The sequence below is a fragment of the Etheostoma spectabile genome, unplaced genomic scaffold (genome assembly GCF_008692095.1).
Source record: "Etheostoma spectabile isolate EspeVRDwgs_2016 unplaced genomic scaffold, UIUC_Espe_1.0 scaffold00004243, whole genome shotgun sequence".
Lineage (NCBI taxonomy): Eukaryota > Metazoa > Chordata > Actinopteri > Perciformes > Percidae > Etheostoma > Etheostoma spectabile.
In genome coordinates this window covers 23,645-95,733 of record NW_022603125.1, presented here as the reverse complement: position 1 = coordinate 95,733, position 72,089 = coordinate 23,645, and the positions used below count along the sequence as shown (strand labels likewise).

Here is a 72,089-nt window from a genome sequence, read left to right as displayed (position 1 = left end):
CATCTGGTCGCTGTAGCAGTTATCATACAGCTCCTAAAATACACACGTTACTACATCATCTGGTCGCTGTAGCTGTTATCATACAGCTCCTAAAATACACACGTTACTACATCATCTGGTCGCTGTAGCTGTTATCATACAGCTCCTAAATACACACGTTACTACATCATCTGGTCGCTGTAGCAGTTATCATACAGCTCCTAAAATACACACGTTACTACATCATCTGGTCGCTGTAGCTGTTATCATACAGCTCCTAAAATACACACGTTACTACATCATCTGGTCGCTGTAGCTGTTATCATACAGCTCCTAAATACACACGTTACTACATCATCTGGTCGCTGTAGCAGTTATCATACAGCTCCTAAAAGACACACGTTATTACATCATCTGGTCGCTGTAGCCGTTATCATACAGCTCCTAAAGACACACGTTACTACATCATCTGGTCGCTGTAGCAGTTATCATACAGCTCCTAAAGACACACGTTACTACATCATCTGGTCGCTGTAGCCGTTATCATACAGCTCCTAAAGACACACGTTATTACATCTGGTCGCTGTAGCAGTTATCATACAGCTCCTAAAGACACACGTTATTACATCTGGTCGCTGTAGCCGTTATCATACAGCTCCTAAATACACACGTTATTATATCTGGTCGCTGTAGCCGTTATCATACAGCTCCTAAAATACACACGTTATTACATCTGGTCGCTGTAGCCATTATCATACAGCTCCTAAAATACACACGTTATTACATCTGGTCGCTGTAGCCATTATCATACAGCTCCTAAAATACACACGTTATTACATCTGGTCGCTGTAGCCGTTATCATACAGCTCCTAAATACACACGTTATAACATCTGGTCGCTGTAGCCGTTATCATACAGCTCCTAAATATACACGTTATTACATCTGGTCGCTGTAGTCGTTATCATACAGCTCCTAAATATACACGTTAATAATAATAATAAATACCTTTCCAGCGGCTCCTTTACAGTCTCTCACATCACTCTGAGACGTCTGAACCTCACACACCTGAAATACACACACAGACGTTACACTCACATGCAGGAGGGGGGTCTGTACATGTACAGAGTGGGGGGAGAGGGGGGCTGTAGAGGTACAGAGGTTGGGAGGGGTTGTTGAGGTATTGAGCGTGGGAGGGGCTGTAGAGGTACTGAGTGGGGGGGGGGCTGTAGAGGTACTGAGTGGGGGGGCTGCAGAGGTACAGAGGTGGGTGGGGGTGAAATGTCGTCCTGCCCCCACGTACTCCAACATGAGTTTTCTAAGTAGTTTTAAGTTATTGTCTGACTCACCTTCAGGTAGCGGATGTGACCTCGTCTCAGTGCCATGGCAACAGTGTCGTCTGTGGGTGAGGGTGGGGGGGGGGGGTAAGAAGATAATCTTTATTGTAATCTTACAACAGAATCAGATGCAATTCTCAGTAAATACAGCTGAAGAAGAAAAGCCTTTAAAGTTACTAGAAAATATATGTGAACACAAAGGACAGAAATGACAATTGTGTGTGTCTATATAGCAGTGCGTGTATGTATGTATGTATGTATGTATGTATATATATATATATATATATATATATATACATACACACACACATACATCTCTGTGTATGTGTGTGTCCTCTCTTGACATTTCCCGCGGATCGGACACTGAGCCCAGGACTGATCCGGAACAAAGCCGGGTCCTGCGGCCTGCCGACCCCGGGGAACCAGTGACCATTGGCTTGAGTTAAAAACGATGAATAATGTGAAAATACACAGCTAAAGACACGGCTAACTACCAGCTAAAGACGCAGCTAACTACCAGCTAAAGACGCAGCTAACTACCAGCTAAAGAATCAGCTAAAGACGCGGCTAACTACCAGCTAAAGACGCGGCTAACTACCAGCTAAAGACGCGGCTAACTACCAGCTAAAGACGCGGCTAACTACCAGCTAAAGACGCAGCTAACTACCAGCTAAAGACGCAGCTAACTACCAGCTAAAGACGCGGCTAACTACCAGCTAAAGACGCGGCTAACTACCAGCTAAAGACGCGGCTAACTACCAGCTAAAGACGCAGCTAACTACCAGCTAAAGACGCGGCTAACTACCAGCTAAAGACGCGGCTAACTACCAGCTAAAGACGCGGCTAACTACCAGCTAAAAACGCGGCTAACTACCAGCTTAAGACGCGGCTAAAGACGCGGCTAACTACCAGCTAAAGACGCAGCTAAAGACGCAGCTAACTACCAGCTAAAGACGCGGCTAACTACCAGCTAAAGACGCAGCTAAAGACGCGGCTAACTACCAGCTAAAGACGCAGCTAAAGACGCGGCTAACTACCAGCTAAAGACGCAGCTCACTACCAGCTAAAGACGCGGCTAACTACCAGCTAAAGACGCGGCTCACTACCAGCTAAAGACGCAGCTAAAGACGCGGCTCACTACCAGCTAAAGACGCAGCTCACTACCAGCTAAAGACGCGGCTAACTACCAGCTAAAGACGCGGCTCACTACCAGCTAAAGACGCAGCTAAAGACGCGGCTAACTACCAGCTAAAGACGCAGCTAAAGACGCGGCTAACTACCAGCTAAAGACGCGGCTCACTACCAGCTAAAGACGCAGCTCACTACCAGCTAAAGACGCAGCTCACTACCAGCGAAATAAGCAGCTCACTACCAGCGAAATAAACAGCTCACTACCAGCTAAAGACGCCGCTAACTACCAGCTTTATATAGCCACATGTTAGCCACACGTTAGTAATGCGGCTAATGGCGCTATTAGCGGGGGCTAACGCTGCTAACAGACATCTTGTTCTTACCTTTAACTGTGAGGATTAGTCTAGATGCTCTGATGTAAAGATATCTGGGACTTCGCGCCGATAATAAGCCACAAACCTCCGTTAATAGCGGGAGATTAACTGCTGCGTGCTAGCTGCTCTCCGCTTCACACAAAGGAAACAAACTCACGGCCCGCTGAGGGAAGTATCGCGAGACCACACCTCTTTTCATTTCCGGCAGACTAGACGCCTTACAGCGCATTTCTGCCTCCCACAGGGCAAACTATATCCACTTTTAGCAAGGGTGAACAATACTGTAGGTGGGGCTGTTGGTGCAGAGGGTCTGGGGGTCCTGCCCCAGAAAATCGCTTTCATTTCGTAGCTGTGATTTCCTGCGTTCTGGTGCATTTTAGGGTGACCAGCTGGAGATCCTAAATCATTCACAATGATCAATTTGTGTGTGTAAATTTTAATGTTCATACAGACCCACACACTCTCTCTCACACACACACACACACAGACACAAACACACACACCACACACTAATGATTTGTAAGTCTGTTGTTGTTTACTGTAATTTCTCGGTTTTGTTACGATGACCCACATCCATGTGATGACCCGTTCTGAGCACATGTGACGTCACTTCCGCCGCTGCATGTAAACAAAGCGGAGTCTGGCTGCTGTGTTTCAGATGTAGACAGACTGAGTTAAAGCGGAGAAACGGACGTTAAAGTTCGGTTAGTTCGGACAGCTGGAAGTCTGAGAGATGGAGCTCAGCTCCGATTGAACTGGGAACAGCAACATGTCGATGGAGGACCCGTTCTTCGTCGTTAAAGGGTCAGCTAACATGCTAATGATAACAGCAGTCTAACTGTCCTCACGGTGATAACAGAGCTAATGCTGACAGCAGGCTAACTCTTCTCACCGTGATAACAGAGCTAATGCTGACAGCAGGCTAACTCTTCTCACCGTGATAACAGAGCTAATGCTAACAGCATGCTAACTCTTCTCACCGTGATAACAGAGCTAATGCTGACAGCAGGCTAACTCTTCTCACCGTGATAACAGAGCTAATGCTAACAGCATGCTAACTCTTCTCACCGTGATAACAGAACTAATGCTAACAGCATGCTAACTCTTCTCACCGTCATAACAGAGCTAATGCTAACAGCATGCTAACTCTTCTCACCGTGATAACAGAACTAATGCTAACAGCATGCTAACTCTTCTCACCGTCATAACAGAGCTAATGCTAACAGCATGCTAACTCTTCTCACCGTGATAACAGAACTAATGCTAACAGCATGCTAACTCTTCTCACCGTCATAACAGAGCTAATGCTAACAGCATGCTAACTCTTCTCACCGTGATAATAGAGCTAATGCTAACAGCATGCTAACTCTTCTCACCGTCATAACAGAGCTAATGCTAACAGCATGCTAACTCTTCTCACCGTCATAACAGAGCTAATGCTAACAGCATGCTAACTCTTCTCACCGTGATAATAGAGCTAATGCTAACAGCAGGCTAACTCTTCTCACCGTGATAACAGAACTAATGCTAACAGCATGCTAACTCTTCTCACCGTGATAACAGAGCTAATACTAACGGCTTTTGTTAGCCTGCGGGACCTGTTAGCCAAAGGCTAAGTGATTTCACCCCAGAGACAGAAGCCAGTTTAACTTTATATAAAACTTTATATTAGCAGCAGATGAGCAGCTAGCTAACCGCTGTGCTACCGGGAATTTCCCTCTTTGATTGGCGCATAAACACGTTAACCATGCATGTGAAATAAACAATAAATACGGAAACAAATATATACCAACATTAGAAAGAATAGGCTGACTTGGCTGCAGAGAATATATAGCATGTGCATGGATGGTTTATGAATATAAACAAACAATAAATGTAAGTGTACAGAAAAAAATATTGAAATGAGTTTACAGTTGGATTATTGACGGTTTATCAGGAAGACTGCAGATGTTATCATATATTAGTTATCAGTATCTCTGGTTAGTATCTGGATAAATATACATATATATATCTGGTTGTGTTTTGCAGCGAGGTGCAGAAGGCAGTAAATGCGGCGCAGAGCCTCCACCAGCGATGGAGCGAGCTGCTGCAGGAAGGGGGAGGAGCCTCCAAGGAGGAAATGGACTGGACGACCAATGAGCTGAGGAACAGTTTACGGTCCATCGAGTGGGACCTGGAGGACCTCGACGAGACCATCAATATCCTCACCGTTAAACTTCATATTAGCATTATATTAGCATTTACACAGCCACGTGTGTTTTATTCTGAGCCTTTAAAGATAAACGTGTTCCTTAACTGCCAGTGAACGCATCGTTGAGTCCAACCCGAAGAAGTTCAACCTGGACGCAGCCGAGCTGTCGAAGAGGAAAGCTTTCATCACAAGCACCAGACACACCGTCAAGGTACATGTCCCCTAACTTCCCTTAAATTCAACATCAAGGTACATGTCCCCTAACTTCCCTTAAATTCAACATCAAGGTACATGTCCCCTAACATCCCTTAAATTCAACATCAAGGTACATGTCCCCTAACTTCCCTTAAATTCAACATCAAGGTACATGTCCCCTAACATCCCTTAAATTCAACATCAAGGTACATGTCCCCTAACATCCCTTAAATTCAACATCAAGGTACATGTCCCCTAACTTCCCTTAAATTCAACATCAAGGTACATGTCCCCTAACATCCCTTAAATTCAACATCAAGGTACATGTCCCCTAACTTCCCTTAAATTCAACATCAAGGTACATTTCCCCTAACATCCCTTAAATTCAACATCAAGGTACATTACGCTTCACCTAAACGCTCCGTCAAGGTACGCTTCCCCTAAACGCACCGTCAAGGCTTCTCCTAAACGCACCGTGAAGGTACGCTTCCCCTAAACGCACCGTCAAGGCTTCTCCTAAACGCACCGTGAAGGTACGCTTCCCCTAAACGCACCGTCAAGGCTTCTCCTAAACGCACCATGAAGGTACCTGTCTCCTGAACGCACCGTCAAGGCTTCTCCTAAACGCACCGTGAAGGTACGCTTCCCCTAAACGCACCGTCAAGGCTTCTCCTAAACGCACCATGAAGGTACCTGTCTCCTGAACGCACCGTCTTCTGCAGACATCCACAGTGACTTCAGTCAACATTAAACAACTTTGCTGCTATTGATCTGCTATTGGCCGGTTTGGTTTTAAGCAATCTCATTGGCCACTGACTGTCTCTGTCTCTCTTGAAGGAAATGAAAGAGCAGATGTCGAGTCCAACGGCTGCTTCGGTTGACAGAAATAACAAACAGGTACCTGAACCTGATCTCATCTCTAATTAAAGGTCACATCTTAAGCTTGTCTGTGTTATTTACAATGTTATAATGTTGGAAATACATGTTAAAACTTTAAATAATGAGCTGAAACGTTCAGTTTTCAACTGTTATGCTGGCCTTCTATGATTGGTCATCTGCTCCAGGTTGTTGTTTTTTAGCCATTGATGTGTTAGCATCGTCCCAGATAGCTACATGCTAATATTTGTCTTTTAGCCATTGATGTGTTAGCATTGTCCCAGGTAGCTACATGCTAATAGTTGTCTTTTAGCCATTGCTGTGTTAGCGTCGTCCCAGGTAGCTACATGCTAACAGCTGTTTTTTACCCATTGCTGTGTTAGCGTCGTCGCAGGTAGCTACATGCTAATAGTTGTTTTTTTAGCCATTGCTGTGTTAGCGTCGTCCCAGGTAGCTACATGCTAATAGTTGTTTTTTAGCCATTGCTGTGTTAGCGTCGTCCCAGGTAGCTACATGCTAATAGTTGTTTTTTAGCCATTGCTGTGGTAGCGTTGTCCCAGGTAGCTACGTGCTAACAGCTATTTTTAGCCATTGCTGTGTTAGCGTCGTCCCAGGTAGCTACATGCTAATAGTTGGTTTTTAGCCATTGCTGTGTTAGCGTCGTCCCAGGTAGCTACATGCTAACAGCAATAGCCCGTTGGGGCCACATTACTCCTGAAACATGTTCTCTACGTAGTATTTGGTTTAAAAGCCTTTATTTGCTGCTGTATTCTGTTAGTGTCAACTTCTAACTAAAGTGGCTACGTGCTAACTGCAGTGGGTGTGTGTGTGTGGGTCTCTCTGCGTGTGTGTGTGTTTGTGTGTGTGCCTCTCTGTCTGTGTGTGTCTGTGTGTTGTCCAGGCTCTGCTGGGCGCCCGCGGAGCTCAGGGTCCGAGCTGGCAGGCCGGTCCTGATAAATACAGCCGACTGGACCGCCAGCTGCAGAGCGCCAACTCTCAGTTCATAGAGGAGCAGCAGGTCCAGCAGCAGGTACACAGCACTGGTGGTCCAAACAGGACACAGGACACATAGAGACACAATTCTTGGACAGAACCAAACTCAGCCACTGCCGGAAAGGACACAGACTTACAGAGACACAGATATTCAGAGACACAGATATTCAGAGTCACTGATGCAGATGTACAGAGACACTGATGCAGATATTCAGAGACACTGATGCAGACGTACAGAGACACTAATGCAGACGTACAGAGACACTGATGCAGACGTACAGAGACACTGATGCAGACGTACAGAGACACTGATGCAGACGTACAGAGACACTGATGCAGACGTACAGAGACACTGATGCAGACGTACAGAGACACTGATGCAGACGTACAGAGACACTGATGCAGACGTACAGAGACACTGATGCAGATGTAGACACTGATGCAGACGTACAGAGACACTGATCCAGACGTACAGAGACACTGATGCAGACGTACAGAGACACTGATGCAGACGTACAGAGACACTGATGCAGACGTACAGAGACACTGATGCAGACGTACAGAGACACTGATGCAGACGTACAGAGACACTGATGCAGACGTACAGAGACACTGATGCAGACGTACAGAGACACTGATGCAGATGTAGACACTGATGCAGACGTACAGAGACACTGATCCAGACGTACAGAGACACTGATGCAGACGTACAGAGACACTGATGCAGACGTACAGAGACACTGATGCAGACGTACAGAGACACTGATGCAGACGTACAGAGACACTGATGCAGACGTACAGAGACACTGATGCAGACGTACAGAGACACTGATGCAGACGTACAGAGACACTGATGCAGACGTACAGAGACACTGATGCAGACGTACAGAGACACTGATGCAGACGTACAGAGACACTGATGCAGACGTACAGAGACACTGATGCAGACGTACAGAGACACTGATGCAGACGTACAGAGACACTGATGCAGATGTACAGAGACACTGATGCAGACGTACAGAGACACTGATGCAGACGTACAGAGACACTGATGCAGATGTACAGAGACACTGATGCAGATGTACAGAGACACTGATGCAGACGTACAGAGACACTGATGCAGACGTACAGAGACACTGATGCAGACGTACAGAGACACTGATGCAGACGTACAGAGACACTGATGCAGACGTACAGAGACACTGATGCAGACGTACAGAGACACTGATGCAGACGTACAGAGACACTGATGCAGACGTACAGAGACACTGATGCAGATGTAGACACTGATGCAGACGTACAGAGACACTGATCCAGACGTACAGAGACACTGATGCAGATGTACAGAGACACTGATGCAGATGTACAGAGACACTGATGCAGACGTACAGAGACACTGATGCAGACGTACAGAGACACTGATGCAGACGTACAGAGACACGATGCAGACGTACAGAGACACTGATGCAGACGTACAGAGACACTGATGCAGACGTACAGAGACACTGATGCAGATGTAGACACTGATGCAGACGTACAGAGACACTGATCCAGACGTACAGAGACACTGATGCAGATGTACAGAGACACTGATGCAGATGTACAGAGACACTGATGCAGACGTACAGAGACACTGATACAGACGTACAGAGACACTGATGCAGACGTACAGAGACACTGATGCAGACGTACAGAGACACTGATGCAGATGTACAGAGACACTGATGCAGATGTACAGAGACACTGATGCAGACGTACAGAGACACTGATGCAGACGTACAGAGACACTGATGCAGACGTACAGAGACACTGATGCAGACGTACAGAGACACTGATGCAGACGTACAGAGACACTGATGCAGATGTACAGAGACACTGATGCAGACGTACAGAGACACTGATGCAGACGTACAGAGACACTGATGCAGACGTACAGAGACACTGATGCAGACGTACAGAGACACTGATAGCAGTTTGTTTAATGGCAATTATAGTAACATTAGCGACAATTCAAAGGAAGCCTATAATGTGTTTGTGTGTGTCTGTGTGTGTGTGCGCCTCTCTGTGGGTGTGTCTGTCTGTCTGTCTGTCTGTGTGGGTGTGTGTCTGTGTGTCTCTCTCTCTCTCTCTCTCTCTCTCTCTCTGTCTGTATGTGTGTGTGTGTGTGTGTGTGTGTGTGTGTGTCTTTATGTGTGTGTCTCTCTCTCTCTCTGTCTGTATGTGTGTGTGTGTGTGTGTGCGTGTGTGTGTGTCTCTGTGTGTGTGTGTGTGTGTGTGTGTCTTTATGTGTGTGTCTTTCTCTCTCTCTGTCTATGTGTGTGTGTCTCTCTCTGTCTCTGTCTGTGTGTGGGTGTGTGTGTGTGTTTTACCAGCTGATTGCAGAGCAGCAGGATGAACAGCTGGAACTCGTGTCGGGAACAATCGGAGTCCTGAAGAACATGTCTGAGAGGATCGGCATGGAGCTGGATGAACAGGCAGTGTAAGAATATATATAAAATATACTGTATACATCAACATATATATCAGTAATGTATATGAACAGGCAGTGTAAGAATATATATAAAATATACTGTATACATCAACATATATATCAGTAATGTATATGAACAGGCAGTGTAAGAATATATATAAAATATACTGTATACATCAACATATATATCAGTAATGTATATGAACAGGCAGTGTAAGAATATATATAAAATATACTGTATACATCAACATATATATCAGTAATGTATATGAACAGGCAGTGTAAGAATATATATAAAATATACTGTATACATCAATATATATATCAGTAATGTATATGAACAGGCAGTGTAAGAATATATATAAAATATACTGTATACATCAACATATATATCAGTAATGTAAGGCAAGGCAGCTTTATCTGTAGAGCACATTTCAGCAACAGGGCGATTCAAAGTGCTTTACACAAAATCAGTTAAACAGATAAAACACAAGTACAAACAGTTAAAAGTCATAAGCATTAAAAATCAATAAGACACATGAATAGACAGTTAAAAACAAAATAGAAACATTAGGACACATAACACACAAGAATAAAAGTTACAGTGCAGCATAAGAAATTTAAAGAAATGAGCATTAATTTAAAGAAAGGCAGCATCAAAAAGAAAGGTCTTCAGCCTTGATTTAAAGAACAGAGTAGCAGCGGATCTGCAGGTTTCTGGGAGTTTGTTCCAGATATGAGGAGCATAGAAACTGAAAGCTGCTTCACCCTGTTTAGTTCTGACTCTGGGGACAGAAAGTAGACCTGTCCCAGATGACCTGAGAGGTCTGGGGGGGTCATAGTGTAGTAGCAGATCAGAAATGTATTTTGGACCTAAACCGTGAAGGGATTTATAAACTAGCAAGAGTACTTTGAAATCAATTCTTTGAGACACAGGAAGCCAGTGTAAAGACTTCAGAACTGGAGTGATGTGATCCAGTCTCCTGGTCTTAGTGAGGACTGGAGTGATGTGATCCAGTCTCTTGGTCTAAGTGAGAACTGGAGTGATGTGATCCAGTCTCTTGGTCTTAGTGAGGACTGGAGTAATGTGATCCAGTCTCTTGGTCTTAGTGAGGACTGGAGGGATGTGATCCAGTCTCCTGGTCTTAGTGAGGACCCGAGCAGCAGCGTTCTGAATCAGCTGCAGCTGTCTGATTGATTTTTTAGGGAGACCTGTAAAGACCCCGTTACAGTAGTCCAGTCTACTGAAGATGAAAGCATGGACCAGTTTTTCCAAGTCCTGTTGACACATAAGTCCTCTAACCCTTGATATATTCTTAAGGTGATAGTAGGCTGACTTTGTAATTGTCTTAATGTGGCTGTTAAAGTTCAGGTCTGAGTCCATGACTACACCCAGATTTCTGGCTTTGTCTGTTGTTTTTAACATTGTTGTTTTTAACGTTGTTGTTTGAAGCTGAGCGCAGACTTTTAATCGTTCCTCTTTTTTTCCAAAAACAACTACCTCAGTTTTTCCTTCATTTAATTTCAGAAAGTTCTGGCACATCCAGCCGTTAATTTGTTCGATGCACTTAGTCAGGTTTTGTACTGGACTATAGTCCCTTGGCGATAAGGTTATGTAAATTTGTGTGTCATCCGCATAACTATGGTAACTTATTAATGTATATGAACAGGCAGTGTAAGAATATATATAAAATATACTGTATACATCAACATATATATCAGTAATGTATATGAACAGGCAGTGTAAGAATATATATAAAATATACTGTATACATCAACATATATATCAGTAATGTATATGAACAGGCAGTGTAAGAATATATATAAAATATACTGTATACATCAACATATATATCAGTAATGTATATGAACAGGCAGTGTAAGAATATATATAAAATATACTGTATACATCAACATATATATCAGTAATGTGTATGAACAGGCAGTGTAAGAATATATATAAAATATACTGTATACATCAACATATATATCAGTAATGTATATGAACAGGCAGTGTAAGAATATACATTGACTTCCAGTTGATTCCCGGTTGATTCCCGGGTGATTCCCGGGTGATTCCTGGGTGATTCCTGGGTGATTCCCGGTTGATACCCGGTTGATACCCGGTTGATACCCGGTTGATTCCTGGTTGATTCCCGGGTGATTCCTGGTTGATTCCCGGTTGATTCCCGGGTTATTCCTGGTTGATTCCCGGGTGATTCCCAGGTGATTCCCGGTTGATTCCCAGGTGATTCCTGGTTGATTCCAGGGTGATTCCTGGTTGATTCCCGGGTTGATTCCCGGGTTATTCCTGGTTGATTCCCAGGTGATTCCTGTTTGATTCCCTGGTTTATTCCCAGGTGATTCCTGGTTGATTCCCAGGTGATTCCCGGGTGATTCCTGGTTGATTCCTGGTTGATTCCCAGGTGATTCCTGGTTGATTCCCGGGTGATTCCTGGTTGATTCCCAGGTTATTCCTGGTTGATTCCCGGGTGATTCCTGGTTGATTCCCGGGTGATTCCCAGGTGATTCCTGGTTGATTCCCAGGTGATTCCTGGTTGATTCCCGGGTGATTCCTGGTTGATTCCCGGGTGATTCCTGGTTGATTCCCAGGTTATTCCTGGTTGATTCCCGGGTGATTCCTGGTTGATTCCCAGGTTATTCCTGGTTGATTCCCGGGTGATTCCTGGTTGATTCCCGGGTGATTCCCAGGTGATTCCTGGTTGATTCCCAGGTGATTCCTGGTTGATTCCCGGGTGATTCCTGGTTGATTCCTGGGTGATTCCCGGGTGATTCCCGGGTGATTCCTGTTTGATTCCCAGGTGATTCCTGTTTGATTCCCAGGTGATTCCTGGATGATACCCGGGTTATTTCTGGTTGATTCCCGATGATTCCTGTTTGATTCCCTGGTTGATTCCCAGGTGATTCCTGGTTGATTCCCAGGTGATTCCTGGTTGATACCCGGGTTATTTCTGGTTGATTCCCGGGTGATTCCTGTTTGATTCCCTGGTTTATTCCCAGGTGATTCCTGGTTGATTCCCAGGTGATTCCTGGTTGATTCCCGGGTGATTCCTGTTTGATTCCCTGGTTGATTCCCAGGTGATTCCTGGTTAATTCACGGGTGATTCCTGGTTGATTCCTGGGTGATTCCTGGTTGATTCCCAGGTGATTCCTGGTTGATTCACGGGTGATTCCTGGTTGATTCCCAGGTGATTCCTGGTTGATTCCTGGGTGATTCCTGGTTGATTCCTGTCCAGGTGTGTTACGTATCTTTGTGTTTTCCCTGCAGGATGTTGGATGACTTCACTCAAGAGGTGGACAACACTCAGTCTAAGATGGACACCGTCATGAAGAAACTGGCCAAAGTGTCTCACATGACCAGCGGTAAACTGTCCAGCAACACACACACACACACACACACACCCCACTGCAGTAGTGAAAGAAATTCAATTTTATTCAACTTTATTTACACCCAACAATTAGAGTACCCAACAATTCTAGTAATTCCCCCAAGAGCATTTAGTGTGACAGAGGTGAGGAAAAGTCCTACTAGGGAGAAACCTGCGTCAGACCCAGGCTGTTGGTGGGCGGACGGTGCCGGTTGGGGGGGTGATGAACAGCGACAAACACAGTCACAATAAAGAAAATGGAACAGTGACTAAAATTAGTAGTTGTAGTAGTTCATGGCATAGCAGGCCATTACTGGGAGTTGCAGGACATAGCAGGGTGCAGCAGGGTGTACCGGGTGGCTGTGGGTCCTTAAAAAGTCACTTTTCCTAAAAATAAGGCCTTGAAATTTATTAAATTGTCTCAAATTCAGAAATTGGATAGGTCTTAAATATGTTTGTGTCATGTCACGGCAAAAATGCGTAGCAGGGCGTAGCAGGACGTAGCAGGAGATAGCAGGGTGTAGCAAGGCATAGCAGGGTGTAGCAAGGCATAGCAGGGTGTAGAAGGACATAGCATGGTGTAGCAGGGCGTAGCAGGACATAGCAGGGCGTAGAAGGACATAGCAGGGTGTAATAGGACATAGCAGGGTGTCGCAAGGCATAGCAGGGTGTAACAAGGCATAGCAGGGTGTAGCAAGGCATAGCAGGGTGTAGAAGGACATAGCATGGGGTAGCAGGGCGTAGCAGGACATAGCAGGGTGTAATAGGACATAGCAGGGTGTAGCAGGACATAGCAGGGTGTAATAGGACATAGCAGGGTGTAATAGGACATAGCAGGGCGTAGCAGGACATAGCAGGGTGTAATAGGACATAGCAGGGTGTCGCAAGGCATAGCAGGGTGTAACAAGGCATAGCCCGATGTAGCAGGACATAGCAGGGTGGCGACAGCTGCAGCCATGATTTAAATGCCAGTAGCAGTTCTGGGTCCAGGGAATACCCCCCAGAGAGAGTTCTGGGTCCAGGGAATACCCCCCAGAGAGAGTTCTGGGTCCAGGGAATACCACAAACCTGCAGTTCATCGGGTCATCAGCGCCTTCTGTCACTGTCTCACACTTTTCCTCCAGGTGTCCTCACCACTGTAGCACTAAATGGTTGAATTACTGGAACTGGGACTACAGCCTCGGACTGTAGTTAATTACAGACAGTAATAGGTACAGACAGTAATAGTTAGTTACAGACAGTAATAGTTAGTTACAGACAGTAATAGTTAGTTACAGACAGTTATAGATACAGACAGTAATAGGTACAGACAGTAATAGGTACAGACAGTAATAGTTAGTTACAGACAGTAATAGTTAGTTACAGACAGTAATAGTTAGTTACAGACAGTAATAGGTACAGACAGTAATAGGTACAGACAGTAATAGATACAGACAGTAATAGATACAGACAGTAATAGGTACAGACAGTAATAGGTACAGACAGTAATAGGTACAGACAGTAATAGTTAGTTACAGACAGTAATAGATACAGACAGTAATAGATACAGACAGTAATAGTTAGTTACAGACAGTAATAGGTACAGACAGTAATAGATACAGACAGTAATAGATACAGACAGTAATAGTTAGTTACAGACAGTAATAGGTACAGACAGTAATAGATACAGACAGTAATAGGTACAGACAGTAATAGTTAGTTACAGACAGTAATAGTTAGTTACAGACAGTAATAGATACAGACAGTAATAGATACAGACAGTAATAGTTAGTTACAGACAGTAATAGATACAGACAGTAATAGATACAGACAGTAATAGTTAGTTACAGACAGTAATAGGTACAGACAGTAATAGATACAGACAGTAATAGATACAGACAGTAATAGTTAGTTACAGACAGTAATAGATACAGACAGTAATAGGTACAGACAGTAATAGGTACAGACAGTAATAGTTAGTTACAGACAGTAATAGTTAGTTACAGACAGTAATAGGTACAGACAGTAATAGATACAGACAGTAAAAGTTAGTTACAGACAGTAATAGATACAGACAGTAAAAGGTACAGACAGTAATAGTTAGTTACAGACAGTAATAGGTACAGACAGTAATAGGTACAGACAGTTATAGGTACAGACAGTAATAGGTACAGACAGTAATAGTTAGTTACAGACAGTAATAGGTACAGACAGTAATAGGTACAGACAGTTATAGGTACAGACAGTAATAGGTACAGACAGTAATAGATACAGACAGTAATAGATACAGACAGTAATAGGTACAGACAGTAATAGATACAGACAGTAATAGATACAGACAGTAATAGTTAGTTACAGACAGTAATAGATACAGACAGTAATAGATACAGACAGTAATAGGTACAGACAGTAATAGTTAGTTACAGACAGTAATAGTTACAGACAGTAATAGTTAGTTACAGACAGTAATAGATACAGACAGTAATAGGTACAGACAGTAATAGTTAGTTACAGACAGTAATAGATACAGACAGTAATAGATACAGACAGTAATAGGTACAGACAGTAATAGATACAGACAGTAATAGGTACAGACAGTAATAGATACAGACAGTAATAGGTACAGACAGTAATAGGTACAGACAGTAATAGGTACAGACAGTAATAGTTAGGTACAGACAGTAATAGATACAGACAGTAATAGGTACAGACAGTAATAGTTAGTTACAGACAGTAATAGTTAGTTACAGACAGTACTAGATACAGACAGTAATAGATACAGACAGTAATAGGTACAGACAGTAATAGGTACAGACAGTAATAGTTAGTTACAGACAGTAATAGATACAGACAGTAATAGATACAGACAGTAATAGATACAGACAGTAATAGGTACAGACAGTAATAGGTACAGACAGTAATAGGTACAGACAGTAATAGGTACAGACAGTAATAGGTACAGACAGTAATAGTTAGTTACAGACAGTAATAGATACAGACATTATGAGTTATTTAATGACGAATGATTTGATGATATGTAACAGTGTGTCTCAACAGATCGTCGTCAGTGGTGCGCTATCGGCGTGTTGCTCGCAATCCTCTTCGTAGTCCTCCTCCTCTTCTTCATCCTCTGATGCCTCCAGTCTGCAGAGAACTCGTCTTACACCTTAAACCTGTGTCTCATGGAATATCCTGGACTATATCAGACTCTACTGGACTCTGCTGGACTTTACTGGACTCTACTGCATTCTACTGGACTCTACTGAACTCTGCTTGACTCTGCTGGGCTCTACTGGACTCTAACAGACTCCGCAGGACTTTACTGGACTCTACTGGACTCTACCAGATTCTGCAGAACTCTATCGGACTCTACTGGACTCTGCGGGACTCTACCGGACTCTAACAGACTCTGCAGGACTCTACTGTACTCTGCAGGACTCCACTGGACGCTACTGGAATCTGCAGGACTCTACTGGACTCTAGAGACTGAAAGGCACTTTTTTTTTGGTTCTTTAAATGTTTGTAGGTCAAACAGGTGAAACATTTTGATATTTTATGTTTGTTTTATTTAAAGGGCTGAAAACATAAAAATGACCATTTACAGTCCAGTTCATCTCTAATTAATCTCTAATTAATCTCCAATTCATCTCCAGTTCATCTATAATTAATCTCCAGTTCATCTCTAATTAATCTCTAATTAATCTCCAATTCATCTCCAGTTCATCTCTAATTAATCTCCAGTTCATCTCCAGTTCATCTCTAATTAATCTCCAGTTCATCTCCAGTTCATCTCTAATTAATCTCCAGTTCATCTCTAATTAATCTCCAGTTCATCTCCAGTTCATCTCTAATTAATCTCCAGTTCATCTCTAATTAATCTCCAGTTCATCTCTAATTCATCTCCAGTTCATCTCTAATTCATCTCCAGTTCATCTCCAGTTCATCTCCAGTTCATCTCTAATTAATCTCCAGTTCATCTCTAATTAATCTCCAGTTCATCTCTAATCAATCTCCAGTTTATCTCCAGTTCATCTCTAATTAATCTCCAGTTCATCTCTAATCAATCTCCAGTTCATCTCCAGTTCATCTCTAATTAATCTCCAGTTCATCTCTAATTAATCTCCAGTTCATCTCCAGTTCATCTCTAATCAATCTCCAGTTTATCTCCAGTTCATCTCTAATTAATCTCCAGTTCATCTCCAGTTCATCTCTAATCAATCTCCAGTTCATCTCTAATTAATCTCCAGTTCATCTCCAGTTCATCTCTAATTAATCTCCAGTTCATCTCTAATTAATCTCCAGTTCATCTCTAATTAATCTCCAGTTCATCTCTAATTCATCTCCAGTTCATCTCTAATTCATCTCCAGTTCATCTCTAATTAATCTCCAGTTCATCTCCAGTTCATCTCTAATTAATCTCCAGTTCATCTCTAATTAATCTCCAGTTTATCTCCAGTTCATCTCTAATTAATCTCCAGTTCATCTCTAATCAATCTCCAGTTCATCTCCAGTTCATCTCTAATTAATCTCCAGTTCATCTCTAATTAATCTCCAGTTCATCTCCAGTTCATCTCCAGTTCATCTCCAGTTCATCTCCAATTCATCTCCAGTTCATCTCCAGTTCATCTCCACTATCTCTATTACCTTGAGTGTAACTTTAAATCTGGTTTAATTTCAAGTTTAGTGCAATTGTGACTTCATCTTTTCCCCATTTAACTCGGTTTAACTCGGTTTAACTCGGTTTAACTCTAAGCTTAACTACAGTGTTTCTCCAGGTTAATGGTTTAATCCCAGTTTAACACCAGTATATCTCTGGTCTGGAGTTTATGAAAATAATGTAACAACACTAAACTTCCTGTTTTTGTTTACAGTTTTTGTGTTTTTTGTTTCACTGACTGAATCTTTTTCTCATGTTTTATGTTTATTGCTGTATCCTTGAACGGTTTATTTACTACGTATGTTTTGTTTCCTTTAATTCTGCAGTGTTATTAATAGTGAACTTTGTTAAACGGCTCATTTCCTGCTGCAGCTTCACAATAAAAGCTTGTTTCTCTGGAAGGCTTTTATTGTGAAGTGCAGTCCTTAAGGTTAGCGAGCGAAGTAACTGTTTATAGGAATTTTTGAAGTCATGTGACAGTCGAAGCAGCCAATCAGCCCAAACCATCAGATTTTCATTTCGCGTGGTGGTGAACTCTCATGTCTGTTTCCTGTTCCTGTTAACAAAATAAAAGCAGTTCAGAAGTAAAAGTCATTAAAACAGAATTTATAAAAGTTTAACTGTTAATAAATTCATCCAGTAATTTCACAACATAAGTCAGTATTTTATGCATTTTTAACTTTTAACATAATATTTTGTTATTCAGCAGATTTTCACTAATGATAGAGAAAGCTTTTCTGGTTCAACTGAAACTGAAATTACAGAAATGTTCCGTGTTTCCTTTCAGAACAACACGGAACCCTGAAATATTAATAATACTAAGACTAATAATGGTAATTATGTTAATAATAAACACTGTAAAGGTTGCTGACTCATCATGAATCCGAGCAGCAGAACAGATCACTGAAATACTGTTGAAGGCCTTTTGTGTGAAGTTAAACTGTTATTATGGTTGTTATGGTTGTTATGGTTATTATGGTTATTATGGTTATTATGGTTCGGCTAACCCTAATCCTCGATCTATGTATGAAACATTATTTTATTTCTGTGGACTTCAGCCTCTGAGTGACGTGAAGTTGAAATGTATTTCAATAAACTGATTCAGAAAGTAAAAACTTTTTATCATTTATCAGAAGTATATAAATAATAAATATAATAATAATAGCTGTTCATATGCTGCTGATGAATAAGGAAGGGGTTGAATCTTTATTTTCATTCTAGATGTTATACTGAAATACTTTAAAGTTCGGTTTGGGTTCCTCCAGTGAATTTGAGTGTTAAAAGACATTTAGATTAATTTAATTTTAATTTGTTTATTAATCCGCAGTTGGGAAATTCCAATTTACACACTTTGTTAGTAATCACACACAAATCGCTTCCTGAGCGGGTGGGGGGGGTACGGTGACTTGCTCAAGAGCGCCTAGCAGTGCCCAGGAGGTGAAGTGGCATCTCTCCAGCCACCAATCCACACTCCCTACTTTTTGGTCCATATGGGGACTTGAACCAGTGACCCTCCGGTTTCCAACCCAACTCCCTACGGACTGAGCTACTGCCCCCCCCTAGTCTATTATGATTACGTAATATGTGTAATGTGATATATAAACAGTATTTTCTAAGAGTCTAAGATTATATTAGTATTGTACTTAACACATTGTCAATGATGCTCCCGGGGTCATAGTGTTTTGGTTCTACATCGGACGCCCTCACCCGGTGACTCAGCCGGGGGTGATCAAGCCCTGACTTGTGTCCAGGTAGTGCGCTACGCCCCCCCACCAGAGCCACCATGATCAGCGTACTTGCCCCTCTTCCTTTCCTGGGATATAAAGACCATGTCCGGTCAAAGTGATGTAATTTCAATGGTGTTCTGGAGTCTCAGCTGTCTCCCTAGGTCCACTAGGAAATCCCAGTCTCTTGTTGTCGCAGGAAGGCCCCCTTGGGTTTTTCTGGGGGGCTTAGGCTTCTCCCCTGCTCGTACAAAAGCATTGCAGACTTGGTTGGATGAGGCTGCTTCTCTGATGTTAATGCCGGTGAAGATGGTGTCTCCCTTCCTCTGGCTTTGTTATAGCACAGCTTAGGATTGCTACCAAGCCCGCCCAGTAGCCACCTTGCCCACCAGGGTGTTGTGCTGCAGCCTTTCCTCCGCCCATTCCACTATATCCTGGGCGCGTCACTTCCTTCCTGTTCTGACCACTACCCCTGCTGAGGAGACCTTGGTGTCAACTGAGTCTTAGTAGAGCAGGAGTTCTCTGGCTCAGGTGACCTTGAACTCCTGTTCCAGACTGCTAAAGGAAGCCCTAGCTTGGTGCTATGGCCAAAGAAAGCGATGCTGCTCAGGCTCCATGGCAAGACCAGCCACCTGCGCAATAATCGTTGTCCTTTAAGTTGTCAGTGAAGAGCTTGCCCAGGCTCTTCTCAGGCTTCTCTGATACTGATGAACTTCTGTTGTTTCCCAGCATGAAGCGGAACTGATCAGCTAATTTTCCTTTCCTCAAGACCAAGAACATGGATTTCATAGGTTTGAAGCTCATTCTTTTCCAAGTGATGAACTGTTTGCCTTGAAGAAGCCCCCCTGCACCCAGGCAGATGGTCCCAGAATGCTCTGATCGGTGGTTGCCGGGTGCCAGATCTGGACAGTGGACCTCTGCATTCCACCTCTGCAGACTTCACGAGCATGTTCATGGCCAGTGCAAACAGAACACAGAGATTGTGCAGCCTGTGATAATGACCGTCTCCAAACGATTCCCAGAGTCCTAGAGGACACTCTGAGACTACAGTTGTTATAATAGTCAAGAATTAGATTTTGAATCTTCTCTGGAGCCAGGGCAAATTCCACCAATTTGTGTGGTATCGATCTATAAACATTAGCAAGGTTAAGCCCCAAGCACTGGTAAGTTTGGCCAAGCCCTTTGCTCTGTTGTTCCTCTCGGAGCAGCTGTGTCACCAACTCTGGGTGTTCAATACACCCTGGGACTCCTTCTTTCTGCACCAAGGTGTCTGTGTAGGAACTTCACTTGGGCCCGGTGTTGATGATGTTCTGGCAGATTTGATGACTTCCTTAAGGGTGGGTTTATCTGTGTTAAAAAGGGTGGTTTGATCCCCGGCCCTGCAGTCTCATGTCAAAGTGTCCTTGGACAAGACACTGAACCCTGAGTGTAAATGTGTGTGAGTGTTGATCTGATAAGCAGGTGGCAGCCTCGGCGTCAATGTGTGAATCCGTGTGAATGGTGACTGGTTCCTGTACTATGTAGAAGAGCTTTGAGTAGTCAAGACTAGAAAACGCTATAACAGTCCATTTACATTTACATCTGTAATGAAGGCGCTGCGCCTACGGGCCACTCAGCACACCGATGGGCGATTAGCCTCTCCCTTACCAAACCCCTAAGTTCTGCCAGGTTCAGCTCTTGTCTGAGTTGGTTGGTTGTGGTTGGCTGATTTGAACGGGCTCATGGTTTGGAGCCTCTGGTCCACACCACCCTTGGCTGTGTTTCTGTGCTACATCAACATCATCAAACTGTTGCCACAATGACACTTTGTTGGCAGCAGGCGCCACTTTGAGGGTCTACTTTGGGATGTTGCTTCTGGTGGTTGGAGGCTCTGGGGACTGTGGTGTTTTTCAGGGCCTGGTTCCTCCCCCGTCTCACCAGTTGCTGTACTGGGTTTTGGCACTGTGGTGTGTTTCCTGGCCTGGTTCCTGCCCCGTCTCACCAGCTGTTGTACTGGATTCTGGTACTGTGGTGTGTTTCCGGGCCTGGTTCCTACCCCGTCTCCCCAGTACTGGGTTCTGGCTGGTTTGTGCGTACCTTGACCCATTTGCAGACTGTGATCATTAATAACTTGACAGGTTATCAATCTGTATTTTAAAGAAATATGATTTTAAAAAACATAAACAAACCGATTACTTATAGTTTGTAATGAATCAACAGGAGACTAAACTTCAGGTCTACATTTCTTTATATTTGTCACAAAATATAAACATAATCCAGGAGAACTGCACAGACTAAAATACTGCAGACAAAATAGGTTAGATTAGGTAAATAGATTAGGTTAACCCTAACCTAACCTCAGTGTTGCTAATGTTTGAGAAGAAGACAAAGTGCAGTGTGAAAACCCAAGAGTCTGGGATCTGTTTGGGGTTAGACCACAAGCAGCTCAGAAGTTTCAGGCCGTGAGGTTAAAGTTTCTTTTCGGTTCACTTGGTTCTCTATGTGTCCAGCGGATCAGGTCCTGTGGCTTTGCTCAATCAGCATTCTGGTCCTTCTGGTTGTTTTGGTGGTCAGGTGATTGTACTGGGTCTGTTCAGCGTGGAGGCGTCCTGCGGTGCCGGAGCAGCCGGACTGTAGCAGAGGGCTTCTCGGTAAGCAGCTGGGTCACCTGGTCCAGACTCAGACAAGCCACTTTCGCCCCGTTGACCTCCAGGATCTCGTCTCCCACAGCCAGCAGGCCGGCATACAACTTCTCCGTGCCGCTGTCCACCATGTCCTCCACATACACACCTGCAGGACACACGTTGGTATCCGTTAATGAGTATCCAGAATACAGAGGATCCAGAACACGGTTTGATATGTTAACCTGTCTACAGAGGATCCAGAACATGGTTCAAAACGTTAACCCGTCTACAGAGGATCCAGAACATGGTTTAATACGGTAACCCATCTACAGATGATCCAGAACATGGTTTAATACGTTAACCCGTCTACAGAAGATCCAGAACATGGTTTAATACGTTAACCCATCTACAGAGGATCCAGAACATGGTTTAATACGTTAACCCGTCTACAGAAGATCCAGAACATGGTTTAATACGTTAACCCGTCTACAGAAGATCCAGAACATGGTTTAATACGTTAACCCGTCTACAGAAGATCCAGAACATGGTTTAATACGTTAACCCGTCTACAGAAGATCCAGAACATGGTTTAATACGTTAACCCGTCTACAGAGGATCCAGAACATGGTTTAATACGTTAACCCGTCTACAGAGGATCCAGAACATGGTTTAATACGTTAACCCGTCTACAGAGGATCCAGATTGGTATATTGAATATATTTGAGACATTTTAAGGTTTTTCTATTCATATTTGCACTGAATCATGTTTAAGCTTACATTTGGAAACGGAAATGGATACCTCCAAATTATTAACATTGCACAAAATGTAATAATATATGTAACGTAAATAATAGTGCTCAAATGCCAACAGTTGATGTCAGTAGTACGTGTAGTATTGTCAGTGGTACTTGTAGTGTTACTTGTACTTGTACCTCGCCCTCTCCCCCAGCTGATGAGGAGTATTGTCATTAGTCAGTAATACTGTCAGTACTTGTTGTACTTGTACCTCGCCCTCTCCCCCAGCTGATGAGGAGTATTGTCATTAGTCAGTAATACTGTCAGTACTTGTTGTACTTTACCTCGTCCTCTCCCCCGGCTGATGATGATGCCCAACCTGCTGCTCTCTGATTGGCTGCGCTCCAACCTGCTGCTTTCTGATTGGCTGAGCTCCAACCTGCAGCTGTCTGATTGGCTGAGCTGTAACCTGCTGCTCTCTGATTGGCTGAGCTCCAACAGAATCGACCCGTCAGCAGAAACCTGAAGAACTCGACCGACCGGACGAACGGAAGACGGACGACCGACGTCCTTTACATTCAGACACCGCTGCAGACAGCTGAGAGACAGAGGTTGGAGACAGACAGGTTAGAGACAGACAGGTTGGAGACAGACAGGTTAGAGACACAGGTTGGAGACAGACAGGTTAGAGACAGACAAACAGGTTTTAATGGTTACTGGTCAGCAGCTGGTCTGTAGTCAGCAGAACGATCTTGCTTCTTTTTCTTCTTCTGTTCCGACAAAAAACTCTGAACCGATGAAGACCGCCTCAGGAAGGGGGACACCTGCTGGACAGACAGGAAACACAGTTATAGAATAAGAAGGGGGACACCTGCTGGACAGACAGGAAACACAGTCATAGAATAAGAAGGGGGACACCTGATGGACAGACAGGAAACAGTCAGAGAAGAATAAGAAGAATGGGGACACCTGCTGGACAGACAGGAAACAGTCAGAGAAGAAGAAGATAATAAAATATAATAACTAATCTTCTCACCAAACTGAGCGACTGAACAGACGGTGTTTTCCTCAGCAGGCTGGAGGAGGAAACCAATCCAGAGGGGGCGTGGTCATACTCCAAAGGGGCGGGGGCAGACTCTGGAGGGGCGGGATCAGACTCTGAGCGACGGGGCCGTGAGCGGAGGCGGTCGAGGCTGCCAGTTCGAGTCGTGCTCAGTCTGACGCTGGAGAAAAGACGACGCAGAGAAAGACCAGCTGGTTCTTCTCTGCTGACACTGAAGGATTCAGAGAAGATTCCATCAGCACCCACCTACACCCAAGGGACAACTAAATGGACAAAATGGCGTTGTCACTGGGGTGCCCACTAAAACAGGAATGGTTCAAAACTGTTTCTTTTCCAGAGGTACTTTGTTGTACATTTGCCTGAGGAACATACTTCATCCTCAAAGATACAATATTGTCCCTTTTGAAGGTACAAACGTAACATACATGTTACATATAACATGTTCCTCTGACTAATGTAAAAAAAAGTGCCACGTCCTACATCTGGTAGGGATACCTTCCTAGGGTGAAGGACCAGCATCTGGTAAGGATGCCTCCTGGGTGCCACCCTAGGGAAGAGGATCAGCATCTGATAAGGATTCCTCCTGGGTGCCTCCCTAGGGAGGAGGATCAGCATTTGGTAAGTATACCCCGTGGGGGCCACCTTAGGGCCTCCTGGTCAACCCAGTCAGAGCTGGCTAATGTGGCTCAGGAAAGGGAAGTTTAGGGTCCCAACTGGAGCTGCTGTCACAAAGACCTGACCTCAGATAGGGGGGTGGACTGTGGTGTGATGCTAACAACTGAACAGCAGCGTGAAATGGATGTATGGAAGTTATCTCTTTTATTTTGAGCCAGAGCCACTGGGAAGGCCAAAGCTGTGCTTGCTGACTCGAGTCACCCCTGGACTTATGACTTCAGGCTGCTGCCCTCTGGTAGCAGGTACATGGTAGCTAGCTGTTTAAATTCGTCCAATTCGCATCGACCAAGATGGCGGCGCGAGTACATCGCGAGGCTCGTGGTCTCTCCAGATTCTGCTACTTTGCGGTATTTTTCTTCCTCATTTGGGGTCTGTTCGTGCAGAACAGTTGTGCCTTTACATCGTACAACCGACGTGAGCTTTTGGACATTGGTTCGCAAATTTCCGACAGTTTTACGGACAACCTTCGACTCCTTCCTGAGATCGCCAGAAGACCCGAGGCTACGCACTCTGCCCGGCCGGGCGGAAGTGCACGCAGGCGGCGTCGAGATCGTAAACAAAGGCGGGGGAAGCGCAGAGGACTAAGAGCTAAGCTAAAGCTAACACCACACCGGCTCTCTTTACCCAGCATTCTCCTCGCCAATGTACGGTCGCTGATGAACAAAATGGAGGAGATCCGACTCAGCATTACACACAGTATGAGACTTTTGAACTGTAATGTCATAATCTTCACGGAAACATGGTTAAACAGCGCAATACCGGACAATGCTATCGAGCTAGCGGGACGCCACACATTCCGGGCGGATAGAACACTAGATGGCTCCGGCAAGACCAGAGGTGGTGGTCTGGGCATCTACATTAACAAAGCTTGGTGCACAAACTCTGCTGTTGGCGGGAGACATTGTTCAGCTAACCTTGAGTTTCTCCTGGTTGAATGTAGACCGGTCTATCTACCACGGGAGTTCACTTGTACGATTATCACTGCAGCCTATATTCCCCCGGACGCTGACGCCAAGTTTGCTATGAAAGAACTTCACGCAGCCATCAGTAAACAACAGACCGTTCACCCGGAAGCTGCGTTTATTGTTGCTGGTGATTTTAATCATTCAAACTTGAAGTCAGTGCTACCAAAATTTCACCAGCATGTTTCTTGTCACACCAGAGGAAACAAAACTTTAGACCATGTTTACACAAACATGGCTGGAGCCTACGTCGCGACACCCCTCCCCCACCTGGGACAGTCAGATCACCTTTCTTTGTTCCTCACCCCCAAATATGCACCTCTCATCAACCGCGTGAAGCCATCAGTGAAGACCATCAAGGTGTGGCCTGCAGGAGCAGATCCATCCCTTCAGGATAGGTTTCTACACACAGACCGGAGTACGTTTGCTTCTCAAGCCACCAGTGGCTCTCACACGGACCCTGACTGCTACACCTCCTCTGTACTGGATTATATTAACACCCCCATAGACAATGGTACAACCCAGAAGCAGATCACCACATACCCAAATCAGAAGCCATGGATGAACAGGAAAGTGCGACTCCTATTGAAGACACACAATCCTGCCTTCAGATCAGGAGACGCACAGGCCTATAGCACATCCAGGGCAAATCTGAAAAGGGGCATTAAAGAGGCCAAGCACTGCTACAAGCTGAAGATAGAGGGACACTTCTCCAACGCTGATCCTCGATGCATGTGGCAGGGCATTCAGGCCATCAGTGACTACAAACCCACTCACTCCACCCCCGCAGCCACTGATGTCAACTTCCTGAACGAGCTTAATGACTTTTATGCTCGCTTTGAAAGAGACAACAGAGAAACTGCCACCAAGCTCAAACCCTCAGCTGACCACCCCCCCATCACACTCTCCTCCACAGATGTCTGCAAGGCACTGAGCAGGATCAGCACGCACAAGGCTGCTGGACCAGATAACATCCCTGGACCTGACTCAGGGCACTGAGCAGGATCAGCACGCACAAGGCTGCTGGACCGGAAAACATCCCTGGACGTGTACTCAGGGCATGTGCGGAGCAGCTCGCTGGAGTTTTTACAGACATCTTCAACCTGTCTCTTGCCCAAGCAGCTGTACCAACATGCTTTAAATGCACGTCCATTGTGCCAGTGCCAAAACACTCCAGCCCGAAGTGCCTTAACGACTACCGCCCTGTAGCACTCACACCCATTGTAATGAAGTGCTTTGAGCGGCTGGTCCTGGCACACCTAAAAGACTCGCTACCATCCACATTGGACTCACACCAGTTCGCCTACCGTAGCAATAGGAGCACAGAGGATGCGGTTTCCATGGCACTGCACTCTGTGCTCACACATCTGGACAATAAGAACACTTATGCACGAATGCTGTTTGTTGACTTCAGCTCAGCATTCAACACTGTCATCCCGGCTAAGTTAATAGCCAAACTTGGAGACCTGGGCATCAACACCTCCACGTGCAACTGGATTTTGGACTTTCTGACCAACAGACCCCAGAATGTTCGATCAGGCTCCAACTGCTCCACGTCCATCACACTCAACACTGGTGTACCACAGGGCTGTGTGCTGAGCCCGTTTCTCTACTCCCTCTTCACCTCCGACTGCAAGCCTGTGTACGAATCTAATTCCATCATCAAGTTTGCGGACGACACTACGGTGATTGGTCTCATCAGCAACAACGATGAGACTGCCTATAGGGAAGAGATCCAGCACCTGGCCACATGGTGCACTGAAAATAACCAGCTCCTCAACACCACCAAAACAAAGGAGCTCATCGTGGACTTCAGAAAGGAGCCAAGAGGCACGCACGACACCATCCACATCGATGGAATGGCTGTTGAGCGTGTCTCCAGTTTCAAGTTTCTGGGGATCCACATCTCGGCGGACATGTCCTGGTCAACCACACCTCCTGCCTGGTCAAGAAGGCTCACCAGCGCCTCTTCTTCCTGAGGACACTGAGGAAGAATCACCTTTCCTCGACTCTCCTGGTGAACTTCTACCGCTGTGCAATAGAAAGCATCCTGACCAACTGTGCAACAGTGTGGTATGGGAGCTGTTCTGTGGCAGAGCGCAAGGCACTGCAGCGGGTGGTGAAAACCGCCCAGCGCATCACCGGGACTCCACTACCCGCCATCACCGGGACTCCACTACCCGCCATCGAGACCATCCAGAAGAAACGCTGTCTGCATCGAGCTCGCAGCATCCTGAAGGACTCCTCTCACCCAGCCCACAGACTGTTTTCTCTCCTGCCCTCCGGCAGGCGTTTCAGGGTCCTCCGGACCAGGACCAGCAGACTAAAGAACAGTTTTTTCCCCAGAGCTGTCTCTTTATTGAACTCCGTTCCTCATTGATCCCACTCCCCTCATATACTGATAGACTCTCCTCTCCCTCCTCACACCTGCCTCCATTTTGTTATCTGCAATATTACAATGTTCACCTGCACTGCTGACTGTTACTATAGTAACGACTGTTTACATCGGCATCTTTTTGCACTACTTACCTTTTTGCACTACTTACATTTCAATTTGCACTGCTGACTGTTTATTTACAGTACCAATTGTTTACATTTACATCTGCACTACCGTACTTTAACTGTAATATGCAATTACTTTCCACCACACTTTAATTCAGATAGTTTCTGCCCAAACTTTACTTTATTTCTGCACTTACTGCTATTGCACTTCTGGTTAGACCGAAACTGCATTTCGTTGCCTTGTACCTGTACATGTGTAATGACAATAAAGTTGAATCTAATCTAATCTAATCTAATCTAATCAATCATCACAACTTTTTGGCAAATTTGACCAATCATCCAATTATTCTGGCCAAAACAAGTTTATTTTTTATATTTAAAGAACTATTAAAAAAATTAACTTTTTTTGAAACTTTCTGCAATTTTTTACAAAAGCTCCCACAACATCAGGCATTTTGGGCCCCAACAATCTCAGAAAAAGGCTGCGAGATCCTGGAGACTGTTGGAGTGAGAGTTAGGGGTTAGGGTTGGGATATTAATGGATGTCATGTTGGGTAACTGCTGTCTTTATAATAAAGTTTCCTTGACTGCAGCTTAGTTTCCAGTCTACATGTGACTAGAGTTTAATCCGAACTTCCTGCAGTTTGGGTTGAAACTCACCGTTCAGGATGTGAAGTGTAGTCGCTGTAAACCTCTGCTCTCATTGGCTGTTTGACCTGTCCATCACTGCTGCCTGAGGGGGGTGGGGCCTGGCTCTCAGCTGTAAACCAATCACAGGTTGAGTTGTCCTTCTCATACAGCTGATTCCCCTGGAAAAGTATTAGGTTATGTTGGACACTGACCTGAATGAGACGCCGGTATCACTGTCGCAAAACCACCAACCAATGGTCTTACCCTGTACCATGTACCCTGTACTCTGTCCCCACCCTGGGTTACCGCTGTGGCTTTCAGTAAGCGCTTGGGAAGGGGACATTGGCCAGGGGAAGGACTGACCTCACTTTCTGCTCTAACCCTACTGCACAAAGGCAAACTGACCTCGGACAGGAAGACTCCTCAGTTAGTTTGACCCACTACACTGAAGACTCCTCAGATAGTTTGACCCACTACCCTGAAGACTTCTCAGTTAGTTTGACCCACTACACGGAAAACTCCTCAGTTAGTTTGACCCACTACACGGAAAACTCCTCAGTTAGTTTGACCCACTACCCTGAAGACTTCTCAGTTAGTTTGACACACTACACGGAAAACTCCTCAGTTAGTTTGACCCACTACCCTGAAGACTTCTCAGTTAGTTTGACCCACTACATGGAAGACTCCTCAGTTAGTTTGTCCCACTACCCTGAAGACTCCTCAATTAGGTTTTGACCCACTACCCTTGGGAATCTAGCCTCTGTCCCCTGGGTTAGGGTTTCTATTGGGAATCTAGCCTCTGTCCCCTGGGTTAGGGTCTTTATTGGGAATCTAGCCTCTGTCTGCTGGGTTAAATGCTTCTCACCTGTTGTTTCTGAGCTCTGAGACTTCGGATCCACACGGTTCCTCTCTGTGACCTGGTGGTGGGGCTTGGCTGCAGACCCTCCCAGCTCCTCCCAGCTCAAGCTCTGGTTGTGGTTTAGAGTCTGCTCTGCCTGCGTGCTGTTTAGCCTGACGCTCTGAGGAGACGAGAAGGATCTGGAGAGGGGTGTGGCCAGCTGCTGGGGGGGGTAGGGGTTGATTGGCAGGTTTGTGTTGGGCATGTTCTGATTGGTGCTCCTACTCTTGCCCCCTCCCCCACTTCGATCACACGCTGTAACAGAGCCGATGTAGGTCTCTCTGATTGGCTCACTCCACAGGCTGAGGCGGGGCCTGTAGGGACTCCGCCCCCGGTCCTCTGGGTGTGGACAAGGTTTCAGGCTGACTCTGCCTCCCAGAACCGTCCCACAGGAGTCCCACGGAGCCGTCCGTCCTCTGTGCTCTCCGTCAGAAGCAGGCCTCGCCCCCTGGTGTCCATGTCCCCCTGGACCCTGCGGCCCTGTCTCCTGGTGTCCATGTGCCCCCGACCCCTGCAGCCTTGGCCCCTGCAGCCCTGTCCCCTGGTGTCCATGTGCCCCCGACCCCTGCAGCCCTGGCCCCTGCAGCCCTGGCCCCTGGTGTCCATGTGCCCCTGGCCTGCCATTGACGTACAGGTTCAGGTCGGGTTTAGAGGCAAGGACACCCATCTGTGTCCTCTGGCGCTGCCGATCCAGGTACCGAGACTCTGCCTCGGTCTCTGTCTCATCTTCGAATCGCAGACGCCGCGTCGGAGACGTCACTGGGCGTCTCCTTGACGACCCAACAGCTGATTCAGGACCCGGCAAGTCCCTGAGGAGAGAAGCCACGCCTATTGACCTCAGCTGGACCACAGGATGCCGCCGGACCCCTGACCTGTAGACAGACACCAGATCAGACAGACAGACAGACAGACAGACAGGCTGATTTAAAGAGGTTACACAAAGACAAGGAGATGAATCAGCAGAGAACAATAATAACAAATGAAAGCTGATCTACAGGAGAATCTGAGTTATATAATTAATGACTGTGCCTGGGTTCCCTTTATAAACACAGACCTCCACAGAGAAAGGAGGATCTGGGTCCAAACCCTGAGAAACTGCTGGGTTACAAGGCTATAGGCCAAGAGTGTGTGTGTGTGTGTGTGTGTGTGAGTGTATTATATATGTGTGTGTGTGTGTCTGGTCTGTGTGTGTGTGTCTGTGTGTGTGTGTGTGTGTGTTGTGTGTGTGTGTGTGTGTGTGTGTGTGTCTGTGTCTGTGTGTGTGTGTCTGTGTGTGTGTGTGGGGGTGTGTGTCGTGTGTGTGTGTGTGTGTGTGTGTGTCGGGGTGTGTGTGTGTGTTACTCACAGAGTGTGTGTGTGTGTGTGTGTATGTGGTGTGTTGTGTGTGTGTCTGTGGTATGTGTGTGTCTGTTTGTGTGTGTGTGTGTGGTGTCGGGGTGTGTGTGTGTGTGTGTGTGAGTGTGTCTGTGTCTTTGTGTGTGTGTGTGTCTGTGTGTGTGTGTGTGTGTCTGTGTGTGTGTGTGTGTGTGTGTGTGTCTGTGTGTGTGTGTCTGGTATGTGTGTGTGTGTGTGTGTGTGTGTGTGTGTCTGTGTGTGTGTGTGTCTGTGTCTGTGTATGTGTGTGTCTGTGTGTGTGTGGTGTGACTCACAGAGTGTGTTGTGTGTCGGGGGTCAGCAGCAGCTCGTGGTCGGCTCTCAGAGGAACGCAGCAACGCTTCATACGAGCTCTGTCCTCACACTGCTGCTGCCACGGCGACCAGGAGACTCAAAAGACACACACACACACACACACACACACACATACACGTACACACAGGGTGGGGGAGGGAGAGATGACACCAGAGACTGTGATTGGTCGCTGGGACAGAGGAAGGAGGATTAAAGAGATTACCTCAGACTGTTTACCTCAGCACTCACTGTGTATGTGTGTGTGTGTGTTTGTGTATGTGTGTATGTGTGTGTGTGTGTGTGTGTGTGTGTGTCTTTGAGTCCTCCTGGTCGCCGTGGCAGCAGCAGTGTGAGGACAGAGCTCGTATGAAGCGTTGCTGCGTTCCTCTGAGAGCCGACCACGAGCTGCTGCTGACCCCCACACACACGTATACATATATATGTGTGTGTAAATATGTTTATATATTATATTAATTTATATATATTATATGCATATAATATATATACAGTATATATAATATATATAACAAACATATATGTGTTTATATATTTATAAATTTTTTAGTTATTATATATATTTTATATATTCATATATATTTATTTATATATATTATTACATTTATATATTTTATCATATATAGTTATTTATATATGTGTGTGTTATAAATAAAGATTATTATTATTATTATTATTAAAGAGGAAACTAAAGTGGGCGTTCACTGTTATCTGTATGACCCGGACCCGGAAGTGACGTCTCAGCGCGCCGGCCCATCTGTGTCCGCGTGTGTCTGGTCTTGTTGTGGTGAAGCCAGCATGGCGGCTCCTCTGGAGGTGATCGTGAGCAGCGACTCCGCAGCGCAGATGTGGAACAGCACCGTGTTCGACCTGCACAGCGGCTCCAGCCTGCTGTCGTACCGGGGCGGGAACAGCGCGGCCCGGACCCTCACCGTGCTCCGCGGGGAGTACCTGCTGTCCGCGCAGCTGGGCAAGAACTTCATCAATGTGTGGGAGATCCAGAGGAAGGTAGACCAGACCGGACCCTTTTACACCAGACCACCTTTACAAAACGCTCGATTTAACCACTACACCAGTAGACCTGACCGGACCAGACAACCCTTTAGAAAACACTCGGTTTAATCACTGCACCAGACCCCCTTTAGAAAACACTCGGTTTAATCACTGCACCAGACCCCCTTTACAAAACACTCGGTTTAATCACTGCACCAGACCCCCTTTACAAAACACTCGATTTAACCACTACACCAGTAGACCTGACCGGACCAGACAACCCTTTAGAAAACACTCGGTTTAATCACTGCACCAGACCCCCTTTACAAAACACTCGATTTAACCACTACACCAGACCCCCTTCACAAAACACTCGATTTAACCACTACACCAGACCCCCTTTACAAAACGCTCGATTTAACCACTACACCAGTATACCTGACCGGACCAGACCCCCTTTACAAAACACTCGGTTTAATCACTGCACCAGACCCCCTTCACAAAACACTCGATTTAACCACTACACCAAACCCCCTTCACAAAACACTCGATTTAACCACTACAGCAAACCCCCTTTACAAAACATTAGATTTAACCACTACACCAGACCCCCTTTACAAAACACTCGATTTAATATCTGCACTTGCATAAAAAACACTAACTCACTTCTGTAGTTAAATTATAAGACTCATTATCAACCAGTTGGCCTGTTGGTGAATTTGGCTGAAAAACACCTACCCAACTTTATTTAAAATGATTCGTTTTATTCACTGCACTTTGACGTAAAACTAATAATTCAGATTCAGGAGGAAGGCTACTACAAGGTGTTAGAGATACTTAATTTATCCTGAAGGAAATGAAGGTGTCCAATAGCTTACACACAACATACATACACAGACACACAGACATATGACACACACACACACACACACACACACACATACATACTATAACAATACAAAGAAAGATATCCATGGTGTTCCCTTACAGTAAAGTTAGATTGGAGCTTGTTTAAAGGAGCAGTGTGTAAAAAATGCAGAAAGTTGTAATGGTATCATAGTGGAAAAGAATGTCTATATTATATATTCAATTACAACAGAAAATACACAAAATCACCAGTTTTCCACCAAACTTCATTCAGAAATCAGTCGTTTTAAATTGCTACAATGAATCTGCCTTGGTGGTTAGTGCAGACTTCCTGTTTAGGTTAAAGGAGACTTGACTTCATTGTTGTTGTTGTTATTATATATATATATACAGTATATATATGTATGTGTGTGTGTGTATATATATATATATATATTCTGTTGTATATTACTATAACAGTATATTATGTTACAGTGTTATAATAAATATTTATATATATATATATATATGTTAATGTAATATGTTCCTGTGAGACCTCCTGTTCCCTGTGAGACTTCCTGTTCCCTGTTCCAGGACCAGCTCCAGCAGAAGCTGCTGTGTCCAGGTGTGGTCACCTGTCTCTCTGCGTCTCCTAACGGGCTCTTCCTCGCCGCCGGCGTCGCCGAAGCCCTCTACCTGTGGGAGGTAAGTCCACTTCCAGGGTCCAGACCCCCTAGACCTTGTATATATCAGGTTATATTAGTCATCTTTATAATCTCTGCTCTCTGATCGGTCATCTTTATATCCCTGCTCTCTGATTGGTCATCTTTATAATCCCTGCTTGTTGATTGGTCCAGGTGTCAACAGGGAAGCTGCTGTCCGTCCTCAGTCGTCACTATCAGGACGTCACGTGTCTGAAGTTCACAGACGACGGCAGCCATTTGTTTCTGGAGGAAAAGATACCTGGCTCTGGTGTGGAGTCTAGTCAGGTACACACACACACACACCACACACACACACACACACACACACACACACACACACACACACACACACACACACACAGAAACAGAAACACAGAGTCACATATTTGCTAATAGACCTACGTCCTGTATGACCTGTGTCATGTGACTGGTAACCTACGTCCTGTATGACCTGTGTCATGTGACTGGTAACCTACGTCCTTTATGACCTGTGTCATGTGACTGGTAACCTACGTCCTGTATGACCTGTGTCATGTGACTGGTAACCTACGTCCTGTATGACCTGTGTCATGTGACTGGTAATCTACGTCCTGTATGACCTGTGTCATGTGACTGGTAACCTACGTCCTGTATGACCTGTGTCATGTGACTGGTAACCTACGTCCTGTATGACCTGTGTCATGTGACTGGTAACCTACGTCCTGTATGACCTGTGTCATGTGACTGGTAACCTACGTCCTGTATGACCTGTGTCATGTGACTGGTAATCTACGTCCTGTATGACCTGTGTCATGTGACTGGTAATCTACGTCCTGTATGACCTGTGTCATGTGACTGGTAACCTACGTCCTGTATGACCTGTGTCATGTGACTGGTAACCTACGTCCTGTATGACCTGTGTCATGTGACTGGTAATCTACGTCCTGTATGACCTGTGTCATGTGACTGGTAACCTACGTCCTGTATGACCTGTGTCCATGTGACTGGTAATCTACGTCCTGTATGACCTGTGTCATGTGACTGGTAATCTACGTCCTGTATGACCTGTGTCATGTGACTGGTAACCTACGTCCTGTATGACCTGTGTCATGTGACTGGTAATCTACGTCCTGTATGACCTGTGTCATGTGACTGGTAACCTACGTCCTGTATGACCTGTGTCATGTGACTGGTAACCTACGTCCTGTATGACCTGTGTCATGTGACTGATAACCTACGTCCTGTATGACCTGTGTCATGTGACTGATAATCTACGTCCTGTATGACCTGTGTCATGTGACTGATAACCTACGTCCTGTATGACCTGTGTCATGTGACTGGTAACCTACGTCCTGTATGACCTGTGTCATGTGACTGGTAACCTACGTCCTGTATGACCTGTGTCATGTGACTGGTAATCTACGTCCTGTATGACCTGTGTCATGTGACTGGTAACCTACGTCCTGTATGACCTGTGTCATGTGACTGGTAATCTACGTCCTGTATGACCTGTGTCATGTGACTGGTAACCTACGTCCTGTATGACCTGTGTCATGTGACTGGTAACCTACGTCCTGTATGACCTGTGTCATGTGACTGATAACCTACGTCCTGTATGACCTGTGTCATGTGACTGATAATCTACGTCCTGTATGACCTGTGTCATGTGACTGATAACCTACGTCCTGTATGACCTGTGTCATGTGACTGGTAACCTACGTCTTTTATGACCTGTGTCATGTGACTGATAACCTACGTCCTGTATGACCTGTGTCATGTGACTGGTAATCTACGTCCTGTATGACCTGTGTCATGTGACTGGTAACCTACGTCCTTTATGACCTGTGTCATGTGACTGGTAACCTACGTCCTGTATGACCTGTGTCATGTGACTGGTAACCTACGTCCTGTATGACCTGTGTCATGTGACTGGTAATCTACGTCCTGTATGACCTGTGTCATGTGACACTTTTCTTCTTCAAAGCCCCGATTCCTAACAAAGTCGCAGATGTTTTGGAGTGACGCCATATGAAGACCAGGATGCGTTCTTGCACATGTGCTCTTTAAAATGTCTCCTGGCCGTCTTGTTTTGGGGACCACTGCCTTTTCTGTGGCCTTTGTTGATCCTGTCTCTCCAGGAGACACTACACTGATAGGACATATTGGGTGAAGTCAGTGGAAATGCTTAGTTTAGTTAACTTAGGGTTAGTGTTAACTTAGAGTTAGTATTAACTTAGGGTTAGCTTAGAGTTAGGGTTAACTTAGGGTTAACTTAGAGTTAGGGTTAACGTAGCGTTAGGGTTAACTTAGTGTTAACTTAGAGTTAAGGTTAACTTAGATTTAGTGTTAACTTAGATTTTGGGTTAACGTAGTGTTAACTTAGAGTTAGTGTTAACTTAGAGTTAATGTTAACTTAGAGTTAACTTAGAGTTAGGGTTAACTTTGTGTTAACTTAGAGTTAGTGTTAACTTAGAGTTAACTTAGAGTTAGGGTTAACTTTGTGTTAACTTAGAGTTAGGGTTAACTTAGGGTTAGGGTTAACTTTGTGTTAACTTAGAGTTAGTGTTAACTTAGGGTTAGTGTTAACTTAGAGTTAGTATTAACTTAGGGTTAGCTTAGAGTTAGGGTTAACTTAGGGTTAACTTAGAGTTAGGGTTAACTTAGGGTTAACGTAGCGTTAGGGTTAACTTAGTGTTAACTTAGAGTTAAGGTTAACTTAGATTTAGTGTTAACTTAGATTTTGGGTTAACGTAGTGTTAACTTAGAGTTAGTGTTAACTTAGAGTTAGTGTTAACTTAGATTTTGGGTTAACGTAGTGTTAACTTAGAGTTAGTGTTAACTTAGAGTTAGTGTTAACTTAGAGTTAACTTAGAGTCAGGGTTAACTTTGTGTTAACTTAGAGTTAGTGTTAACTTAGGGTTAGTGTTAACTTAGAGTTAGTATTAACTTAGGGTTAGCTTAGAGTTAGGGTTAACTTAGGGTTAACTTAGAGTTAGGGTTAACTTAGGGTTAACGTAGCGTTAGGGTTAACTTAGTGTTAACTTAGAGTTAAGGTTAACTTAGATTTAGTGTTAACTTAGATTTTGGGTTAACGTAGTGTTAACTTAGAGTTAGTGTTAACTTAGAGTTAGTGTTAACTTAGAGTTAACTTAGAGTCAGGGTTAACTTTGTGTTAACTTAGAGTAAGGCTGAATCCCATTTCTCCATCTTACTCCTACCCCTTGGCCCTTGAAACCAAGGGGTAAGGGGTAGGGGTGAAAACATACCCCTATGAAATGGGACACCTCTTGGTGACATCACCATGCAGTAGTGATCACAAACTTCCAAGATGGCTGTCTCTGTTGATTGTGTGGGTTTGGACCAATGTGTCATATGCATTTAAATATTTATATATTTTAGGTTCACTTTGGTGGTGTAGAGGCAGATGTTCTTATCTGTGTAGTACTTAGGTCTGTTTGCAATACAAATGTGTATACACATGTATCATGTGTACATATACATACATATACACCCTGTATACATGGTGTGTGTGTATCTGTTTCAGTTATCACCGTTTTGAATGTCATTGATGTTCACAAAAACATTTTGACAAAAATCTGTCTTTATTGGTGATAAATTGAACATAACCAGCAAAACGTTACATAAAATGATGTTACAGAACCATTATCAACTATTAGAACCATAACTAACATGTCACAGTCACAAAACTAAAAAATACCGTACACCGTATAGTATCGTACACGTTAATATTAATATATATATATAGCTATACAATCTATGTGATGTATACAGTCCATTCAAGGCAGAAATATGTGGGACTGTTCAGCGTTAGCGTTAGCGTTAGCATTGCAAGCTAGCGATTTTTAAAAAGTTTCAGTTAGGAACATGGTTGCAAGTATACATGTACAGGACTGCATAGACCACAAAACAAGACTGTTGTAACTTTCTAATCAATTATTTAAGCTGAAAGTACATGTATGAGTCTCTCTGGTCGACGGGCAGCCATTGATGCCTCGGTCTATCCCCTACCCCTCGGTCTATCCCCTTCCCCTCGGTCTATCCCCTACCCCTCGGTCTATCCCCTACCCCTCGGTCTATCCCCTACCCCTCGGTCTATCCCCTACCCCTCGGTCTATCCCCTACCCCTCGGTCTATCCCTTCCCCTCGGTCTATCCCCTTCCCCTCGGTCTATCCCCTACCCCTCGGTCTATCCCCTACCCCTCGGTCTATCCCCTACCCCTCGGTCTATCCCCTTCCCCTCGGTCTATCCCCTACCCCTCGGTCTATCCCCTACCCCTCGGTCTATCCCTAGCCCTCGGTCTATCCCTACCCCTCGGTCTATCCCTTCCCCTCGGTCTATCCCCTAGCCCTCGGTCTATCCCCTACCCTCGGTCTATCCCCTACCCCTCGGTATCCCCTACCCTCCGGTCTATCCCTACCCCTCGGTCTATCCCCTTCCCCTCGGTCTATCCCTTCCCCTCGGTCTATCCCCTTCCCCTCGGTCTATCCCCTACCCCTCGGTCTATCCCCTACCCCTCGGTCTATCCCCTACCCCTCGGTCTATCCCCTACCCCTCGGTCTATCCCCTACCCCTCGGTCTATCCCCTACCCTCGGTCTATCCCCTTCCCTCGGTCTATCCCTTCCCCTCGGTCTATCCCTACCCTCGGTCTACCCCCAGTCCTCGGTCTATCCCCTTCCCTCGGTCTATCCCTACCCCTCGGTCTATCCCCTACTCCTCGGTCTATCCCCTTCCCCTCGGTCTATCCCCTTCCCTCGGTCTATCCCCTTCCCCTCGGTCTATACCTACTCCTCGGTCTATCCCCTACTCTCGGTCTATCCCCTACTCCTCGGTCTATCCCCTTCCCCTCGGTCTATCCCCTTCCCCTCGGTCTATCCCCTTCCCCTCGGTCTATCCCCTACCTCTCGGTCTATCCCCTACTCCTCGGTCTATCCCCTACTCCTCGGTCTATCCCCTACTCCTCGGTCTATCCCCTACCCCTCGGTCTATCCCCTACCCCTCGGTCTATCCCCTACCCCTCGGTCTATCCCCTACCCCTAGGTCGTAATAGGTATTGGGACAGCACTAGGTCCCGCGTGAACGCGCAAAAGCTAGGGGAAGGGGTAAGGGGAAGGAATGGGATTCAGTCTTAGTGTTAACTTAGGGTTAACTTAGAGTTAGTGTTAACTTAGAGTTAACTTAAGGTTAGGGTTAACTTTGTGTTAACTTAGAGTTAGTGTTAACTTAGGGTTAACTTAGAGTTAGGGTTAACTTAGAGTTAACTTAGAGTTAGGGTTAACTTTGTGTTAACTTAGAGTTAGTGTTAACTTAGTGTTAACTTAGGGTTAGTGTTAACTTAGGGTTAGGGTTAACTTTGTGTTAACTTAGAGTTAGTGTTAACTTAGGGTTAGGGTTAACTTTGTGTTAACTTAGAGTTAGTGTTAACTTAGTGTTAACTTAGGGTTAGGGTTAACTTTGTGTTAACTTAGAGTTAACTTAGAGTTAGTGTTAACTTTGTGTTAACTTAGGGTTAGGGTTAACTTTGTGTTAACTTAGAGTTAACTTAAGGTTAGGGTTAACTTTGTGTTAACTTAGGGTTAGGGTTAACTTTGTGTTAACTTAGAGTTAACTTAAGGTTAGGGTTAACTTTGTGTTAACTTAGAGTTAACTTAGGGTTAGGGTTAACTTTGTGTTAACTTAGAGTTAGTGTTAACTTAGTTATATATAGAGATAGGTAAAATGTATTTCACCCTAATAATCTAAATAAATTACTTCATAACGCTCACACACAAAAATAACATGTGATACTGTTAGTGTTTTATTTAACAGACTAATATACATTATTACAAGTTAATATACATTATTACAAGTTAATATACATTATTACAAGTTAATATACATTATTACAAGTTAATATACATTATTACAAGTTAATATACATTATTACAAGTTAATATACATTATTACAAGTTAATATACATTATTACAAGTTAATATACATTATTTGGTTCCTGTGTGTTTCTGTGTATGCGTGTGTCTGTGTGGGTTTCTCTGTGTGTGTCTGTCTGTCTGTGTGTGTCTGTGTGTGTGTCTGTGTGTGTGTCTGTGTGTGTGTGTGTGTGTGTCTGTGTGTGTGTGTGTGTGTGTCTGTGTGTGTGTGTGTGTCTGTGTGTGTGTGTGTGTGTGTCTGTCTGTGTGTCTGTCTGTGTGTCTGTCTGTCTGTCTGTCTGTCTGTCTGTCTGTCTGTCTGTCTGTCTGTCTGTCTGTCTGTCTGTCTGTCTGTCTGTGTGTGTGTGTGTGTGTGTGTGTGTGTGTGTGTGTGTGTGTTTCAGTGTGATTCAGCTGGATTTAAGCCACACCCCGGAGCCGCGTCATGTCCTGTCTCGTCACTCTCTACCAATCACAGACCTGCACTGCGGCATGATGGGAACTCAGGCAAGAGTGGCCACGGCCTCGTTAGACCAGACCGTCAAGGTGAGAAGAAGAAGTACTCCCAGTACTGCAGTACGAGTACTCCCAGTACTGCATCACAAGTACTCTCATTACTGCAGTAAAAGTACTAGTATCACACAGTAGAAGTACTCAGATTACTGCAATAAAAGTACTAATACACACTGTAGGAGTACTCTGTTAGTTTGTCCAGGTCTGGGAGTTGTCCTCTGGGGACCTGTCTGTCTCTCTCTAACCTGTCTGTCTCTAACCTGTCTGTCTCTCTCTAACCTGTCTCTCTCTCTCTAACCTGTCTCTCTCTCTCTAACCTGTCTCTCTCTCTAACCTGTCTCTCTCTCTAACCTGTCTCTCTCTCTCTAACCTGTCTCTCTCCCTAACCTGTCTCTCTCTCTCTAACCTGTCTGTCTCTCTCTAACCTGTCTCTCTCTCTCTAACCTGTCTCTCTCTCTAACCTGTCTCTCTCTCTAACCTGTCTCTCTCTCTCTAACCTGTCTGTCTCTCTCTAACCTGTCTCTCTCTCTAACCTGTCTCTCTCTCTAACCTGTCTCTCTCTCTAACCGGTCTGTCTCTCTCTAACCTGTCTGTCTCTCTCTAACCTGTCTCTCTCTCTAACCTGTCTGTCTCTCTCTAACCTGTCTGTCTCTCTCTAACCTGTCTCTCTCTCTCTAACCTGTCTCTCTCTCTCTAACCTGTCTCTCTCTCTAACCTGTCTGTCTCTAACCTGTCTGTCTCTCTCTAACCTGTCTGTCTCTTACCTGTCTGTCTCTGTCTAACCTGTCTGTCGCTAACCTGTCTGTCGCTAACCTGTCTGTCTCTCTAACCTGTCTCTCTCTCTAACCTGTCTGTCTCTCTCTAACCTGTCTGTCTCTTACCTGTCTGTCTCTCTCTAACCTGTCTGTCTCTAACCTGTCTGTCTCTCTCTAACCTGTCTCTCTAACCTGTGTGTCTCTCTCTAATCTGTGTGTCTCTCTCTAACCTGTCTGTCTCTAACCTGTCTGTCTGTCTCTCTCTAACCTGTCTCTCTAACCTGTGTGTCTCTCTCTAACCTGTGTGTCTCTCTCTAATCTGTGTGTCTCTCTCTAACCTGTCTCTCTCTCTAACCTTTTTGTCTCTCTCTAACCGGTCTGTCTCTCTCTAACCTGTCTGTCTCTCTAACCTGTCTTTCTCTAACCTGTCTGTCTCTCTCTAACTTGTCTGTCTCTCTAACCTGTCTGTCTCTAACCTGTCTGTCTCTCTCTAACCTGTCTGTCTCTAACCTGTCTGTCTCTCTCTAACCTGTCTGTCTCTCTAACCTGTCTGTCTCTCTCTAACCTGTCTGTCTCTCTAACCTGTCTTTCTCTAACCTGTCTGTCTCTCTCTAACCTGTCTGTCTCTCTAACCTATCTCTCTCTAACCTGTCTGTCTCTCTAACCTGTGTGTCTCTCTCTAACCTGTCTGTCTCTCTAACCTGTGTGTCTCTCTCTAACCTGTGTGTCTCTCTCTAACCTGTCTCTTTAACCTGTCTGTCTGTCTCTAACCTGTCTGTCTCTCTCTAACCTGTCTTTCTCTAACCTGTCTGTCTCTCTCTAACTTGTCTGTCTCTCTAACCTGTCTGTCTCTCTCTAACCTGTCTGTCTCTCTAACCTCTCTCTCTAACCTGTCTGTCTCTCTAACCTGTCTGTCTCTCTCTAACCTGTCTGTCTCTCTAACCTGTCTGTCTCTCTCTAACCTGTCTGTCTCTAACCTGTCTGTCTCTCTCTAACCTGTCTGTCTCTCTAACCTGTGTGTCTCTCTCTAACCTGTGTGTCTCTCTCTAACCTGTGTCTCTCTCTCTAACCTGTCTCTTTAACCTTTCTGTCTGTCTCTAACCTGTCTGTCTCTCTCTAACCTGTCTTTCTCTAACCTGTCTGCCTCTCTCTAACTTGTCTGTCTCTCTAACCTGTCTGTCTCTAACCTGTCTGTCTCTCTAACCTGTCTCTCTAACCTGTCTGTCTCTCTAACCTGTCTCTCTAACCTGTCTGTCTCTCTAACCTGTCTTTCTCTAACCTGTCTTTCTACCTGTCTTTCTCTAACCTGTCTTTCTCTAACCTGTCTGTCTCTCTCTAACCTGTCTGTCTCTCTCTAACCTGTCTGTCTCTCTAACCTGTCTGTCTCTCTCTAACCTGTCTGTCTATCTAACCTGTCTCTCTCTCTAACCTGTCTGTCTCTCTAACCTGTGTGTCTCTCTCTAACCTGTGTCTCTCTCTCTAACCTGTCTCTCTAACCTGTCTCTCTCTCTAACCTGTCTGTCTCTCTAACCTGTGTGTCTCTCTCTAACCTGTGTCTCTCTCTCTAACCTGTCTCTCTAACCTGTCTGTCTGTCTCTAACCTGTCTGTCTCTCTGTCCCCAGGTCTGGGAGTTGTCCTCTGGTGAGTTGCTGTTGTCCATCCTGTTTGATGTGGAAATCATGTCTGTGACCTTTGACCCCTGCGAGTACTTCCTGTTTTGTGGAGGAAGTGACGGAAACATCTTCCAGGTGTCTCTGTGCAGCCAGGTGAGTCCTGTGTTGCCTAGCAACACAATATATATACACTGTTTATATACACAGTGGGTACGGAAAGTATTCAGACCTCTTTAAATTCTTCCCTCCATGTTTCGTTGCAGCCATTTTCCAAAAATCAAAAATATTGATTTTATTTCTCTTTAAGCTTAACTCAGCACCTGTCTTCTCAGAAAAAAACAGAAATGTATTTATTAAAAAGAAATATCACGTGGTCATAAGTATTCACATTTAACTCACACGCTGTAGATTTCTTCTGATCCTCCTCAAGATGGTTCTGATCCTCCATGAGATGGTTCTGATCTTCCATGAGATGGTTCTGATCTTCCATGAGATGGTTCTGATCCTCCATGAGATGGTTCTGATCTTCCATGAGATGGTTCTGATCCTCCATGAGATGGTTCTGATCTTCCATGAGATGGTTCTGATTCTCCATGAGATGGTTCTGATCTTCCATGAGATGGTTCTGATCCTCCTTGAGATGGTTCTGCTTTGTGTAATTAAACTGATTGGACCTGTCCACGGAGCTCAGAGACCTGACCCCTGTAGCTCAGAGACCTGCCCCCCGTAGCTCAGAGACCTGCCCCCCGTAGCTCAGAGACCTGCCCTCCGGAGCTCAAAGACCTGCCCCCCGGAGCTCAGAGACCTACCTTCCGGAGCTTAGAGACCTGGCCCCCGTAGCTCAGAGACCTGCCCTCCGGACCTCAAAGACCTGCCCCCCGGAGCTCAGAAACCTGCCCCACCTAGGTCAGAGACCTGCCCATGGAGCACAGAGACCTGCCCCCCGGAGCTCAGAGACCGGCCCACGGAGCTCAGAGACCTGCCCCCCATAGCGTCCTAGACTTTTCAATTCATTTCAATTTTATTTATAGTATCAATTCATAACAAGAGTTATCTCGAGACCCTTTCCAGATAGACCAGGTCTAGACCACACTCCAGAATTTACAAGGACCCAACAGTTCTAGTAGTTTCCTCCAGAGCAGCAACAGGGCCACAGTGGAGAGGAAAAACTCGTTTTATGCAGAAACCTCGGTCAGACCCAGACCCAGACTCTGGGTAGGCGGTGTCTGACGGGCAGGTTGGGGTTGGAATGAAGAATGGCAACAACAGTCATAAAAAATAGTAGTTTGTAGAAGTTCTTTGTAGTAGTTCATGGCGTAGCAGGGCACTGTGGGCATTACAAGGCACAGCAGGACGTAGCAGGACGTAGCAGGACGTAGCAGGACGCAGCAGGACGCAGCAGGACGCAGCAGGACGTAGCAGGACGTAGCAGGACGTAGCAGGACGCAGCAGGACGCAGCAGGACGCAGCAGGACGCGGCAGGACGTGGCAAGACGCAGCAGGACGTAGCAGGACGTAGCAGGACGTGGCAAGACGCAGCAGGACGTAGCAGGACGTGGCAGGACGTGGCAGGATGTGGCAAGACGTAGCAGGACGTAGCAGAACGTGGCAGGACGTAGCAGGACGTGGCAGGACGTGGCAGGATGTGGCAAGACGTAGCAGGACGTAGCAGGACGTGGCAGGACGTGGCAGGATGTGGCAAGACGTAGCAGGACGTAGCAGAACGTGGCAGGACGTGGCAGGACGTAGCAGGACGTAGCAGGACGTAGCAGAACGTGGCAGGACGTGGCAGGACGTAGCAGAACGTGGCAGGACGTGGCAGGACGTAGCAGGACGTAGCAGGACGTAGCAGAACGTGGCAGGACGTGGCAGGACGTAGCAGGACGTAGCAGGACGTGGCAGGACGTGGCAGGACGTAGCTGGGCACCGCAGAACGTGTAGCGGGACCATTGCGACAGCTGCTACCATGATCTCTGAAGCTACTCAAACAAATACCACGGGGGGGAGGTTTCGGTTTCTGTCTCTTTTTAACAACCCAACCATACAATAGGAGAGTAACACTAACCACAGACACAACAGACCTAGCTATATCTATGTATGGGGGTGTGTGTGTGTGTGTGTGTTTGTGTGTGTGTGTGTGTGTATAGGGTTATATATATATATATATATATATATATATATATATATATCTACACGCAGGAGACACTCTCGTAGTCATAGAGAACAAGAAACCTGTTATTGTCAATAAAGTTTGGTTGTTTGAATTGCTTTTGTCTATCTGCAGAGTCTCAGTCGGGACAAATCCTTCCAGTCGGACAACGACGGGAACCAGGTCTTCAAGGGACACCGGTAAGACCCCTAGACCCAAACCCAAACCCTGACCTAAGGGACACCGGTAAGACCCCTAGACCCAAACCCTGACCTAAGGGACAACGGTAAGACCAACAGCTGGTCAGGGATACCCCTAACCAGGAAGTAGATTTAGGATCTGATGAAAGGGTCTAACAGTAAGTAGATTTAGGATCTGACGTGAGTTTGTGTCTCAGGAACTTGGTGACGTGTCTCTCGGTGTCGATGGACGGGACGCTGCTTCTCTCCGGCTCTCACGATGAGACGGTTCGACTCTGGGACGTCCAAAGCAAGCAGAGCATCCGCTGCCTCGCACACAAAGGTAAGTCCCGCACACAAAACCCACTAATCAGGGAGGGGTCAGACCAGGAAGAACCCGCCCCCCAAAAAAACCAATCAGGGAGGGGTCAGACCAGGAAGCAGGAGGCCCACACCAGACACGCAAGGACAGATAAATGTTCCTGTAGCGTGTTGAATATCACGCGCTAACGTCAGGACACATGATTAATGTTCCGATGCTAATAGATTACCTGACAGGTTACCTGCTGACAGGTTACCTGCTGGTAGGTTACCTGCTAATTGGTTACCTGCTGACAGGTTACCTGCTAATTGGTTACCTGCTAATTGGTTACCTGCTGGTAGGTTACCTGCTAATTGGTTACCTGCTGACAGGTTACCTGCTGGTAGGTTACCTGCTGACAGGTTACCTGCTGACAGGTTACCTGCTAATTGGTTACCTGCTGGTAGGTTACCTGCTGGTAGGTTACCTGCTGACAGGTTACCTGCTGACAGGTTACCTGCTGACAGGTTACCTGCTAATTGGTTACCTGCTGACAGGTTACCTGCTAATTGGTTACCTGCTGACAGGTTACCTGCTGACAGGTTACCTGCTGACAGGTTACCTGCTGACAGGTTACCTGCTGACAGGTTACCTGCTAATTGGTTACCTGCTGACAGGTTACCTGTCAGGTTAGGTGGGTGATTGTTTTGATCCACAAAGGTGTTTTTATTTCAATAGATGCTCCATCTTTCTGCTCTCTGCTGGTTGGTAATCAAGAGACCGCCGACCTTCTCTCTCTCCTTCTGTCTCTCTGTGTGTCTCTCTCTCTCTATGTCTCTCTCTGTCCCTCTCTCTCTTTCTGTCTCTGTCTGTCTCTCTGTCCCTCTCTCTCTTTCCCTCTCTCTTTTCCTCTCTCCATCTCTTCCTTTCCATCTTGTTAATGATACTAAATGTTCGTGCCGCGGCTGACAGGAACACCATCATGACTGGCACTTTGTAATTACCCATAATCCTCGTGGTGTCACTTCAAACGGCCACCAGGAGACGGTAATCCGTCTCCGGCTGGACGGATGGACGCGTCCTCCCGGCACATTCGTCCTGCAGAAAACAGACTGATTGGTCTCAGCTGAACACACTCAGCTGCATGCTGGGAAAACCCGAGAGGAAACAACGGTTTCCCGTTAGATCCCAACCTGATGAAAGCAGCGTCCTATTATTAACTTCTCTGTGGATGATTGAATTGAATTGAATTGAAAGCCTTTATTGTCATTGTACCAGTACAATGAAATTTGGAGAGCAACTCTCTAAAAGTGCACACATTAATAACACATACATAAATATACATATACAATACATTAGAGCAAGTCTGACTGTAGGTTGAGTATGGTGACAGCTTTGGGAAAAAAGCTATCCCTGAGTCTGTTGGTTCTGGCCCGTATTGACCTGAAGCGCCTGCCTGAGGGCAACAGGTTAAAGAGATGGGAGCCGGGGTGGGTGGTGTCCCTCAGGATGTTTCTGGCCCTACTGAGACAACGGGACTTGTAGATGGCAGTCAAAGAGGGCAGAGGGCAGCCAATTATTTTTTGTGCAGTGTTTGTCACCCTCTGCAGTCGCTTCCTGTCGGCCTCCGTGCAGCTGGAGTGCCACACTGTCACAGCATAGGTCAACAGGCTCTCGATGGTGGAGCGGTAGAAGGTCACATGACACATCTGTTACTGTCTGTTATTATTTATAATAACTGACACACCCAGAGTTGGTCTGTTACTGTCTGTTATTATTTATAATAACTGACACACCCAGAGTTGGTCTGTTACTGTCTGTTATTATTTATAATAACTGACACACCCAGAGTTGGTCTGTTATTGTCTGTTATTATTTATAATAACTGACACACCCAGAGTTGGTCTGTTATTGTCTGTTATTATTTATAATAACTGACGCACCCAGAGTTGGTCTGTTACTGTCTGTTATTATTTATAATAACTGACACACCCAGAGTTAATCTGTTATTGTCTGTTATTATTTATAATAACTGACACACCCAGAGTTGGTCTGTTATTGTCTGTTATTATTTATAATAACTGATGCACCCAGAGTTAATCTGTTATTGTCTGTTATTATTTATAATAACTGATGCACCCAGAGTTGGTCTGTTATTGTCTGTTATTATTTATAATAACTGATGCACCCAGAGTTGGTCTGTTATTGTCTGTTATTATTTATAATAACTGATGCACCCAGAGTTGGTCTGTTATTGTCTGTTATTATTTTAATAACTGATGCACCCAGAGTTGGTCTGTTATTGTCTGTTATTATTTATAATAACTGATGCACCCAGAGTTGGTCTGTTATTGTCTGTTATTATTTATAATAACTGATACACCCAGAGTTGGTCTGTTATTGTCTGTTATTATTTATAATAACTGATGCACCCAGAGTTGGTCTGTTATTGTCTAAGTTATTATTTATAATAACTGACACACCCAGAGTTGGTCTGTTATGTCTGTTATTATTTATAATAACTGATGCACCCAGAGTTGGTCTGTTATTGTCTGTTATTATTTATAATAACTGATGCACCCAGAGTTGGTCTGTTATTGTCTGTTATTATTTATAATAACTGATACACCCAGAGTTGGTCTGTTATTGTCTGTTATTATTTATAATAACTGACACACCCAGAGTTGGTCTGTTATTGTCTGTTATTATTTATAATAACTGATGCACCCAGAGTTGGTCTGTTATTGTCTGTTATTATTTATAATAACTGATGCACCCAGAGTGGTCTGTTATTGTCTGTTATTATTTATAATAACGGATGCACCCAGAGTTGGTCTGTTATTGTCTAAGTTATTATTTATAATAACTGATGCACCAGAGTTGGTCTGTTATTGTTGGTTATTATTTATAATAACTGATGCACCCAGAGTTGGTCTGTTATTGTCTGTATTATTTATAATAACTGACACACCCAGAGTTGGTCTGTTATTGTCTGTTATTATTTATAATAACTGATGCACCCAGAGTTGGTCTGTTATTGTTGGTTATTATTTATAATAACTGATGCACCCAGAGCTGGTCTGTTATTGTCTGTTATTATTTATAATAAACTGATGCACCCAGAGTTGGTCTGTTATTGTCTGTTATTATTTATAATAACTGATGCACCCAGAGTTGGTCTGTTATTGTCTGTTATTATTTATAATACTGACACACCAGAGTTGGTCTGTTATTGTCTGTTATTATTTATAATAACTGACACACCCAGAGTTGGTCTGTTATTGTCTGTTATTATTTATAATAACTGATGCACCCAGAGTTGGTCTGTTATTGTCTGTTATTATTTATAATAACTGATACACCCAGAGTTGGTCTGTTATTGTCTGTTATTATTATAATAACTGATACACCCAGAGTTGGTCTGTTATTGTCTGTTATTATTTATAATAACTGATACACCCAGAGTTGGTCTGTTATTGTCTGTTATATTTATAATAACTGACGCACCCAGAGTTGGTCTGTTACTGTCTGTTATTATTTATAATAACTGACACACCCAGAGTTGGTCGTTACTGTCTGTTATTATTTATAATAACTGACACACCCAGAGTTAATCTGTTATTGTCTGTTATTATTTATAATAATGACACACCCAGAGTTGGTCTGTTATTGTCTGTTATTATTTATAATAACTGATGCACCCAGAGTTGGTCTGTTATTGTCTGTTATTATTTATAATAACTGATGCACCCAGAGTTGGTCTGTTATTGTCTGTTATTATTTATAATAACTGATGCACCCAGAGTTGGTCTGTTATTGTCTGTTATTATTTATAATAACTGATGCACCCAGAGTTGGTCTGTTATTGTCTGTTATTATTTATAATAACTGATACACCCAGAGTTGGTCTGTTATTGTCTGTTATTATTTATAATAACTGATGCACCCAGAGTTGGTCTGTTATTGTCTAAGTTATTATTTATAATAACTGACACACCCAGAGTTGGTCTGTTATTGTCTGTTATTATTTATAATAACTGATGCACCCAGAGTTGGTCTGTTATTGTCTGTTATTATTTATAATAACTGATGCACCCAGAGTTGGTCTGTTATTGTCTGTTATTATTTATAATAACTGATACACCCAGAGTTGGTCTGTTATTGTCTGTTATTATTTATAATAACTGACACACCCAGAGTTGGTCTGTTATTGTCTGTTATTATTTATAATAACTGATGCACCCAGAGTTGGTCTGTTATTGTCTGTTATTATTTATAATAACTGATGCACCCAGAGTTGGTCTGTTATTGTCTGTTATTTATAATAACGGATGCACCCAGAGTTGGTCTGTTATTGTCTAAGTTATTATTTATAATAACTGATGCACCCAGAGTTGGTCTGTTATTGTTGGTTATTATTTATAATAACTGATGCACCCAGAGTTGGTCTGTTATTGTCTGTTATTATTTATAATAACTGACACACCCAGAGTTGGTCTGTTATTGTCTGTTATTATTTATAATAACTGATGCACCCAGAGTTGGTCTGTTATTGTCTAAGTTATTATTTATAATAACTGACACACCCAGAGTTGGTCTGTTATTGTCTGTTATTATTTATAATAACTGACACACCCAGAGTTGGTCTGTTATTGTTGGTTATTATTTATAATAACTGATGCACCCAGAGTTGGTCTGTTATTGTTGGTATTATTTATAATAATGATGCACCCAGAGTTGGTCTGTTATTGTCTGTTATTATTTATAATAACTGATGCACCCAGAGTTGGTCTGTTATTGTCTGTTATTATTTATAATAACTGACACACCAGAGTTGGTCTGTTATTGTCTGTTATTATTTATAATAACTGACACACCCAGAGTTGGTCTGTTATTGTCTGTTATTATTTATAATAACTGATGCACCCAGAGTTGGTCTGTTATTGTCTGTTATTATTTATAATAACTGATACACCCAGAGTTGGTCTGTTATTGTCTGTTATTATTTATAATAACTGATACACCCAGAGTTGGTCTGTTATTGTCTGTTATTATTTATAATAACTGATACACCCAGAGTTGGTCTGTTATTGTCTGTTATTATTTATAATAACTGACGCACCCAGAGTTGGTCTGTTACTGTCTGTTATTATTTATAATAACTGACACACCCAGAGTTGGTCTGTTACTGTCTGTTATTATTTATAATAACTGACACACCCAGAGTTAATCTGTTATTGTCTGTTATTATTTATAATAACTGACACACCCAGAGTTGGTCTGTTATTGTCTGTTATTATTTATAATAACTGATGCACCCAGAGTTGGTCTGTTATTGTCTGTTATTATTTATAATAACTGATGCACCCAGAGTTGGTCTGTTATTGTCTGTTATTATTTATAATAACTGATGCACCCAGAGTTGGTCTGTTATTGTCTGTTATTATTTATAATAACTGATGCACCCAGAGTTGGTCTGTTATTGTCTGTTATTATTTATAATAACTGATACACCCAGAGTTGGTCTGTTATTGTCTGTTATTATTTATAATAACTGATGCACCCAGAGTTGGTCTGTTATTGTCTAAGTTATTATTTATAATAACTGACACACCCAGAGTTGGTCTGTTATTGTCTGTTATTATTTATAATAACTGATGCACCCAGAGTTGGTCTGTTATTGTCTGTTATTATTTATAATAACTGATGCACCCAGAGTTGGTCTGTTATTGTCTGTTATATTATAATAACTGATACACCCAGAGTTGGTCTGTTATTGTCTGTTATTATTTATAATAACTGACACACCCAGAGTTGGTCTGTTATTGTCTGTTATTATTTATAATAACTGATGCACCCAGAGTTGGTCTGTTATTGTCTGTTATTATTTATAATAACTGATGCACCCAGAGTTGGTCTGTTATTGTCTGTTATTTATAATAACGGATGCACCCAGAGTTGGTCTGTTATTGTCTAAGTTATTATTTATAATAACTGATGCACCAGAGTTGGTCTGTTATTGTTGGTTATTATTTATAATAACTGATGCACCCAGAGTTGGTCTGTTATTGTCTGTTATTATTTATAATAACTGACACACCCAGAGTTGGTCTGTTATTGTCTGTTATTATTTATAATAACTGATGCACCCAGAGTTGGTCTGTTATTGTCTAAGTTATTATTTATAATAACTGACACACCCAGAGTTGGTCTGTTATTGTCTGTTATTATTTATAATAACTGACACACCCAGAGTTGGTCTGTTATTGTTGGTTATTATTTATAATAACTGATGCACCCAGAGTTGGTCTGTTATTGTTGGTTATTATTTATAATAACTGATGCACCCAGAGCTGGTCTGTTATTGTCTGTTATTATTTATAATAACTGATGCACCCAGAGTTGGTCTGTTATTGTCTGTTATTATTTATAATAACTGATGCACCCAGAGTTGGTCTGTTATTGTCTGTTATTATTTATAATAACTGACACACCCAGAGTTGGTCTGTTATTGTCTGTTATTATTTATAATAACTGACACACCCAGAGTTGGTCTGTTATTGTCTGTTATTATTTATAATAACTGATGCACCCAGAGTTGGTCTGTTATTGTCTGTTATTATTTATAATAACTGATACACCCAGAGTTGGTCTGTTATTGTCTGTTATTATTTATAATAACTGATGCACCCAGAGTTGGTCTGTTATTGTCTGTTATTATTTATAATAACTGATGCACCCAGAGTTGGTCTGTTATTGTCTGTTATTATTTATAATAACTGACACACCCAGAGTTGGTCTGTTATTGTCTAAGTTATTATTTATAATAACTGATGCACCCAGAGTTGGTCTGTTATTGTCTGTTATTATTTATAATAACTGACACACCCAGAGTTGGTCTGTTATTGTCTGTTATTATTTATAATAACTGATGCACCCAGAGTTGGTCTGTTATTGTCTGTTATTATTTATAATAACTGATGCACCCAGAGTTGGTCTGTTATTGTCTAAGTTATTATTTATAATAACTGACACACCCAGAGTTGGTCTGTTATTGTCTGTTATTATTTATAATAACTGATGCACCCAGAGCTGGTCTGTTATTGTCTGTTATTATTTATAATAACTGATGCACCCAGAGTTGGTCTGTTATTGTCTGTTATTATTTATAATAACTGACACACCCAGAGTTGGTCTGTTATTGTCTGTTATTATTTATAATAACGGATGCACCCAGAGTTGGTCTGTTATTGTCTGTTATTATTTATAATAACTGATACACCCAGAGTTGGTCTGTTATTGTCTGTTATTATTTATAATAACTGATGCACCCAGAGTTGGTCTGTTATTGTCTAAGTTATTATTTATAATAACTGACACACCCAGAGTTGGTCTGTTATTGTCTGTTATTATTTATAATAACTTATGCACCCAGAGTTGGTCTGTTATTGTCTGTTATTATTTATAATAACTGATGCACCCAGAGTTGGTCTGTTATTGTCTGTTATTATTTATAATAACTGATGCACCCAGAGTTGGGCTGTTATTGTCTGTTATTATTTATAATAACTGATGCACCCAGAGTTGGTCTGTTATTGTCTGTTATTATTTATAATAACTGATGCACCCAGAGTTGGTCTGTTATTGTCTGTTATTATTTATAATAACTGATGCACCCAGAGTTGGTCTGTTATTGTCTGTTATTATTTATAATAACTGATGCACCCAGAGTTGGTCTGTTATTGTCTGTTATTATTTATAATAACTGATGCACCCAGAGTTGGTCTGTTATTGTCTGTTATTATTTATAATAACTGACACACCCAGAGTTGGTCTGTTATTGTCTGTTATTATTTATAATAACTGACACACCCAGAGTTGGTCTGTTATTGTCTAAGTTATTATTTATAATAACTGACGCACCCAGAGTTGGTCTGTTATTGTTGGTTATTATTTATAATAACTGATGCACCCAGAGTTGGTCTGTTATTGTCTGTTATTATTTATAATAACTGATGCACCCAGAGTTGGTCTGTTATTGTTGGTTATTATTTATAATAACTGATGCACCCAGAGTTGGTCTGTTATTGTCTGTTATTATTTATAATAACTGATGCACCCAGAGTTGGTCTGTTATTGTCTGTTATTATTTATAATAACGGATGCACCCAGAGTTGGTCTGTTATTGTCTAAGTTATTATTTATAATAACTGATGCACCCAGAGTTGGTCTGTTATTGTCTGTTATTATTTATAATAACTGACACACCCAGAGTTGGTCTGTTATTGTCTGTTATTATTTATAATAACTGATGCACCCAGAGTTGGTCTGTTATTGTCTAAGTTATTATTTATAATAACTGACGCACCCAGAGTTGGTCTGTTATTGTTGGTTATTATTTATAATAACTGATGCACCCAGAGTTGGTCTGTTATTGTCTGTTATTATTTATAATAACTGATGCACCCAGAGTTGGTCTGTTATTGTCTGTTATTATTTATAATAACTGATGCACCCAGAGTTGGTCTGTTATTGTCTGTTATTATTTATAATAACTGATGCACCCAGAGTTGGTCTGTTATTGTCTGTTATTATTTATAATAACTGACACACCCAGAGTTGGTCTGTTATTGTCTGTTATTATTTATAATAACTGACACACCCAGAGTTGGTCTGTTATTGTCTAAGTTATTATTTATAATAACTGACGCACCCAGAGTTGGTCTGTTATTGTTGGTTATTATTTATAATAACTGATGCACCCAGAGTTGGTCTGTTATTGTCTGTTATTATTTATAATAACTGATGCACCCAGAGTTGGTCTGTTATTGTCTGTTATTATTTATAATAACTGATGCACCCAGAGTTGGTCTGTTATTGTTGGTTATTATTTATAATAACTGATGCACCCAGAGTTGGTCTGTTATTGTCTGTTATTATTTATAATAACTGATGCACCCAGAGTTGGTCTGTTATTGTCTGTTATTATTTATAATAACTGATGCACCCAGAGTTGGTCTGTTATTGTCTGTTATTATTTATAATAACTGATGCACCCAGAGTTGGTCTGTTATTGTCTGTTATTATTTATAATAACTGATGCACCCAGAGTTGGTCTGTTATTGTCTGTTATTATTTATAATAACTGACACACCCAGAGTTGGTCTGTTATTGTCTGTTATTATTTATAATAACTGATGCACCCAGAGTTGGTCTGTTATTGTCTAAGTTATTATTTATAATAACTAATGCACCCAGAGTTGGTCTGTTATTGTCTGTTATTATTTATAATAACTGATGCACCCAGAGTTGGTCTGTTATTGTCTGTTATTGTTTATAATAACTGATGCACCCAGAGTTGGTCTGTTATTGTCTGTTATTATTTATAATAACTGATACACCCAGAGTTGGTCTGTTATTGTCTAAGTTATTATTTATAATAACTGATACACCCAGAGTTGGTCTGTTATTGTCTGTTATTATTTATAATAACTGATGCACCCAGAGTTGGTCTGTTATTGTCTGTTATTATTTATAATAACTGATACACCCAGAGTTGGTCTGTTATTGTTGGTTATTATTTATAATAACTGACACACCCAGAGTTGGTCTGTTATTGTCTGTTATTATTTATAATAACCCAGATGGCGGCGCGAGTACATCGCGAGGCTCGTGGTCTCTCCAGATTCTGCTACTTTGCGGTATTTTTCTTCCTCATTTGGGGTCTGTTCGTGCAGAACAGTTGTGCCTTTACATCGTACAACCGACGTGAGCTTTTGGACATTGGTTCGCAAATTTCCGACAGTTTTACGGACAACCTTCGACTCCTTCCTGAGATCGCCAGAAGACCCGAGGCTACGCACTCTGCCCGGCCGGGCGGAAGTGCACGCAGGCGGCGTCGAGATCGTAAACAAAGGCGGGGGAAGCGTGGAGGACTAAAGCTAAGCTAAAGCTAACACCACACCGGCTCTCTTTACCCAGCATTCTCCTCGCCAATGTACGGTCGCTGATGAACAAAATGGAGGAGATCCGACTCAGCATTACACACAGCAAGAGCCTTCTGAACTGTAATGTCATAATCTTCACGGAAACATGGTTAAACAGCGGAATACCGGACAATGCTATCGAGCTAGCGGGACGCCACACATTCCGGGCGGATAGAACACTAGATGGCTCCGGCAAGACCAGAGGTGGTGGTCTGTGCATTTACATTAACAAAGCTTGGTGCACAAACTCTGCTGTTGGCGGGAGACATTGTTCAGCTAACCTTGAGTTTCTCCTGGTTGAACGTAGACCGGTCTATCTACCACGGGAGTTCACCTCTACTACTATACCTGCAGCCTGTATCCCCCGGACCCTGAGGCCAGGTCTGCTATGAAAGACCTCCACGCAGCCATCAGGAAACAGACCGTTCACCCGGAGGCTGCGGTTATTGTTGCTGGTGATTTTAATCATTCAAACTTGAAGTCAGTGATACCAAAATTTCACCAGCATGTTTCTTGTCACACCAGAGGAAACACAACTTTAGACCATGTTTACACAAACATGGCTGGAGCATACGTCGTGACACCCCTCCCCCACCTGGGACAGTCAGATCACCCCTCCCCCACCTGGGACAGTCAGATCACCCCTCCCCCACCTGGGACAGTCAGATCACCCCTCCCCCACCTGGGACAGTCAGATCACCCCTCCCCCACCTGGGACAGTCAGATCACCCCTCTCCCACCTTGGACAGTCAGATCACCCCTCCCCCACCTGGGACAGTCAGATCACCCCTCCCCCACCTGGGACAGTCAGATCACCCCTCTCCCATCTGGGACAGTCAGATCACCTTTCTTTGTTCCTCACCCCCAAATATGCACCTCTCATCAACCGCGTGAAGCCATCAGTGAAGACCATCAAGGTGTGGCCTGCAGGAGCAGATTCATCCCTTCAGGATAGGTTTCTACACACAGACCGGAGTAGGTTTGCTTCTCAAGCCACCAGTGGCTCTCACACGGACCCTGACTGCTACACCTCCTCTGTACTGGATTATATTAACACCCCCATAGACAATGGTACAACCCAGAAGCAGATCACCACATACCCAAATCAGAAGCCATGGATGAACAGGAAGTGCGACTCCTATTGAAGACACGCAATCCTGCCTTCAGATCAGGAGACGCACAGGCCTATAGCACATCCAGAGCAGATCTGGAAAGGGGCATCAAAGAGGCCAAGCACTGCTACAAGCTGAAGATAGAGGGGACACTTCTCCAACGTTGACCCTCGATGCATGTGGCAGGGCATTCAGGCCATCAGTGACTACAAACCCACTCACTCCACCCCCACAGCCACTGATGTCAACGTCCCAGGTTTCTGCCTAAAAAGGAAGTTTTTCCTCGCCACTGTGGCCCTGTTGCTGCTCTGGAGGAAACTACTAGAACTGTTGGGTCCTTGTAAATTCTGGAGTGTGGTCTAGATCAGCTCTATCTGGAAAGGGTCTCGAGATAATGCTTGTTATGAATTGATACTATAAATAAAATTGAAATTAATTGAATCTATGACACTGCGTCTGATTGGCTTTGTGTTGGACAGCCTCTAAGACACAGCGTCTGATTGGCTTCGTGTTGGACAGCTTCTAAGACCCTGCATCTGATTGGCTCTGTGTTGGACAGCCTCTAAGACACAGCGTCTGATTGGCTTCGTGTTGGACAGCTTCTAAGACCCTGCATCTGATTGGCTCTGTGTTGGACAGCCTCTAAGACACAGCGTCTGATTGGCTTCGTGTTGGACAGCTTCTAAGACCCTGCATCTGATTGGCTCTGTGTTGGACAGCCTCTAAGACACAGCGTCTGATTGGCTTCGTGTTGGACAGCTTCTAAGACCCTGCATCTGATTGGCTCTGTGTTGGACAGCCGTTCCCTTTAGGGCGATGAGCCGTTCCCTTTAGGGCGATGAGCCTTCCCCTTTAGGACACTGTCCCCTTTAGGGGGATGAGCCATCCCCTTTAGGACACCATCCCCTTTAGGGCGATGAGCCGTCCCCTTTAGGACACCGTCCCCTTTAGGGCATTCAGCCGTCCCCTTTAAGGCGATGAGCCGTCCCCTTTAGGACACCATCCCCTTTAGGGCGATGAGCCGTCCCCTTTAGGACACCGTCCCCTTTAGGGCATTCAGCCGTCCCCTATTTATTATTTATAATAACTGATGCACCCAGAGTTGGTCTGTTATTGTCTAAGTTATTATTTATAATAACTGACACACCCAGAGTTGGTCTGTTATTGTTGGTTATTATTTATAATAACTGATGCACCCAGAGTTGGTCTGTTATTGTTGGTTATTATTTATAATAACTGATGCACCCAGAGCTGGTCTGTTATTGTCTGTTATTATTTATAATAACTGATGCACCCAGAGTTGGTCTGTTATTGTCTGTTATTATTTATAATAACTGATGCACCCAGAGTTGGTCTGTTATTGTCTGTTATTATTTATAATAACTGACACACCCAGAGTTGGTCTGTTATTGTCTGTTATTATTTATAATAACTGATGCACCCAGAGTTGGTCTGTTATTGTCTGTTATTATTTATAATAACTGATACACCCAGAGTTGGTCTGTTATTGTCTGTTATTATTTATAATAACTGATGCACCCAGAGTTGGTCTGTTATTGTCTGTTATTATTTATAATAACTGATGCACCCAGAGTTGGTCTGTTATTGTCTGTTATTATTTATAATAACTGACACACCCAGAGTTGGTCTGTTATTGTCTAAGTTATTATTTATAATAACTGATGCACCCAGAGTTGGTCTGTTATTGTCTGTTATTATTTATAATAACTGACACACCCAGAGTTGGTCTGTTATTGTCTGTTATTATTTATAATAACTGATGCACCCAGAGTTGGTCTGTTATTGTCTGTTATTATTTATAATAACTGATGCACCCAGAGTTGGTCTGTTATTGTCTAAGTTATTATTTATAATAACTGACACACCCAGAGTTGGTCTGTTATTGTCTGTTATTATTTATAATAACTGATGCACCCAGAGCTGGTCTGTTGTTGTCTGTTATTATTTATAACAACTGATGCACCCAGAGTTGGTCTGTTATTGTCTGTTATTATTTATAATAACTGATGCACCCAGAGTTGGTCTGTTATTGTCTGTTATTATTTATAATAACTGACACACCCAGAGTTGGTCTGTTATTGTCTGTTATTATTTATAATAACTGACACACCCAGAGTTGGTCTGTTATTGTCTGTTATTATTTATAATAACTGATGCACCCAGAGTTGGTCTGTTATTGTCTGTTATTATTTATAATAACTGATGCACCCAGAGTTGGTCTGTTATTGTCTGTTATTATTTATAATAACTGACACACCCAGAGTTGGTCTGTTATTGTCTGTTATTATTTATAATAACGGATGCACCCAGAGTTGGTCTGTTATTGTCTGTTATTATTTATAATAACTGATACACCCAGAGTTGGTCTGTTATTGTCTGTTATTATTTATAATAACTGATGCACCCAGAGTTGGTCTGTTATTGTCTAAGTTATTATTTATAATAACTGACACACCCAGAGTTGGTCTGTTATTGTCTGTTATTATTTATAATAACTTATGCACCCAGAGTTGGTCTGTTATTGTCTGTTATTATTTATAATAACTGATGCACCCAGAGTTGGTCTGTTATTGTCTGTTATTATTTATAATAACTGATGCACCCAGAGTTGGGCTGTTATTGTCTGTTATTATTTATAATAACTGATGCACCCAGAGTTGGTCTGTTATTGTCTGTTATTATTTATAATAACTGATGCACCCAGAGTTGGTCTGTTATTGTCTGTTATTATTTATAATAACTGATGCACCAGAGTTGGTCTGTTATTGTCTGTTATTATTTATAATAACTGATGCACCCAGAGTTGGTCTGTTATTGTCTGTTATTATTTATAATAACTGATGCACCCAGAGTTGGTCTGTTATTGTCTGTTATTATTATAATAACTGACACACCCAGAGTTGGTCTGTTATTGTCTGTTATTATTTATAATAACTGATACACCCAGAGTTGGTCTGTTATTGTCTAAGTTATTATTTATAATAACTGACGCACCCAGAGTTGGTCTGTTATTGTTGGTTATTATTTATAATAACTGATGCACCCAGAGTGGTCTGTTATTGTCTGTTATTATTTATAATAACTGATGCACCCAGAGTTGGTCTGTTATTGTTGGTTATTATTTATAATAACTGATGCACCCAGAGTTGGTCTGTTATTGTCTGTTATTATTTATAATAACTGATGCACCCAGAGTTGGTCTGTTATTGTCTGTTATTATTTATAATAACGGATGCACCCAGAGTTGGTCTGTTATGTCTAAGTTATTATTTATAATAACTGATGCACCCAGAGTTGGTCTGTTATTGTCTGTTATTATTTATAATAACTGACACACCCAGAGTTGGTCTGTTATTGTCTGTTATTATTTATAATAACTGATGCACCCAGAGTTGGTCTGTTATTGTCTAAGTTATTATTTATAATAACTGACGCACCCAGAGTTGGTCTGTTATTGTTGGTTATATTTATAATAACTGATGCACCCAGAGTTGGTCTGTTATTGTCTGTTATTATTTATAATAACTGATGCACCCAGAGTTGGTCTGTTATTGTTGGTTATTATTTATAATAACTGATGCACCCAGAGTTGGTCTGTTATTGTCTGTTATTATTTATAATAACTGATGCACCCAGAGTTGGTCTGTTATTGTCTGTTATTATTTATAATAACTGACACACCCAGAGTTGGTCTGTTATTGTCTGTTATTATTTATAATAACTGACACACCCAGAGTTGGTCTGTTATTGTCTAAGTTATTATTTATAATAACTGACGCACCCAGAGTTGGTCTGTTATTGTTGGTTATTATTTATAATAACTGATGCACCCAGAGTTGGTCTGTTATTGTCTGTTATTATTTATAATAACTGATGCACCCAGAGTTGGTCTGTTATTGTCTGTTATTATTTATAATAACTGACACACCCAGAGTTGGTCTGTTATTGTCTGTTATTATTTATAATAACTGATGCACCCAGAGTTGGTCTGTTATTGTTGGTTATTATTTATAATAACTGATGCACCCAGAGTTGGTCTGTTATTGTCTGTTATTATTTATAATAACTGATGCACCCAGAGTTGGTCTGTTATTGTCTGTTATTATTTATAATAACTGATGCACCAGAGTTGGTCTGTTATTGTCTGTTATTATTTATAATAACTGATGCACCCAGAGTTGGTCTGTTATTGTCTGTTATTATTTATAATAACTGATGCACCCAGAGTTGGTCTGTTATTGTCTGTTATTATTTATAATAACTGACACACCCAGAGTTGGTCTGTTATTGTCTGTTATTATTTATAATAACTGATGCACCCAGAGTTGGTCTGTTATTGTCTAAGTTATTATTTATAATAACTAATGCACCCAGAGTTGGTCTGTTATTGTCTGTTATTATTTATAATAACTGATGCACCCAGAGTTGGTCTGTTATTGTCTGTTATGTTTATAATAACTGATGCACCCAGAGTTGGTCTGTTATTGTCTGTATTATTTATAATAACTGATACACCCAGAGTTGGTCTGTTATTGTCTGTTATTATTTATAATAACTGATGCACCCAGAGTTGGTCTGTTATTGTCTGTTATTATTTATAATAACTGACACACCCAGAGTTGGTCTGTTATTGTCTGTTATTATTTATAATAACTGATACACCCAGAGTTGGTCTGTTATTGTTGGTTATTATTTATAATAACTGACACACCCAGAGTTGGTCTGTTATTGTCTAAGTTATTATTTATAATAACCCAGATGGCGGCGCGAGTACATCGCGAGGCTCGTGGTCTCTCCAGATTCTGCTACTTTGCGGTATTTTTCTTCCTCATTTGGGGTCTGTTCGTGCAGAACAGTTGTGCCTTTACATCGTACAACCGACGTGAGCTTTTGGACATTGGTTCGCAAATTTCCCACAGTTTTATGGACAACCTTCGACTCCTTCCTGAGATCGCCAGAAGACCCGAGGCTACGCACTCTGCCCGGCCGGGCGGAAGTGCTCGCAGGCGGCGTCGAGATCGTAAACAAAGGCGGGGGAAGCGTGGAGGACTAAAGCTAAGCTAAAGCTAACACCACACCGGCTCTCTTTACCCAGCATTCTCCTCGCCAATGTACGGTCGCTGATGGACAAAATGGAGGAGATCCGACTCAGCATTACACACAGCAAGAGCCTTCTGAACTGTAATGTCATAATCTTCACGGAAACATGGTTAAACAGCGGAATACCGGACAATGCTATCGAGCTAGCGGGACGCCACACATTCCGGGCGGATAGAACACTAGATGGCTCCGGCAAGACCAGAGGTGGTGGTCTGTGCATTTACATTAACAAAGCTTGGTGCACAAACTCTGCTGTTGGCGGGAGACATTGTTCAGCTAACCTTGAGTTTCTCCTGGTTGAATGTAGACCGGTCTATCTACCACGGGAGTTCACCTCTACTACTATACCTGCAGCCTGTATCCCCCGGACCCTGAGGCCAGGTCTGCTATGAAAGACCTCCACGCAGCCATCAGGAAACAGACCGCTCACCCGGAGGCTGCGGTTATTGTTGCTGGTGATTTTAATCATTCAAACTTGAAGTCAGTGATACCAAAATTTCACCAGCATGTTTCTTGTCACACCAGAGGAAACACAACTTTAGACCATGTTTACACAAACATGGCTGGAGCATACGTCGTGACACCCCTCCCCACCTGGGACAGTCAGATCACCCCTCCCCCACCTGGGACAGTCAGATCACCCCTCCCCCACCTGGGACAGTCAGATCACCCCTCCCCCACCTGGGACAGTCAGATCACCCCTCCCCCACCTGGGACAGTCAGATCACCCCTCTCCCACCTTGGACAGTCAGATCACCCCTCCCCACCTGGGACAGTCAGATCACCCCTCCCCCACCTGGGACAGTCAGATCACCCCTCTCCCATCTGGGACAGTCAGATCACCTTTCTTTGTTCCTCACCCCCAAATATGCACCTCTCATCAACCGCGTGAAGCCATCAGTGAAGACCATCAAGGTGTGGCCTGCAGGAGCAGATTCATCCCTTCAGGATAGGTTTCTACACACAGACCGGAGTAGGTTTGCTTCTCAAGCCACCAGTGGCTCTCACACGGACCCTGACTGCTACACCTCCTCTGTACTGGATTATATTAACACCCCCATAGACAATGGTACAACCCAGAAGCAGATCACCACATACCCAAATCAGAAGCCATGGATGAACAGGAAAGTGCGACTCCTATTGAAGACACGCAATCCTGCCTTCAGATCAGGAGACGCACAGGCCTATAGCACATCCAGAGCAGATCTGGAAAGGGGCATCAAAGAGGCCAAGCACTGCTACAAGCTGAAGATAGAGGGACACTTCTCCAACGTTGACCCTCGATGCATGTGGCAGGGCATTCAGGCCATCAGTGACTACAAACCCACTCACTCCACCCCCACAGCCACTGATGTCAACGTCCCAGGTTTCTGCCTAAAAAGGAAGTTTTTCCTCGCCACTGTGGCCCTGTTGCTGCTCTGGAGGAAACTACTAGAACTGTTGGGTCCTTGTAAATTCTGGAGTGTGGTCTAGATCAGCTCTATCTGGAAAGGGTCTCGAGATAATGCTTGTTATGAATTGATACTATAAATAAAATTGAATTAATTGAATCTATGACACTGCGTCTGATTGGCTTTGTGTTGGACAGCCTCTAAGACACAGCGTCTGATTGGCTTCGTGTTGGACAGCTTCTAAGACCCTGCATCTGATTGGCTCTGTGTTGGACAGCCTCTAAGACACAGCGTCTGATTGGCTTCGTGTTGGACAGCTTCTAAGACCCTGCATCTGATTGGCTCTGTGTTGGACAGCCTCTAAGACACAGCGTCTGATTGGCTTCGTGTTGGACAGCTTCTAAGACCCTGCATCTGATTGGCTCTGTGTTGGACAGCCTCTAAGACACAGCGTCTGATTGGCTTCGTGTTGGACAGCTTCTAAGACCCTGCATCTGATTGGCTCTGTGTTGGACAGCCGTTCCCTTTAGGGCGATGAGCCGTTCCCTTTAGGGCGATGAGCCTTCCCCTTTAGGACACTGTCCCCTTTAGGGGGATGAGCCATCCCCTTTAGGACACCATCCCCTTTAGGGCGATGAGCCGTCCCCTTTAGGACACCGTCCCCTTTAGGGCATTCAGCCGTCCCCTTTAAGGCGATGAGCCGTCCCCTTTAGGACACCATCCCCTTTAGGGCGATGAGCCGTCCCCTTTAGGACACCGTCCCCTTTAGGGCATTCAGCCGTCCCCTTTAAGGCAATGAGCCGTCCCCTTTAGGACACCATCCCCTTTAGGGCGATGAGCCGTCCCCTTTAGGACACCGTCCCCTTTAGGGCATTCAGCCGCCCCCTTTAAGGCGATGAGCCGTCCTCTTTAGGACACTGTCCCCTTTAGGGCGATGAGCCGTCCTCTTTAGGACACTGTCCCCTTTAGGGCGATGAGCCGTCCACTTTAGGGCAACGGAGAAGACCGTGGACATCTACCTTCCTGACCTTGTTAAAAGATTTTATCTCATTTTATTTGAATGATTTTGTTTTGACCTTGAAACACTCGATGAACCATCCGTAAACCAATGATTCTGATTATTATTTACAGTCCTGTAACATCACTTCCTATGTGTGTCCTCTGACATCACTTCCTGTGTGTGCGTGTGTGCGTGTGCATGCAGGTGCGGTGACCAACGCCGTCATCATGCCGGCTCCGGCCAATATGTTCCTGCCCGACAGCCGGCCGGCCGTCCCGCTGCCACGCTTCAGCCGCCACCTCCACACCGCCGACGCAGCCGAGGCCGCCGACGTCTGCGTCCGCATCGGACTCTATGCACAGGTGGGTCAGCACACTAGACATCACGCTAGAGATCTCACTGGAGATCACACAAGAGATCTTGTTAGGGATCTCACTAAAGATCTCACTAGAGATCACACTGGACATCACGCTAGAGATCTCACCAGAGACCACACTAGAGATCACACTGGAGATCACACTGGAGATCACACTAGAGATCACACTGGAGATCACACTGGAGATCACACTAGAGATCTCACCAGAGACCACACTAGAGACCACGCTAGAGATCACGCTAGAGATCACACTGGAGATCACACTGGAGATCACACTAGAGATCTCACCAGAGACCACACTAGAGACCACGCTAGAGATCACGCTAGAGATCACACTGGAGATCACACTGGAGATCACGCTAGAGATCACGCTAGAGATCACGCTAGAGATCACACTGGAGATCACGCTAGAGATCACACTAGAGATCACACTAGAGGTCACTCTGGAGATCACACCAGAGATCACACTGGACATCACACTAGAGATCACACTGGACATCACACTGGAGATCACTCTGGAGATCACACTAGAGATCACACTGGACATCACGCTAGAGATCACACTGGAGATCACACTAGAGATCACACTGGAGATCACACTAGATAAATGTTGCTGTGTTTCTGGAGGCAGAAAGTCTTTTATTTTGGAATGTTTCTGGAGGCAGAAAGTCTTTTATTTTGGAATGTTTCTGGAGGCAGAAAGTCTTTTATTTTGGAATGTTTCTGGAGGCAGAAAGTCTTTTATTTTGGAATGTTTCTGTGTTTTAGGAGGAAGAGGAAACCTACCTGCAGAAAGCCGACAGGCTGAACTCTCTGATGAACGCCGTGACGGACAAGGTGAGACTCAACATGTCTGAAACAATCCCACAATGCACTTATTATTATGATCATGATGATGATTATTTTTATCATTAATAACCCTGTTTGTGTTTCAGTCGGTGTTCGGCGACGGCGAGAACACGAAGGTTCGAGTCGCCGAGCTGGAAGAAGAAGTTCAGACTCTGAAGAAAGTTAATAAAGATCTGTACGACTTCTCCAGTCAGCTGCTCACCAAGCCTACATAGACACACACACACACACACAGAGACACACACACACACACACAGAGACACACACACATTTGAACTATGTAGTAATTTTTGTTTTTGGAAATTAAAAGTCTTTGTTTTAGTACAACTTCCTTTCTGCTCTGTTTTTTGTCTCACTCAGATTAGTGTGTGTGTGTGTGTGTGTGTGTGTGTGTGTGTGTGTGTGTGTGTGTGTGTGTGCGTGCTAACCTGTGTGTGTTAGTTAGTTATGTAACAGCTGTCAGTTATGATCTTCTGACGAGAATCATAACTTCACGCAGGAGAATTGATCTGGATTCTCCCCAAAAACCCTGCAGCAGTAAAACTTCTCGCTCCCTCACACTGTATAAATATTTAAATATGAAATATATATCCGGCGGTGGCCGAGGAACGCCCGTCTCCCCTCCTGGCTCCCAGCTCAACTCCTCCCTCCTGCTCCATAACCAGCTAGAGGCTCTTCCCGCTGCCTCCCCCATCCTTTTTCTCCTTCCCTGTCATTCCAGTAGCTGTGAGCATTCTCCACACTGACTGAGCGGGAAATCCTCTACAGCCGACCTAGACCGGGAACAGCCACGCCTGCCCCCCTTTCCCCCTGCAGTCATGCAGAAGGTCTTGGTATTTGGATCTCTTCCTTTCAAAGGCCTGTTCACACCCCTCTTCCCATGGGACTGTAAGTTCTATGAGGATGATCTTTTTTCCACTTCAGACCACAGTACCGGACCCGGCCTCAGGGTTGTCTGGACAACCTGGGGGAACCGCAGCCTTCCTCCCAGGTCAACCTTCATTTCCCATGATTGGGCCTTTTGTAGCGGACTGGTTCTTGTTTTAGCTGTGGTTGGTGGCTTTTCCCCCTCTCTTATACACTGGATAGATGTTTTCCTAAATGTTTGGCGTTTCTTTTTCCTCTCCGGCTCTAAGGTGTTAGCGAGTGTCATGAGCACCTTGTCGTGGCGCCATCGATACCTTCCTTGGGTGAGTGCTTTTTTACACCTGGACAGGATGTGTGCCATGGTGCCCCTCTCCTCACAGAGCTTGCACAGTGGGTCCTCTCTCATGCCCCACCTGTGCAGGTTTGTTGGGGTTGGGAGTGCATCATACACAGATCTCAGCAGGAATGAGATGCGGAATGGCTCCAGTCTCCATAGGTCCGCCCAGGTGACCTTCCTCTCGGGAAGATCCCACCTGGTCCAGGCTCCTTGGGGGGCCAATTCCACTGCCCTTGTCCTTCATCTTTCCTATTCCAGTTTCAGTACCTCTTCTTGAATCATGGCTCTTCTATCACTCTTTCCTGCTTTCCTCCACTGTAAGAACTGGGAGGTTCCAAGACCCTGTCTTCCTGTGCAGGGTGCTCCAATGACATCACGCAGCCTCAACATGCTCTCAGCCTGTGCAACAGATGAATCAGCTGCCCACTTGCATCCTGATCTTGTCTGACTTGTTCATCCTGGGACTCTCTGTACATCTTTACGACTCTGCACTTTGCAACTTTAAACTCCTCTACCACGGATGACAGGGGAAGTTGAAGCTGCCCTGATCTTATATAAAGTCCTACTGCACTGAAGCTTGGAAGGATTCCTAACCACTTTCAAAGGTACTTATTGATCTTACCTTCAACGCATGTCATCGGGACCTCGTACACAGTCAGGAGCCACATGAGCCTTGGGAACAGTCCGTGTTGATAGAGCCAAGCTTTAAACTTCCCAGGAAGCCCTGATTTTTTTGATCCTCCTCAGCCATTCCTACTGGCTGTGTTGTTCTTGTCCGAAAGTGAGTTATCGATTCAATTCAATTTTCAATTCAATTTCATTTATAGTATCAATTCATAACAAGAGTTATCTCAAGACACTTTACAGATAGACCACACTCCAGAATTTACAAGGACCCAACAGTTCTAGTTTCCTCCAGAGCAAGCAACAGGGCCACAGTGGCGAGGAAAAACTTCCTTTTAGGCAGAAACCTCGGTCAGACCCAGACCCAGACCCAGACCCAGGCTCTTGGTAGGCGGTGTCTGACGGGCCGGTTGGGGTTAATGAAGAGTGGCAATAACAAAAATAGAAAAAATTAGTAGTTTGTAGCAGTTCTTTGTAGTAGTTCATGGCATAGCAGGAAGCTGTGCGGCATTGCAAGGATCAGCAGGACGTAGCAGGACGCTGTGCGGTATTACAAGGCACAGCAGGACGTAGCAGGACGTAGCAGGACGTAGCAGGACGCTGTGCGGTATTACAAGGCACAGCAGGACGTAGCAGGACGTAGCAGGGCACTGCAGTGTAGCAGATGAACATGGCATCACAGAACGTGTAGCGGGACCATGGCGACAGCTGCTACCCTGATTTCGGAGCCTCTCTGATCCAAGGGAACATGCTGGGGGGAAAAAAGAACATAAGGACTCCGGGGAATGACTCCCCAGAAATAGGTTAGTAACTAGGTTAGTAACTAGGTTAGTAACAAGCATTTCTGGGACATGGATGCACATAAATGAAAAGATGGAAAGATAGAGGAGAGAGGAGCTCAGTGTATCAAAATAAGTCCCCAGCTGTCTAAAACTATTACAGCAAAACCAAGAGAGACGAGGTAAAGAGAGCTCCAGCCCGGCCGGGCCAGAACTCCCCCCAACCGGATCGGGCTGTATGCCAAGTCTCCCTTTAGTTATATTATATGAAACTATGTGACTAACTACTACTCCCTAACAATATTCGATTCTATGCCCTAACTATAAGCTTTATCAAAAAGGAAAGTCTTAAGCCTACTCTTAAATGTGGAGACGGTGTCTGCCTCCCGGACCCAAACTGGAACCTGGTTCCACAGGAGAGGAGCCTGATAGCTGAATGCTCTGGTCCCTGGACCCAGACCGGAACCTGGTTCCACAGGAGAGGAGCCTGATAGCTGAACGCTCTGGTCCCTGGACCCAGACTGGAACCTGGTTCCACAGGAGAGGAGCCTGATAGCTAAACGCTCTGGTCCCTGGACCCAGACTGGAACCTGGTTCCACAGGAGAGGAGCCTGATAGCTAAACGCTCTGGCTCCCGTTCTACTTTTAGAGACTCGAGGAACCACCAGTAACCCTGCATTCTGGGAGCGTAGTTCTCTCCCAGGGTTGTAAGGTACTATGAGCTCTTTAAGATAAGATGGAGCCTGACCATGAAGAGCTTTGTAGGTGAGAAGAAGGATTTTAAATTCTATTCTAGATTTTACAGGAAGCCAATGCAGAGAAGCTAAAACAGGAGAGATGTGGTCTCTTTTCCTGATTCCTGTCAGAACACGTGCCGCAGCATTCTGGATCAGCTGTAGAGTCTTTATGGATTTTTTCGAGCAGCCTGATAATAAAGAATTGCAGTAATCCAACCTAGAAGTAACAAATGCATGGACTAGTTTTTCTGCATCATTTTTAGACAGGATATTCCTGATTTTTGCAATATTACGTAGGTGAAAAAAGGCGATCCTTGAAATTTGCTTTAAGTGGGAATTAAAGGACATGTCCTGATCAAAGATGACTCCAAGATTCTTCACAGTGGTGCTGGAGGCCAGGGTGGTGCTGGAGGCCAGGGTGGTGCTGGAGGCCAGGGTGGTGCTGGAGGCCAGGGTGGTGCCATCCAGAGTAACTATCTCTTTGGATAATGCGTCACGGAGGTGCTTGGGTCCCAGAGCAATGACTTCTGTTTTATCTGAGTTTAACATTAGAAAATTACAGGTCATCCAGGTTTTAATATCTTGAAGGCACATTTGAAGTTTAACTAACTGATTAGTTTCATCCGGCTTGATCGACAGATATAACTGAGTATCATCTGCATAACAATGAAAGTTTATGGAGTGCTTCCTGATAATACTACCTAAAGGAAGCATATATAAAGTAAACAGGATTGGACCGAGCACAGATCCTTGTGGGACTCCATGACTAACCTTGGCGTGCACAGAGGATTCATCGTTAACATGAACGAACTGAGATCGATCTGATAAATAAGACTTAAACCAGCTTAGAGCAGTCCCTTTAATGCCAATTAAATGTTCCAATCTCTGTAATAAGATATAATGGTCAATGGTATCAAATGCAGCGCTAAGATCTAATAACACAAGTACAGAGATAAGTCCTTCGTCTGAAGCAATTAGGAGTACATTAGTAATTTTAACAAGTGCTGTCTCTGTGCTATGATGAACTCTAAGTCCTGACTGAAAATCCTCAAATAAGCTGTTGCTATGCAGAAAGTCGCACAGCTGTTTGACGACTGCTTTCTCAAGAATCTTAGAGAGAAATGGAAGGTTGGATATAGGTCTATAGTTGGCTAAAACATCTGGATCAAGGTTGGATATAGGTCTATAGTTGGCTAAAACATCTGGATCAAGGTTGGATATAGGTCTATAGTTGGCTAAAACATCTGGATCAAGGTTGGATATAGGTCTATAGTTGGCTAAAACATCTGGATCAAGGTTGGATATAGGTCTATAGTTGGCTAAAACATCTGGATCAAGGTTGGATATAGGTCTATAGTTGGCTAAAACATCTGGCTCAAGGTTGGATATAGGTCTATAGTTGGCTAAAACATCTGGATCAGGGTTGGATATAGGTCTATAGTTGGCTAAAACATCTGGATCAAGGTTGGATAAATGTAAATGTAAATGTGCTGTATTTATATAGCGCTTTTCCAGTCTTAACAACTGCTCAAAGCGCTTTTACATCTACAGGAAACATTCACCATTCACACACATTCATACACTGTGGCCGGGGCTGCCGTACAAGGTGCCACCTGCTCATCAGATACACACACACACACACACATCTACACACCTGCTCATCAGATACACATTCATACACACTCACACTCCGATGCGCAGCACCGGGGGCAACTCGGGGTTCTGCTACTTTAAAGTACTGTGGTACATAGTCTGTTAATAAAGATAGATTGGTTATATCTAGTAGAGAAGTGTTGACTAATGGTAAAACTTCTTTAAGTAGCCTAGCAAAAATGGCGCCGCTTGAGTGGCAGCTTGTTACAGTAGCTCTGCAGTTTGATACATCTTTTTAGTGTTTTTACGGTGTTTTTGTCTTTTTTGTTATTTTTTCTTTGTCACTACCGACACTTTAAGCAAGTGGGCAGCTATGGATGTTCATATTGTTACGTTCGTAGCTTGTCTCTTGCTGTTTTTGGAACTTTTTGGCACAGCAAATGGAAACTCATCCAACAAAGCACCCCACTCAACGACGGTCCCATTGTTCTACACCCGGGATCAGCTGTTAGCCCTGCGCCACACACCCCCTCTCTGCGCGGAGCGGCAGGAGATTCCGAAGGAGTTACGGAGAAGAAGAAGAGGGAGCAGAGCGGGTGTGAAGCGCAGGGAGCGGAAAAGACGGTATAAACCATGTTTACCGTCTGTCATCATGGGCAACGTTAGATCTCTGTCTAACAAGATGGAAGAGCTGACGGCGCTGACCCGACTGCAGAGAGAGTACCGGGAATGCAGCCTCATGTGTTTCACCGAGACGTGGCTGTGTGAACTTCCTCCCGACGCACACGTCACCCTGGACGGTTTTAAACTTTTACGAGCGGACAGGAAAGCAACGGAGAGCGGTAAGAAGAAGGGAGGGGGGATCGCTGTGTTTGTGAACGATAGGTGGTGCCACCCGGGACACATCAGTGTGAAGGAGCAACTCTGTACCAGAGACTTGGAGCTGTTAGCAGTCAGTATTAGACCATATTACCTCCCGAGGGAGTTCTCACAGGTTATCGCTGTGACCGTGTACATCCCCCCCTCGGCGGTCGCTGCTGCTGCTACAGATCAGATTCATACTGTTGTGTCTCAACTTCAAAACCAGCACCCCCATTCCCTTCTCCTCATCTCTGGGGACTTCAATCATGCTTCCCTGTCCTCTGCTCTCCCCACCTTCACCCAGTATGTTAATTGCCACACCAGAGGCGTCACAACTTTGGACTTACTGTATGCTAATATCAAAGAAGCATACACCTCATCCCCCCTCCCCCCCCTCGGCCGCTCAGATCACAATCTCGTCCATCTAGTCACAGAATACTCCCCTGTGGTGATCAAACAACGACCTGTGAAGAGGCTTGTGAAGCAGTGGTCTGAGGAGGCAAGTGATAGGCTCAGGGACTGCTTTGAAATTACAGACTGGGAAGCACTCTGCACCCCCCACGGCACCGACATTGACAGCATGACACAATGCATCACAGACTATATCAACTTCTGTGTGGAGAACACTGTGCCCTCCAAGTTGGTCCAGTGTTTTCCCAACAACAAACCCTGGGTGACTTCTGAGATAAAAGCTCTGCTAAATGAGAAGAAGAGGGTTTTTGCATCAGGGGACAGAGAGGAGCTGCGCAGAGTCCAGAAGGAACTCAGACTCAGGATCAGGAGGGGGAAGGTCATCTACGGGAGGAAATTAGAAAAGAGTTTGGAGCAGAACAATGCTAGGGACGTCTGGAGAGGGCTGCAGAACATCTCCGGCCACGGCAAAGCTGTGGGAAGAAGCCAAGCCGGAGGAGACAAGGACTGGGCAGATGAGATGAATCTGTTTTTTTAACAGATTTGACTCTGCCTCCTCGCCTCCCTCTTCACACCCCCCAGCCCCCTCTTTCACACCTCCCCTGGCCTTCTCCTCCTCCCCCCCTCCCCTCCTCAGCCTGCCACCTTCAACGACCCGCATCAGCAATGAACCCCCCAGCCCGCTCCTCCCCCTCTCCCCGCTCATCAGTTCACCACCCCCCTCTCCCCCTCCCTGAGACCCTCACCTCCTACCATCCTCACACCCCAGTCATCCTCCACCCACTTCTCCATAACAGATGATCAGGTGAGAAGTCAACTGAAGAAGCTCAAGGCAAGGAAGGCCCCGGGCCCGGACGGCATCAGCCCAAGTCTCCTCAGGGACTGTGCTGACCAGCTCTGTGGTGTGTTCAGGCACTTATTCAACCTGAGCCTGAGCCTGGAGAAGGTCCCAGCCCTGTGGAAGACCTCCTGTGTGGTCCCGGTACCAAAGTCACCGCGACCCAAGGAGCCAAACCACTTCAGGCCTGTTGCCCTGACTTC

General features: G+C 44.2%; 4 protein-coding genes across 5 annotated transcripts in view; 2 read left to right on the top strand and 2 right to left on the bottom strand.

Moving 5' to 3' along the window:
- The window catches only part of LOC116677025 (ELAV-like protein 1), a 12,071-nt gene extending 9,009 nt beyond the window's left edge, over positions 1-3,062 (bottom strand). For both annotated transcript variants that reach the window (XM_032507742.1, XM_032507743.1), the window contains exons 1-3: positions 2,829-3,062; positions 1,327-1,376; positions 986-1,045 (exon numbers count right to left, since the gene is read on the bottom strand). In XM_032507742.1, coding sequence (XP_032363633.1) covers positions 986-1,045; positions 1,327-1,362 — 96 coding nt within the window. In that variant the 5' untranslated portion in view covers positions 1,363-1,376; positions 2,829-3,062. The remainder of the gene's footprint in view (positions 1-985; positions 1,046-1,326; positions 1,377-2,828) is intronic.
- Positions 3,063-3,409: 347 nt separating this feature from the next.
- stx6 (syntaxin 6) lies at positions 3,410-18,153 on the top strand. Its single transcript, XM_032507744.1, has 8 exons — positions 3,410-3,623; positions 4,848-5,017; positions 5,127-5,221; positions 6,043-6,102; positions 6,983-7,111; positions 9,447-9,553; positions 12,834-12,928; positions 15,970-18,153. The coding sequence occupies exons 1-8, from the start codon at positions 3,589-3,591 to the stop codon at positions 16,044-16,046; spliced, it is 768 nt and encodes a 255-aa protein (XP_032363635.1). The 5' UTR covers positions 3,410-3,588; the 3' UTR covers positions 16,047-18,153.
- Positions 18,154-21,502: 3,349 nt separating this feature from the next.
- On the bottom strand, positions 21,503-31,081 carry LOC116677028 (uncharacterized). Its single transcript, XM_032507746.1, has 8 exons — positions 31,011-31,081; positions 29,329-30,233; positions 28,494-28,593; positions 23,668-23,905; positions 23,349-23,455; positions 23,101-23,229; positions 22,976-23,010; positions 21,503-22,062 (listed from the first exon to the last, which is right to left on the bottom strand). The coding sequence occupies exons 1-8, from the start codon at positions 31,079-31,081 to the stop codon at positions 21,866-21,868; spliced, it is 1,782 nt and encodes a 593-aa protein (XP_032363637.1). The 3' UTR covers positions 21,503-21,865.
- A 712-nt stretch (positions 31,082-31,793) lies between these two features.
- Positions 31,794-65,069, top strand: wdr18 (WD repeat domain 18). The gene is given in 12 exon segments (XM_032507745.1): positions 31,794-32,052; positions 33,478-33,588; positions 33,741-33,822; positions 33,825-33,842; positions 33,845-33,872; positions 39,898-40,039; positions 42,385-42,528; positions 44,660-44,724; positions 44,922-45,046; positions 63,819-63,976; positions 64,759-64,827; positions 64,926-65,069. Coding segments are annotated over 12 exon segments (1,281 nt in total). The 5' UTR covers positions 31,794-31,842; the 3' UTR covers positions 65,055-65,069.
- Positions 65,070-72,089: the final 7,020 nt, after the last annotated feature.

What these genes read in the sequence shown, in the direction of transcription:
- stx6 (XM_032507744.1), top strand. Translation starts at nt 3,589, where the DNA reads ATGTCGATGGAGGACCCGTTCTTCGTCGTTAAAGG. An exon ending in AGCAGCAGGTCCAGCAGCAG is followed by an intron (nt 7,112 to 9,446) that starts GTACACAGCACT and finishes GTGTTTTACCAG; the next exon opens with CTGATTGCAGAGCAGCAGGA. An exon ending in AGTGTCTCACATGACCAGCG is followed by an intron (nt 12,929 to 15,969) that starts GTAAACTGTCCA and finishes GTGTCTCAACAG; the next exon opens with ATCGTCGTCAGTGGTGCGCT.
- LOC116677028 (XM_032507746.1), bottom strand. Translation starts at nt 31,081, where the DNA reads ATGAAGCGTTGCTGCGTTCCTCTGAGAGCCGACCACGAGCTGCTGCTG. An exon ending in CCCGACACACAACACACTCT is followed by an intron (nt 30,234 to 31,010) that starts GTGAGTCACACC and finishes GTCTGTCTACAG; the next exon opens with GTCAGGGGTCCGGCGGCATC. An exon ending in TCAGAGCTCAGAAACAACAG is followed by an intron (nt 28,594 to 29,328) that starts GTGAGAAGCATT and finishes ATTGGTTTACAG; the next exon opens with CTGAGAGCCAGGCCCCACCC.